The following is a 60,948-nucleotide window of genomic DNA, read 5'->3' as shown; positions in this document are numbered from 1 at the left end:
CTCAGCCCAGGCCTTTGGAGATGCAGAAAGAAGTCACCCCGGGGAAAGTTGTTGGAACCCAGGGGCCTGGAGGAAAGACCAGCAGAGACCATCCTGTGCCTTCCACGTAAGAAAGAACCTCAGTGGAAAGTTAGCTGCCTTTCCTCTGAAGAACCAACAAAATAAATCCCCTTTTATTAAAAGCTAATCCATCTCTGGTGTGTTGCATTCTGGCAGCTAGCAAACCAGAACAGTTACTAAAATGGTTTCAGATTCTCTGACATTATTATGGAATGAATGTATTTTGTATATAGAGAAAACATGTCTTTTTTAGAGTCCAGAGGGTGGAATGTGCTGGTTTGAAAGGATGTATGTCCCCTAGAAAAGCCATGCTTTAATCTAAATCCCATTTCATGAAGGCAGAATAATCCTTATTCAATACTATATGTTTGAAACTGTAACCAGATCATCTCCCTGGAGATGTGATTTAACCAAGAGTGGGTTAGGTGATGACATGTCTCCACCCATTTGGGCAGATCTTAATAAGTTTCTGGAGTCCTATAAAAGAGGAAATATTTTGGAGAATGAAGGAGATTCGGAGAGACCAGAGAATGCTGCAGCACCACGAAGCAGAGAGTCCACGAACCAGCGACCTTTGGAGATAAAAAAGGAAAATGCCTCCCAGGGAGCTTCATGAAACTGGAAGCCAAGAGAGAAAGCTAGCAGATGGTGCTATGTTTGCCATGTGCCCTTCCAGATGAGAAAGAAGCCCTAACTGTGTTTGCCATGTGCCCTCTCACTTGAGAGAGGAACCCTAAACTTCATCAGCTTTCTTGAATCAAGGTATCTTTCCCTGGATGCCTGTGATTGGATGTTTCTATAGACTTGTTTAATTGAGACATTTTCTCAGCCTTAGAACTGTAAACTAGCAACCTATTAAATTTCCTTTTTTAAAAGCCATTCCGTTTCTGGTATATTGCATTCTGGCAGCTAGTAAACTAGAACAGAGGTCAACTCACATTTGCAGTGTAGTCTCATGAGTTTTGACATAAGTATATGCTTGTGAAACTATCACTACAATGAAGATAGTGTATATTTCTATCATCCCCCACATTTTCCTCATGTCTCTTTATTACCTAATCTCCTTCAACTCCAGACAAATACCAATCTGTTCTGTGTTATCCCTATAGATTAGTTTGCATTTTCTAGAATTTCATATTAATGGAATCATACCATATGCAATATCTTGTCTTTCTTCTTTGACTTGCCATAATGATGTTGAGATTCATCCAGGTTATGAAGGTACTGCTATATTATTGATGAGTAATATATTATTGTACATTTATACCCTGATTTGCTATCCATGCTCCTGTTGATGGACTTTCCAAGTTGCTTCTAGGGTGTAGCTATTACAAATAAAACTGCTGTGAATACTTGGTATAAGTCTCTGTGAAGCCATATGTTTTTATTTTTGCTTGGGTAATACCTAAGGAGAGAAATGACTGTGCATGTTTAACATAGTAAGAAACCATCTGTTCTAGTTTGCTAGCTGCCGGAATGCAACACACCAGAGACGGATTGGCTTTTAATAAAAGGGGATTTATTTTGTTGGTTCTTCAGAGGAAAGGTAGCTAACTTTCCACTGAGGTTCTTTCTTACATGAAAGGCACAGGATGGTCTCTGCTGGTCTTTTCTCCAGGCCCCTGGGTTCCAACAACTTTCCCCGGGGTGACTTCTTTCTGCATCTACCAAAGGCCTGGGCTGAGCTGCTAGTGCTGAGATGAGGAATGCCGAGCTGCTTAGGCTGTGCTACATTGCCTTCTCTCATTTAAGCACCAGCCAATTAAGTCAAACGTCAGTCATCGCAGCAGACACGCCTCCTAGCGACTGCAGATGTAATTGGCAACAGAGGTTCATGTACCTTTGGCTTATGTCTGCAGCAACAAGACTAGGTATGCTCACCTGGCCCAGTTGACAACTGAATCTAACACACCATCTAATTCATTTCCAAAAAGGGTATACAATTTAAATTCCCAACAGCAGCACATGAGAATTCCATATCCTCTTTGTACTAGGTTGTTAATGCTGCTGGAATGCAATATACTAGAAACAAGTTGGCTTTTTATAAAGGGAATTCATTAAGTTACAAGTTTACAGTTCTAAGGCCATGAAACTAAGACATCCAGAGAAAGATACCTTGACCCAAGGAAGACCAGTGTCTGTCACATGGGAAAGCATGTGGTTTGCATCTGCTGGTCCTTGTTCCTGATTCCATTGCCTCCAGTTTCTGATGCCAGTGGTTTCCTCTTTAAACATCTATGAGCCTTCAGTTAGCTCCCCTGGGACACAACCCTGTGTTTGGGCCTGTTTAGGATTCTCATGGAAGGCACAGGACAATGCCTGCAGGGCTGTGCATCTCCAAATGTCCGTGTCTAGGAATCTGCTCTCTCTGCTGGCACTCCAAGAATCTTCAAATGTCTGCATCTCCATCAGCTCTGTTGCTTTTGTTCCCCAAGTGTCTGCATCTGAGGCTTCTCCAAAATGTTTCCCCTTTTAAAAGACTCTGGTAAACTAATGAAGACACACTGTGAATAAGCTGATCATATTTCCATCTAATCGGAAAGGTTAGATGCTCAATTGATGCATCACATTTCCATGGAAACAATTCAATCAAAGTTTCCATCCCATAATATTCAATCAGGATTCAATTGCTATGATCAGCCTTTTTCATGTGCTGGCATCTCATGCTTTCAAATTGCATTTTCCTGATGGCTAACAGTATTGAACATCTTTTTATGTGTGCGTGGACCATTTGTGTATCTTCTTTGGTGAAATATTTTTGTTGAATCTTTTGACCCCATTTGCAAATTGTTTGATCTGTTTTTGAAATAGAGTTAATTTTTGGTTCTGGATATTCGTCCTTTGTCTGATATGTGTGTTGCAATTTTTCCTCTCAATCTGTGGCTGTTCTTTCACATACTTAACAGTGTCTTTTAAAAAAAATGAAATGTTTTTATTTTTGATGAATTACAATTGATTATTTTTTTCTTTTATGATTCCTGTTTTTTTCAGCATAGCTAAACAATTTTTGCTTGTCCCAAATCACAAAGTTTTTTTAAAACATTTTTTGTTGTTAAATATAACATATATGCAAAGAAAAGAAAAAAAAAGCAATGATTTTCAAAGTACATTTCAATAAGTAGATATAGAACAGATTACGAAGTTTTTATTTGTTGTTTTATTCTAGAAGTTCTATAGTTTCGGTGATCCACTTGCGTTAATTTCTGCATATGGTGTGAGGTATGGGATGAAGTTTGTTTTTTCCACACGGATATCCAGTTGATCAGCATTAGTTGTTAAAAAGATTTCCCCTGGCATATTGAGATTTGCCTTGGTATATCAAGAAACAAGTGAGTAAATAAGTGTGTTTTTATTTTTAGAAACTCTATTTGGTTGAATTGATCTGTTTATCTGTTTTCTCACTGCCTGGGTGACTATATATTATGGTATGTCCTGAAATCATGAAGGTCCTCCAACTTTCTTACTTTTCATCAAAATTATTTTGGTGATTCTAGGTCCTTTGACTGTCCGTCTCAGTTTTAGCATTAGATAGCTGCTTTCTACAAAAAAAAATCTTGCTGTGATTTTGATTGGGAATGAGTTGAAGCTATACATCAGATCAGTTTGGAGGAGAACCAATTCCTTAATACTGAGTCTTTCAATCCACAAGCAGTCATATCTCACCATTTGTTTAAGTCTTTGTTGATTTCTTTTATCAGTGTTGTGTGGTTTCACTATACAGATGGTCAGTGAGAAGGAGGGACACTTAAAGAAATGTCAACCCACTCCAATACAGGTGTCGGGGTTGCCAGCAAAAGTCCAGCTCACACATGCTCTGATGGGAAGACGATTTACTTGTGTAGAGAAGAGACAGAGCTGTTGGCTTTATTAGTGGATGTTGACTCTTTGAGATTTTCTAAGGGGATATTTGTGTCATCTTTTAATGGAGAAAATAGTATTTCTTTTCAATCAATAGATTTTTTTTTAATCTCCCTTCCTTCCTTCCTTCCTTCTTCACTTGCTTGCTTTTTAAATTTACTGCACTGGCTAAGACCTCTCATGCTTTGTTTGTTTCTGACCTTAAGGAAAGACATTCAGACTTTCACCATTTAGTTTGATGTTAGCTGCAGGTATTTTTGTAGATAGCTCCTTATTGGGTTAAGAAAATTCTCTTCTATTCCTTGCATCTTGAGAGAGACTTTATCATGAATGGATATTGAATGTTATCAGATGCATCTGTTGAGGTAATCAGATGTTTTCCTCCTCATTAGTTTCTTAATATTGTGAATCACATTGATTCGAGTTTTGAATTTTGAATGAACCTTGCCTTTGTGGGTTCAACCCCAGTTGGTCATGATGTATGAGTCTTTTGCTTGCTGCTGGGTTCAATTTACAAATATTTTATTGAGAGTTTTTGCCTCTATATTCATGAGGGATATTGGTCTGTCGTTTGCTTGTGATGTCTTCAGTGGGTTTTGGTATTGAGTTAAAGCGAACCTCCATTAAATGAGCAGGGAAGTACTTTTTCCCCTTGCTGCACCTTCCTGTTTCTGTTTTCTGGAAGAGTTGCATATAATTCATGTCGCTTCAATTAATTCACAAGCTGAGACCTACTCTTCCAGGCAAGGAGTGGGGGTGATGCTCAGTGCATTCGTTAATCCCACTTTTCAGTGGAGCATGTTTCCAGTTGTGCATTACAAATTATCGCTCAGTAAAGCTGTAACTGAGGCTCCAGAATACAAAAAATTCCAGCTGCTCCTTATTCACATTGGGAGGTGCTCAGAGCCCAGAAGTGGAAGCAGAAGGGAACTGCTGGAACAGAAGGTACAACACTCATGGGTGCCTCCAGGGGGAACTGTGCTCCAGGCCATGACCTTGGGGCACCCCCGGACCTTTGAATTGGGATCAGTCCTAAGGCAGATCAGGAGCTAGAAGAGTGACCCAAGTCTTATGAGCTTGGGGACCTGGGGTAAGGGCCTCTCTGATGCACGTGGTTGTCTCCAGTTACGCAGACCTTCAGGTTCACAGTAAGGCATGACCAGAGAGTACCCTCAAGATTGAGCATGGGAATGCGGACTTTAAGAAGGTTCTGGAATGCACAATTTACACAAATAAATGAAAATGCAATTTTGAATATGGAGAGAATTCAGGGCCAAATAATGTGGTCACCAGGAAGGTAAAGAAGACATATGAGGCTTTGGGGTCTGGCTCTGTGCCATCCCCTCTCCCCAGCCCCCTCTCCCACCCACCACAGCCCCGATGGGTGGCAGGGAGGTGGACATGTGATAGAAGGAGTTCTATCTATGACTCCACTGACATTTTATCAGCCAAGTTGTTTTGGGGTTTTGCTCATTTGCAACTATCAGGTTGGGTCTATCCCTTACTGCTTTGGGGTCCGCATTGGCCCTGGCAGACTGGTGAGTTCTCTTGTACTCTGGTTAGATATGGGCTGCAGGGGGACGTCATCCACGCACCCAGGGAGTGGAGCCTAGTGTGTGCACACAGCTGCCGAGCCAGTGCCTGGACCTCCCGCCTTTCGGACATCTACGCTCAGTAGAGCTGCCTCCCATTTTCCCGTGCTTGGCACTCTCTCCAGCTGCTGAAGAACAGGCTACCATACGATCTTCTCAGATGTTTACTTCTAGCTGCTCCAGAACATTGGAGGCTAGAAGGAATACATACTCTTTTTATCATCACAATCGATTTTTTTCTTTTCTGTGAAACATTATATATATACAAAAAAGCAATACATTTCAAAGCACAGCACAATTAGTTATAGAATAGATTTCAGAGTTTGGTATGGGTTACAGTTCCACAATTTTAGGTTTTTACTTCTAGCTGCTCTAAGATACTAGAGACTAAAAGGAATATCAATTTAATGATTCAGCAATCATATTTATTTGTTAAATCCTGCCTTCTCTGTATAATTCCACCATCACCTTTGATCCCACTCTTTAGGGGTATTTGGGCTATGGTCATTCTAGCTTTTTCATATTGGAAGTGGCTGTCAATAATATGGGGTAGGGAGATGGAACTATCTGATGTTCTGGAGAGGCTGGGCCATCTAGGTTTCAGGACTTATCGGGACCAGGACCCATTAGAGGTTGTAGTTTTCTGGAAAGTTACCCTAGTGCTTGGAACCTTTGTAGAATCTTATATGTTGCTCTAGGTGTTCTTTAGGATTGGCTGGAATGGTTGTGGTTGTGGTTTGTCAAGTTGTCATAGGTAGCAATGTCTAACAGAAGCTTGCATAAGAGTGACCTCCAGCTTGGCTTCTTGACTATATTTGAGCTCTCTCAGCCACTGAACTTTATTAATTACACTTCTTTTCCCCCTTTTGATCAGGATGGAATTGTTGATCCCACAGTGCAAGTGGGTACTTGTGATTAGGTTGTTTCCATGGAGATGTGGCCCTGCTCACTCAAAGGTAGGTTTTAATTAGTCTACTGAAGTCCTTAAAAGAGCTCGTGGAGAAGAGAAAGCTCAGAGCCAACACGTAAAGCAGAGAGATGAAACCAAGACACAGATGTTTGGAGATGCTAGGCTAAGAGATAAAACCCAGAGTCTGCCCCAAAGAAGCTAAGTGAGGAACCACAGATGCCTAAAGAGGAAACCACTGGAAAGAGGAGCTGAGAGAGCTGTTTGAAACCAGAAGCTGGGAGAGAGGGCCAGCAGACATCACCACGTGCCTTCCCCTGTGACAGAGGAACCTGGATGCATTTGACCTTTTTTGGGTGAAGGTATCCTCTTGTTGATGCTTTAATTTGGACATTTTCATAGCTTTTGACTGTGAATTTGTATCTTAGTAAATCACTTTTGTAAAAACCAATCCCTTTCTGGTATATTGCATTCCAGCAGGTTTAGCAAACCCAAACAAGCACTGAGGCTCTCACCCCACTCTGCCTTTGAGCTGATTCCAGAAGGAGAAACCACTGGGGTGTGCAGGGAAATTCAGAACACTGGTAGATTAGAAGATCAGGCTGCCTTTGAAAAACCTTTCTCCCCCACTTTTGTGTATGAGCAAACAGGCAAGAGCTTGGTGAGAGAGGGTCAGTTCAGTGTCAGACATGGAGAAGGGAAGGTGGGTGGGCATTTACATGACCAAATATGGGTCCAGGCCCTGGGTTTGGGGATGAGGACCCAAAGACAGCCAAGCTTCCAAGAGGGAGGATAAACACATCAAGAGATACTGGCGAGTGCAATTAGAGAAGCTACGATTGAGTGCTGTGAACATCCCAGCATGGGCTGACAGGTGCTCCCTCTCACAGGAGAGGGGAGGAGAGATGGGTGATGGTGACAGAGCCAGGTGCCTTCCTCAAGAACCAAGCCTTGGATGAGGTGTGGGTAGCAGCTGCTTCCACCTGGAGTTCCTGGTGCCCATTCCTGCCTCCTTTCTCTCTGGGTCCCTGTATGTCAGAGGCTGGGAAAGTGAAGCCTCCCATTTGAACTTCTGTTGCAGGGACAGTCAGCCAGTGGCGCAGGTCTGCTCATTAAGATAGAAGCAGAAGACTGAGAGGAGCCGTGGGAGGAGCACCTGCAGTGGAGTCTCACCCTTCCTCTTCTTTCCACTTAGAAAATAGAAGTGACACCTGGTGCCAGGGCAGCCACTTTGTGACCCAGAAGAGAGAAGCAGGTGGCAAAAACTAGAGAGTTGCTTCACACGGACTGGCTCTAGACTCATACCAGCAGCTGTTCACTTTTTGGACTAAGCTGTATGAGAAAAACAAATATGCTACTTGCTTAGCATCCAAGTCATGTTGGTTAAAGCTTGCAGCTGGAAGCATTCCTAACACATGTATATTAGGAAAATGAAGGCTTTTTTCCAGGCATGGTCTTTAGAACTTGGGGATTTAGAGACCTTCCAAAGAAGAGAAATGGAGTCCCAACCAGATTGGGCCACACTTGAGGATATTCACTGCTTGGTTGACAACTGAATCCTCTGTCTATTCAGAGGCCTGTGAGATAAGGGTTCTCCCTAAAAGAGGAGGTGATAGCTGTGGGAATGTTTTTCCTTCTATTTTTAAAAATTTGAAAAATAGTAAAAAATAAAAAACCCCCATCCCCTCATATTTCAACCTCTCCTTACTCCCCACTCTCAGCACCAGTTTAATTCACTTCAATTTTTGTTCCTGTTTATGCATTTTTCTATTGATGCACAAAAGTAGGAAAGAAAAGACCATTCCAGATAAAACAAAATGGCTTTTCAACAGTCTTCACCATCCCACCCTCCAGATGTACCTCTTTCCGTGGGATGGCTGGGCATCCTTCCAGTCCCTTTATAGCTGGCTTCTGGATGTGTAAGCATATGCCTGGAAGACATACTGATTCTTTGTATGTTTTAATGTAAATGATATCATGCTGTAAATTCCACTTTGTAGCTTGCCTTTTTCACTCAACATTATCTCTCTGAAATCATGCCGTGTGGATGCTCATAGACCAGTGTGCTCTTTATATCCCCTTTGCACTATCCCATCATGTGCACACTTCACCCCGTTCTTAGCCATTCCCTTTCCAGATAGTTCTTTAGTCCTGTCACTGGTCAGATTCCCAAGGGGACAGACTGAGATGGAGATGAGTGTGCCTGAGGAACTCCTATCGGCAAGAGAGGGAAGGAGTTGGACCAGACAGAGGGAGAAGTTGAATGTGATATGTCTGCAACAGGGCTTGGCCATTTCCAACGGGAGTTCTGAAGTTGGGTCAACCCTTCAGAGTTATCTCAAATTGAAGCATGGGGGCCAGGCCTCTGTACTCCGAGTCAACCAGACGCTGAGTGTAGGTCTCTTCCTGCAGAAGGCACACCTTGACACTTGCTTCCCATAGGCAACTGAGGGCAACTCCTGGGGAGGGACTGGCTCTCAGCCATCAGCAGGCAGTGCTCCCAATGGGGAGGGCACCCCCACATCCACCCCAAGGTCAGTTCCATTATTTTCATGGTTGTTAGCAATGCTGCAGCGCTCGTCTTTGAACGAGCTTCTGCCTGCTCAAGTGCAAGCGGGTCTCCAGGGTGGGAGCTGGGAAAAGTTTCTGGGTCTTTCAGCTTTAATTGATGTGTCCGACTCATCCTCCAGGGTAATTAAATTCATTTACAGTCCCACCACTCTCCACCCTTGACAACCATTTCTGTTGTCATGTTTCCTTTTTGCAAATCTAACGAGAATGGGACAGGATCTCATTATCATTTCCTATCGTGTTTACATGATTGCACAATGAGGCTGAGCACAAATCACTTTCTTGGTAGTTAATTATCACTTTACAACCTGTTTTGGCCCTGAATATGAACCAAGCCCTGCCTTGCATCTCCTTTCCTCTCTTCCTTCCTCTCTGAGCGCACCTCAGAAGGGAGTGTCTACTTTGAGTCTGTTTGTAGTTTTAGAAGTTGCTTATGATCTCCAGGCAAGTCGCAGAAAGTCTAGTTGATTTTGTTTTTCTTCAGACCAAAGGTATGGATGTGTGTTTGAGAGTGTGTGTGAATGTGTGCATGGTGTGTGTGTGTGCATGTGCAAGTACATCTTTATGCATGATGTGCATGTGTTCATGTACGTGTGAAGCATGTGTGTGTAGTTATGTGAAATGAATATGTGTGAGTGCATATGCGTGTGTTTGTGCATATGTGTATGATGCTTGGTGTGTGCTGTTGGTGCTGTGTGTGCAGGTGTGTGTGTATGTGAAGGGCACAGATGCGTACTTGTGTGTGCATATATGCATTGTGTGGTGCAATCATGTAGGTGAGTGTGTACCTGTGTGTGCAGGTATAGAGTGTTCAGTGTGTATGTGTGTCTGCATGCACAGATGATTGGGTGTGTGGATTTGTGCATGTGCATCGTGTGATGTGTGCATGTGGGTGATGTGTGGGGGAAAGCATATCTGTATGCATTTGTGTGCTTGTGCGTGCATGTGTCTGTGTGTGTTGTGTATGTGCCTCCCTGTGGATGTGGGTGAGAGGGCTGTCAGCCCTGGTCTGGCCCTGCTTGAACCCAAGCTCATGTCATTCTACCCTTAACCAGAGGCTGGCCCTGGGGACGGACAGACATGTAAAAACATCCTGCTGGTATTCTGTCCCAAGCTCAGAGACAGGTGTCTCTTGCTGCTTCTCCATATGAGCTCAAATGGCTTCTGGACAAAAATCAGCCCCTCTCTGCTCCCACCACCTATCAACCCCATCAGACCCAGGAGGAAACAGGAAAAGGACCAACCACACTTCAGGAAATTCTCCTGTTGTCAGTTATTTGAGAGAGTTGGCAGTTTTTCATATTGAAAACAATGCCCAATGAACAACAAGATTGTCCAGTATCCAATGTTTTTAAGATAGAGACTCAGCATCAGAATTCTTATACCTTTGTGGAGTGCTTTAATGAAATCTTCTTGTTCCAATCGGCATGGCTTTGTTTAATGACAATAGCAGCTAACCTTTACTAAAGATTTCCCAACCTGAAAGGGACAGGTGCCGGGCTGGCAATTCATGCTCTGGGAGTGTCTGGACCTCCTGGCTCTGTGCCAGGACCTTCTGATGACCGTGGGAGAAGCAAGGGGACCCCAGGAGAGCCTGGGGACACAGGGCACCTCCTGGTCCTTAAACTTCTGTGGGCTTCCATCTCCCCAAGCACCTGGCAGCAGCTGCTCACATCCCTTCTGCTCTCTCCCCACGCCTTCTTCTGTGCCTCTTCTCCAAACTTGCTCCCCTGCCCTTGCAATCCTACACCCTCCTCTCCTCTCTTCCTGGTTTATTCTTTCTTGATGGCACAACTTTGCGTCCTTTCCAATGGAAATCAACGAGCCTTTATTAGCCCTTTCCAGTTTTATTGCCAGGAGGGGCCGAGATTTGGGTTTCATAAACCCATCATAGCCCCCCAATAATTTTTGAGTAATTCGGAATTGTCAGAATTTTACTTTGTCCAATATGGCCATTATTCAAAACACCTACTACCTATGATCACCATCCTTTCATAAAAAGGGCGAGAGATTTGAGAGATTTGAAACCACCCCCCGACAAAGAGAATTTGTTTTCTATGGACACACTTGGCTGGCCTTCTTGTTTCTGCATTCAGCCCAGACTGGAGCTGACCCCTGGTCCCCATGGCAGTGCGCTGGTGGCTGCCCACTGCAACGACAAGCCTCTATCAAGTAGACTGTGAGCCAGCAGAGGGTGCATCAGGAACCTTTTTGTAGTAAGCGAGTTGCCTGGTAACAGAGCAGGCTGAGTGGTGGCTTTTGCCACCAGGAGGGAAGCTCCGGCAAATGGCCTGCGATTCTTGCCTGGGGTGAGGGGAGCTTTTGCAAAGCTCAAATTTTAGGAGATTTTTGAAAAGGAAGAAAAGTCCTAAAAACTGTTGTGGGGTCTGCATCAAGTTAAGTTTCCAGAGTGTGTGTTTGTGTGTCTAGGAAAGAGCCGGGAAAGGGATCCCAGCAGTGGGGCCCCTTCAGAGTGGGCTGCTCTGACTTACTCGGGAGCGCCCCCAGGAGCTGCGTAAGGATGGAATCAGCCCACCCAGCAGTGGTGGACAGCCCCAAGGCATTGGGCTGGTAGACCAGATGACCCTCCGCATTTCCCCAGCCAGAGATTGGTGATGATGTGAGCGAGACTGTTCTCTCCTCTTGGACCCCAGGGCTCTCTGCAGTTTTCAGTAAACCATAGCCAACTCAGACTCCCAGGCTCACCATAATCAAAGTTAATCTTGAGGCTTGAAATGGTTTCCAGTTGTCTCTGGGACTGAGGAAGCCAAGCTGCCACCCACATACAGGCATTCAGGACCAGCGCAAAGTGAAAATGGGGGCCCCTTGTTAAAAAATTATGAAGAATTTTTCAAGACAGGAACAGCAGAGCACTTCATCAGGGAGGGCAAGAAAGGTGGGATCCAGAAGAGGGTGGGACCCGGGGGCAGGAACCAGGGATAGTTTGGGACTCAGGGAGGGCAGTGGCCACCGCAGAGCAGCGTCCAGAGCCTTGGGGTACTGGGAGGCCTGGAGCAAGAGAGAGGGAGCACACGGCAGGGGCACAGGCAGTTCACTGGCCTGTGATCCCATAAGATGCCCATATGTCCATAGTTGAAGAGCCATAGTCTGAAGAGCGCTGCAGCCAGTGACGCCTGACTGTATGTGGCCAGCCCCTCACCCAGGCCTTGGCCCATGAGAGCTGGATGTCCTGAATTGGGGGAGTGGTATAAAGGGAATGTTGCAATGTATCCACTGCTCCCCAGAAAAAGAGACTGGTGGGCTGGTGTGGCTACAGCCTGGGTGACCAATTTGAAGATCTCTTCTGGTCAGTAGCCCTGGCCCCTAAATGCCCAGGATAGGCAGCCTGAGTGGGGTAATCTAGAGTTCCTGCCTCCCGTCTCTCTGGGTGGCTATGTATCCTTGGTGGGTGGGTAGGCGGCATCTCCTGTGTGCCTGTGGGGGAGGGGACCTCAAAGGGGAGAAACACAGACTTTGGTTCGTGCTCCAGCTCTGAAGCTTCCAGCCAATATGATCTTGACTCTGACCTTGAGCAGGGCATCAGGACAGCAGCCAAGTGCGGTAGGGAGAAGGTGGGGCTTGGGTGCCCCACACTGGAGTTGGAGGCCTGGCACCCTCATTTCCCCACTAGTGGCTCTGAGCAAAACACGAGGCCTCCAAAAGTCTCTGTCTCTTCTTTGTAACAGTCAGGATAAAAACATCTGCCATTCTGTTGATTATTTAGAACCACTGAATGCAGTGCTGAGGCCAAGGGTCCTTCCAGCTCTTCCCCTCTAGCCCTCTCCCTTTTGTCTGTCCATCTCCCCATCACATTCTCGCCCCGTCTTTTGTCTCTCTGTCTCATGTTTTCTCTGAGTCCCTGCACCTGCCTTTTCTTTTTGCTCTGCATCTCTGAGACTCTCTGACAGGGTGGGTGTCCCCCTTTGCTCCTGGCACACCCAGTGAGGGAGAAGACAGCCCTTTCTTCAATCCTGCTGTCTCCTCCCTTTGCAGGACTTCAGCTTCTTCCTAAATGGGATAACAATAATCCCACCACCCCACTCTGAGGAAAATGAAAATACTTTAGGAAAAGTTCTGAATGCAGCATCAAAAGAAGAGGTCACTGGGCAGGGAGCTAACTGACCACATAGCAATGATCCTACAGCATGACAAAGCTTACATTCTTGCCCTCTGGCTGTGGGCAAGCTTTAGCAAATCTGATTAGAAAGAATAACCCAGTGAAATGTGAGCCAGATATGACTTCTTGGGTCTATCCTTGCATGCCTGTCCCAGCCCATGTGTCCAAATCCATTTGTCCTGAGCCACAGTCTATCTCAGCCCTTGCAAGTGAACAGAGCTAACAAGACAGAGTCCAGCTAGCTCTTAACATTAGGCAGGGATTGGGTGGCAGAAATGCTGTAGAATTTTTCCTCAAAAGCAGGGAGACAGAAACCTGGAGCCATCAGGAGAGGGGCCAGAAGGACTCATTAGAGCTGGGACTTCCCAAAAGGTCCGATTTGGATTTTGGAGCTGGGAGTGGGGCCAGCTAGAGTGGTTATCCCAGGACTGAGAGCAGAGGGTAGCCTTGAGGCCGAGTTTTGGGTAGTGCTTAGCATTTGAACAGAGACAGAATAGAAGCATATATGGGGGTATATTTCTGTGGCTACTGGAAGGTTCTATGGGACCCTGTTCTGAGGCCCTTAGAGGCCCAGCAGAGATGACTTAAGGCTAATTTGTGATTGTTAGAGAGAGCCTGGGCCTTGGCTTCAGTCCCAGTTGGCTGTTGAATGGGGAGAAGGAAACCTCTGACCTGTGGGTTGGTAAAGGCAGGCATGGGCGGGTCACCATGGCCACTCACTTGCAAACATCTGCACGCTCAGATGCTTAAACCCACACATGCTCACACATGCCTGGATGTAACCACGCCCACATTCCCTGTTGCACAGGGATGCCATCGCTACCCAGCCACCCTGACCCCTAGCAGCTGTGTCTCTGTGTCCTCCCCACCTCCGTCCCAGGAAGAACAAGGTCATATCTCTAGGGGCCTTGTGCAGAGGGTGGGCAAAGGTGAGGAGCTGGAGGGCCATCTGACCTGGGTCTCACCTTCAGGCAAGGGTGCCCAGTAGACTTTTGACTTCATTACCAAATTGAACCTTCCATGTAGCCACAGAACTACACCAACAGGACTGGAAGAAGACATTCGTCACCCAACTTTCACTTTGAACAACGACATTGTACCACACGTGGTAGCAAAGCTGCTACCATGAATGAATATTTTCTATGACTCCAGTAATTAAATAATAATGTTTTATTGTATTTTTGTGTTAACGCTGCTCATTGGTTCAGTGTAAACATTGAACACAAACATTTTTTTTCAATATACTTGGGAGCTTAAACCAGGGCAATGTCTTAGCTCTCTCTAAGCCTCCTATTGCTCTGTCCTGGCCAGCAGAATCTTCTCCACTTCCAGAGTCCTTCTCACCCTACCCCATTCTATGCATCAGAGGAGGCGACAAACACCAGAGGAAAAGAAAACTCTGTCCTCCATCATGTCAATGGGAGTTGAGTCTGGTCCTATGGCCCAATCTAAGACAGGGACTGGGAAGAAGTTTTGACCTGAATTATTGGAGAAGTCCCACAAGGGTAGGCGGTGCTGCTGCCGCTAAGGACAGGAGATCTTCAGAGGCTGGAAGGCCTTGCAGGGAAGGCTGGACATCTTATCACTTGAGTGCGTGCCACCAAGCAGTAAAAATAGGGATGTTTTGAATACCAAAGGGAGAGTAGATGCCTCCCACAAATTGATTCCAACAGATTCAAATCCAGCCCTGTCTCTCCATGGAGTCCTGGCCATGAGCTGTACTGGTTGAGCTGTTATGTTAAAAGTAACTGCAGAGATGCTGACTCTGCCCAATTCCTCGGAATAAATGGGATTAACAGTGCCCCAACCCTCCCCACCCTTACCCGTACACAGGGTTTGAGTCCATGGACAGGGAGAGTGTCCCCTGGGATGCAGGGAAGCCCATGTGTAGAGCTGATCACATAAGGTTGGTCAAGTAGCTCAGACGCTGGTGCTTGCTGCAGCTTAGGACTTGCTGGCCTGCCCTCTCTCCATGATGAAGCTAGTTTGGGGGAGGGGTGTTTATTTCATTGATATTAAAGTGAACAAACAAGAACATTTAGCCATTAAATCCACACAAGCACGGAACAGCCAGGATATACCCTGGACATAGCCTGCAGTCTGGCTGGGCCAGCATGTTCCAACTGAGTCTCAGCCCTGCCTTGCCTCGCCACTCTTGGCGTCCATGTGCTTACTGGTCCTTTAGCTGCAGAGCGGCTTGCTGACTTCCATGGTGCTTTGGGAAGGCCTGGGCTTTGGAGTCTGGCCAACCTGGGTAGGATGCATGCCCTAGACTTAATGTGCTTGAGAGATGCGGTTTCTGCATCTACAAATTGGGAGTCACAAGGCCTGTCCCACTGGACTTGGGGAAATAAGTGAGATGATGCTTCTGGAGCACACAGCCCATTCCCCTCTCCTTTGCTCCCTGAGGTTATTAGAACAAGCCCCTTTCTCCCCAAAGCCTTTCATCTCCATAAATCTCTACATATCCCCTCTCTTGTCTCTACTCTGCTGGCTCATTTCTGTTCAATTTTCTGCTGACTCTGGATTCTTTTTTTTCTCCTGCCCCCTTGCTATCATCTCCCCTTCCACCCCAACAACCCTTCCAGACCTCCCTCTTCTCACCATGCCCCCGTATCCACTTACCCTCCTACTGCTGAACCCAGCAGTATGGGCTTTGGGTGGGGACCATGAGAGGGAGGCCAAGCCTTTGCTTTGGAGATGGAGGCAGCTCCCTCTCCTTTCCTTGACTCCCAGTGCCCAGGGTGATGATACAGCCCCCCATTCAGGCCTCCCCTGCCCCCTGCCTCCACCCCACCTCAGCTTGCAGAAGGCTGCATGGCCCGGGGGGGCGCCTACCTGCACCCACACTCCGCCACACTCATCCCCTCATAGTGGTACTTCAGGGTGGGGACCCCCATGTCATCCTTGTAGAGGATGGAAATGGGGCTCAGTTTGGTGGGCACACAGCAGGCCTTGCCGACCTTCATGGGGAACTTGAGATGCACCAGGCTCTGCACAATGGCATGCTTCGTGGGCGTCACGTCGTCAGCGAGGGGGAAGAAGCAGCCCCCTTTGCATTCATAGGCATCATATTCCTTGGGCGCGATGATCCAGCTGTCCCAGCCAATGTCCTCGAAGTTGACCCGCAGTGAGGTCTTCTGGCAGTGGTTGCTTGCCCCAGCGCTTCTCTTGCGCCTGGTTAAGGATGCCAAGGTGCCCACGTGGCCTTCGGGCTCCTCCTGGTCAGCCAGGCTGCTCTTGGACAGACTCTTGAGTACATCCTCCTGCTCGTGGCTGATCATCTCCCTGAGCTCCAGCCTGGTCTCCTTGGACCCGTTGCTGCGGTCGTTGGAGAAGACGACAAAGAAGGGCAGGTTTCTGAAACCTGGGGGCACGCTGATGTCCAGCCTGTCACAGCCCTTCTGGTGACTCTCCACCCTCACTTCCAGTTTGTTTTTGCTCTTGGAGGCATCTGCCCTGACCCACCGCTTCACTGCACTGGAGACCTCGAAGGTCACCCAGCCTTCATCCCGAATGTCCTGGGAGACCAGGAAGGTCTTGGTTCCCGCAGAACTGTCCCTGCAATCTGCCCCGTCGAGGATGTCGTAAATCAGCATGTTCCCTTTCAGCTCGTGGGAGGCGTCCACGCTGTCTCGGCAGGACACGTAGAGCCGGAGCTCGGCCCGGGCAATCTGCTCGTGCCTGGGAATGGAGATGTTGAAGAGCAGGAGATGCTTCTGGAAGGGGAAGTCTTCCGAGGTGGTTATGGAAATGGCATCTGCAATGCAAATACATGTGGGAGGCCCCGGTTTCATGGCATCAAAGCCTCCAGTCTCCTGGTTTCCATGAATGGGGGTTGGGGGGCGAGTTACTGTGCATTTTTGGCCCTTTTCAATCTTGATTCAGTTTCCCCTAAGCCTTTAGGGTAAAAGGGTATTTTGAAAGGAGAATTGGGGGTCTTCCAAAGAAAAGTCAAGGCAGGAGATGCCTCGAATGGGGTTGACAGTTCTTAACTGTTTATGACTGCCCATTATGGGCCAGTCACTGAATGAGGAGCTTTACGGAATATGTTTCCATTTCATTCTCACTCCTACCCTAGGAGGGTCTAATTCCAGTTCTCCAGATGTGGACACGGGGGCTCAGAGCACTTAACTGCCAAAGTCTGCCCGTTTCACATGTACGTTGTTAAATCTTAAGGATTTAGACATCTGAAGGATTTAAACGCCCTTACCTGTTTCATGTAAACTTATGTCATAACTTAAGAAAAAAACTACCAAATAAACAAGACAGACAAAATCCCTGTCAACCTTAGAGTGAAGACCCCGAGTACGTGATTCTAAAGGGACGTTGAAATTACAACATTAGGACCGTGCTAGTTTCAGCAGCTGAAACAGTTTTAGAAATCATTTGGAATGGTGTCTTCCAAGCCTAGTGCATGTGCGTGATTTTCTTGGTGTTTTGAGGGGAAGAAAATTGGTCTCAGCTCTATTGGCATTTTAGGTAAAAATAGGGGCTTTCTGTTTAACAGTCAAATTGTCTCAATTTCTCCCTTCTTCTGTGGTGACATGTGGCCATTAGCAAGTTCTATTATGCCCTGGCCAGTTCACAAAGAGAAAAGGGACATGTCAATCTATGAGTGCCCAGGACGGGTCCATGTGAATGGGAAATCCTGTGCTGCTGTGAAAACTCACTAGGCTTTGGGGTCGGGCAGACTGAAGAACTGTCTCTGCCTCTCACCAGGGCTGTGACCTTGGAGTCCTGGATCTTGCCATGCCTCAGTTTCCTCATCTATAGAATGGGGGTCGTCTTGCCTTCCTCCCAGGGATAAAGTGAGACTTAACGAAATGCTGCGTGAAACTGACCCAATGTCTGGCCAATGCTCAATAAACGTTTCTGTCTCCCCCCTGCACCCCCTTCTTGCCCACGCCTGCCGCATGCTCTCACAAAGCATGTGCTCTCCTGGTTCCCTTACTCAGCCTACAAGCACCTCTTGGGCTCCTGGAAGATGTGACAAGCTGCCGCATGTTTGCATGGCAGGAGCTGTGGCAGCCCTCGAATGTGGCTTTGGGATGGCAATCAGACATCTTGGAAGCGAGTTCCCTCCCTCCTTCCCCGGGCTCTGACCCTGCCCAAAGGGAAGCCCGATTCCCACCCGCAGGTAAGCTGGGATCTGACCACAGGCGGCCCAGTGGCCGGCTCCCTGCTGAGATGGGGCCAGTGAGACAGCCCCAGGCTGCTGGACTCACAACTATGGGATTTAGGGGAAAAAAGCCAAAGAAGACCAGCTGGCCCTAAAGCGGGGTTCACCATTGTACCCCTGGGCCTGGCGGGATGCTGGCAGTATCAGGGTGACCCGTGACTGGCATTTTTTAAAAAAAAAACAGGTAAGTTAATCTAAACCCAGATTCTTCTTCTTTTGAGCAATCAGATGATCTGGCCCCACTGGGCAGGCATATGACCAAGCTGGCCAGCTGCTGGCACCTGGTTTACAGACCCGGGGTTGAAGCCTGGGGAACGGGGCGGGGAGGGCTCTGCGCTCTGGGCTGTTCAGGAGGGACTGGAGGGCTGGGTTGAAGTCATGCCCCTGAACCTCACCTCGGGCAAATTCCCTTTGCATCTCCAGCCTCATCATCCCTTCCGAAAATCATTTCACCCTACTTCCTGTGGGGTTGAAGCCAGTGAACTGCATTGCCCTGAGGCAAACATTTGCTAGCTTCTAGTCTTCCTAGACACTTATTTCAAACAAACATTAGTTCTTTTCCAAGCTTTTCTTTCAATGGTTTTTACCTGAATTTTAAAAAATCATGAGGGAGAAATAGAGCGTTCTTCAAACATGCCAGTTAGTAGGGGATTAAATAAGTTGAGTGTTTGTAAGTCAGAATGGGACAGAAGAGGGAGAGGGACAGGGAAGGGAGAAAGAGGAAAGGAGGGAAGGGAAGAAAAGAGGAGAGAAAGGAAGGGGAGAGGAGAGGAGAAAGGGAAAGGAAATGGAAGGGAAGGGGAAGAGAAGGGGATGGTAAGGGGAGAAAAGGAAGGGATAGGGGAGGGAAGAGGACCAGCAGGAAGGGAAGGGAAGGGGTATAAGAGATCCAAGAAGGAGAGGGAGCACTGTGAAGCAATGGGGCTCGCAGAACATTCTGCATTGACAGAAATGTTCTATGATCTGCATTGTCCCACCCAGTAACCATTAGCTACCCATGGTTATTAAGCCCCTGAAATGCACTTAGTGAAACTAAAGAACTAAAGTTAAATTTAGTTTTAGTTTAAAGGTTGGCTTTGTTGGCCTCCTGGGGCTGGTGGCCAACCCATGGGACGGTGCAGCCCGGGACCGCCGACCCCCACACCCTCCCCGCCCCGTGCAACCCCCGCCGTACCTTCCACGCTGAAGCTGCGCACGATGTTGGAGGCGGGCGTGGCCGACCTGTCAGAGGTGTACCTGTTGTACAGGTCAATCATGTACTGCGGCGGCTCTGCTCTGCTCCTGTCCTGGGCGGGGACCCCGCTCAGGTTGAGGCCGTGCAGGAAATCCACCCGCATATTCTCCAGAAGCATCTTCAGGTCGAAGCCCCCCACCCCCGGGGGGCCTCCACGCGGGCCCGGGGCCTTGGCCCCCCCAGACGCCCGCCCGTCGCCTCCCAGCGGCTTCCCCCGCACGCAGCAGGACAGGAGGGCCAGCGCGGGCAGGGCCGCCCGGAGACCCCCGCCACACATCTTGGGGAGGCGCTCTGGGCCCCCCGGAGCGGGGATGGCGGCAGCGCCCGGGTGCCTTAGCGGGCTCCGGCGCTGGCCCCGAGGTCCCGCATCGGCCTGCCGCTCCCGGCACAAGCTCTCCGCGCCGTCAGAGCGCGTCCCCCTCTCGCGCTTATCTGGCCCTCGCTGCCACGCTCGACCCCTTATCTAGCGACTCTCTGTGTTAATGAAGGCTCTATAAACATCTGCCCAGGGCGCAGGGCCTGGGGAAGGCCAGTGCACACTGTGAGGAATCCACATTCTCCGGGGGGTTATCGCCCCCTAATTAGGATTCCTTCCCATTTCCTTGCCAGCTCTTGTTCTGAGCAATCCTGGGGCCCGGGGGCGGGGGGCGGGGGTGGGGTGGGTGATGCATCCTCCATCTCTCAGGCCTCAGAAACTTAAAGCACCCAGGAAACAAGGGATACCAGAGAGGTTTCCGAATATAGAAGCAACAACACCAAACGCCTAGGGCCACAGACGCCTGCTGGGCGTGGAAGCAGATCCTGCCTCTGTGTGCCTCAGTTTCCTCCTTTGTAAAACCAGCCCTGGAGCATTAGGCCACATGCATGGATAGGGCATGTCTAATTAGATCTGGTGACAAAGACCCTCTGGTGACAAAGATGCCCTCTCTTATTCGTCCTTGAGCAATGACCTCATGGAATCTCTTTGAGCTTCTAGGTTGGCACCTGGAAACTGGGGCTCAGGGTATTTATTCCAGAAGATGGTGTTCAGGATTCAAAAGGATGGGGGTCTGAAGACTTCAGGGTGGTTCTCACAGGGACAACACAGGGCAAGCCTCGGCTGGCTGGTGGTTGGTGGAGCTCTAGCTCCCACCCGGGTCTGGCTGAGCTTGGACATGGTGGGGAAGCCCCGAGCCCCCCAGTCTGCTCAGCAGGAACACCCCAAACCAGCTGCTGTGGCTGGAGCCCCTGCATCCCAGGCTGGGAGGCCCTGCTCATGTGAATCGGGCAGCCGCCGGGGCCACATCTGTCAGCAGGAAAGCAGGGCGCTCTGGGCAGTTGAGGAGGGGAGGGGAAGGGGCAGTGCCTTGACTTCTGGTGCGGAGGCCGATGGGTGCCTGGTTGGACCTCTGACCCAAGGAGACTATGGCCTGAGTAGAGAGGGGCCTGCCAGCCCCCCAGGGACTGTGCTATTTTGAGAGCAGGACACCCTTAGATGGCGGCACTGAGGCTCTGTCCATTCGTGTCACGTGTGGCTTTGACCAAAGCAAGGAATGCTGGGGAGGATCTGAATGTGATATTGTCTGCCCCGGTGGGGCTCCCGGGGAGAGGCTGCAATGAGCTGAGCTGGTTCCGGAAGTTTCAGGAGGGGGCACAGCTGGCCTGTGGTCAGCAAGTCCACGTGCATGCCCAGTTTTCTTTCCAACCCCTAGTCGGGGAAGGTGAGACCAGGAGTTACAGAACGGTGGGTCCTGGACAGAACTTACTTGCTGTCCCATCCTTTGGGGATACTCCTGGGGAGGGGGCGCAGCTTCAGAAGGGCTGCTTGGAGAGGGAGCAAGAAACATGTTGGGTGTGGAGCCAGCTCAGTGCAAAAATTCCATCCAGCAGAGGAGATGAATGGTGCAAAGCTGGGGACTGCCAGGAAGTGGAGCTGCGACTCGCAGAACAGGGAGGAGGGAGGTACTGGGGGCTAGGCAGGGTCCCTCACCCCACTCGGGTCCCTGGAGTCACCTGAGATGCCTCTCATATCGAAAAGGCTGAGCAGGGGGACAAGCGGCAGCCACCTGAAGCTCTCAGGAAGGGTTAAGATGCTGCTACTTGATATTTAAAAAATGTAACAGAATGTTTCATTTTTCTGATGATGATGGTACTACAGGGTGGGAAAACTATGGAAACTGCAGGACATGATAAAGAAGGAAATAACCCACAAATCTTGTTGCCCCGCAAAGCCGCAGTTGAGATTTTGAGATGCAACTAGCTCCACAGTTCTCTGACTGGAGACCCCCTGGCCAGGAGCATTTGGAATTCAGGAAGTTTTATATTTGGGACATTTAATATGGCACGAACTTTGTAACATCTCCAGTGCAGCTGGGGGTAACACCCTGTAATCGAGAACAGATCAATATTTTCTGCAGTGAAACAAATAAATAGATATAAATGTCCTTTCAGGTGAAGTTTTGCCATGAAAGGATTTAAAAGACACTTTGGATTTTGGAATGTCAGGGAAAGGACTACGGAATTGTTTTAAAACATATGCCCCTGGAGGCTGGACATGCTTGGAGCTGCATGGACCCTCCTGTGGGTGTGTAATGCAGCATCCTTGGATAATACATATTTCTGGTGTTACCTACCCCCAAAACTAGGGGGTCCACAGCTCCTTCAGTGCTTTTTTTTTTTCTGGCATGGGCAGGGACTGGGAATTGAACCCAGGCCTCCAGCATGGCAGGCGAGAATTCTGCCACTGAGCCACCATTCCCCACCCCTCCTTCAGTGCTTTTTAAATAAAGTGCTGGAGGCCTCCAGATCCATTTTGCCAGGACTTCTAATCTTTCCTTCTTGGGACATCCCTTTCTGGATTGTCCAAGGGCCCCAGGAGTTTATTTAACCCAGAGGAGATGAGGGTTGGAAGGTGACAGCTTCTGAATGTGGGAAGGTGGGGTCCCAGCAGGTCCCATCTACCGCTGGGGATGGGCCCTACACATCTAACCACTGCTTGCACACAGCTGCCAGGGTGCTCCAGCTTCTCCGGGTTTCTCCCCAGGTGATGGTGACATCTCCTGGGGGCACCAAGGGCACAGTTTTCTAGGCACACTTAGTGCTAACCCATCCTCCTGAAGGCACAGCTCTGTGGTGGGCAGCTGGGTGGAGAGAAGAGGCAGCCGTGGCAATGCTCCAGATTCCAACCTGCCCTCCTTGACAAGCCATATGTTTCTATGGTGAGCCTGGGTCACCTACCCCAACCCCCACTTTTTTCAAGGTGATTTGATTTCAGGAGCCTTGTTATCTTTTGGTACACATAGGTCTGAGTCTATCAGAACAGATTTCCCTAACTCTGGGCCATAGGGGAAAAGGTTTGAGCCTTGTTCTGCCTTATCCAGAAGATCCAGGATCCTCTCGCAAAAGGCCCCCCTCTCGCTCAGTGACCGGCTGCTGTTTAGTGCCGGGGCCTCAGGGAGGGGCAGACTCGATCGAGCCCGAAAGATGATATTGACCTCAAGGAAACAAAAGCAGGCGCTTAGATATTTATGTACCAATGTTCGCAGTATCATCATTCACAATTGCCAAAAATTGGAAGCAACTCTAAGTGCCCATCCAAACGTCAACTGATGCAAGGATAACTATGTGGCATATGCATACAACAGGATGCTTTTCAGCCATGAAGAAGGAATGTGGTTCTGAGACATGGAACAACATGGATGGATCTTGAAGACATCATGTTGAGTGAAATAAGCCAGACGCAAAAGGACAAATAGCTTATGATCTCCCTGAGATGAAATAACTAGAAAAAGCAAACTCACAGAGTTAGAATCTAGGTTATCAGGGGCTGGGTGGGCGGTAGGAAACGGGGAGTGAACACTTAATTTGCACAGAATTTCTATTTAGGTTGATTGAAAAGTTTTGGAAATGGATGGTGGTGATGGTGGCACATTATTGTGAGAACAATGAGCAACAGTTATATATGTGAATGTGGTTAAAAAGGGAGACTTTAGGTCATATATCTTTACTAGAATAAATATTAAAAGATAAAACATAGGGCTGTGCAACACGGTGAACCCTATTATAAATGATGGCCTATAGTTAATTACAAAATTACAAAAATGTTCTTTCATGAATTATAGCAAATGAAACACTATTACAAGGTATTAATAATAGGGCGGTATATGGGAAAAAATACACCCTAATGTAAACAATGGACTATAGTTAGTAGTACAATTTTAATATTCTTTCATCATTTCTTTGGGTCTTGTTCTGTCTTTTCCAGAAGATCCAGGGTTTTCCTGCAAAATGTAACAAAGGTACCACACTAATGCCAAATGTCAACAACAGGGGGTATATGAAAATGCTATCTATTTATGTATCTGTGTATACATCTTTTTTTTTTTTTTGCATGGGAAGGCTCCAGGAATCCAACCCAGGTCTCTGGCATGGTAAGCCAGAATTCTGCTACTATATTTTACAGGTCATTACACCACCCTGTATTTTTCACATGATGTTTCTGTAAATCTATAACCACTAATAAAAAGAAAAAATTAAAACTATATTGTATTCAGCTCTTCTTTCCCCCCCTCCTCTTCCCCCAAATGGAGTACTATTTTTACCACGCCACTTGGATTTTCTAGGGAAGTCCTTCCATGCCATTATTCAAAGACTGAAGACCTGATTTATAATAATTTTATGTCTGTGATCTTACACACAGGAACCACTGGCAAAAAATGTAAGAGACACTGGGAAAAAGTGTCTGTAATTTTTGCCTTAGATTCATACTTGAAGTCACTTGGGGTATCCAGGTGTGATGTGCACAAGCTTGGACTATACAGGTATGCTCCTTACTTTGTTTGTAAAGTTGTGTATCATTTAAATTCCTGTTGTTGCATGTCGCAGGAAAGGAGAATTCAAACAGGCTTAAGCAAAAAAGGATTGTGAGTGTCAAATGGGGGCTGGAAAATTCAACCGCGATTCGGCTTTAGTACAGCTTGAGCTCCAGGACAGGCAAAATCATAGCGATTTTTCCTCCTCTCTCAGCCCTGCTTCCACCGCCATGGATCCCGATGATCCACCTCTGTGTCTACAAGGATGGCTGGGAAGGTCCGCATCCATCATCACACCTCCAGTGGGGTTGGCAGGGGAAGGGGGGAGCGGGCAAGGTGTCTTGTCTGGGAAGTCACCGTGAAAGTTTCCTGGTATTTCATTGGTCCTGACTGTATCACCTGACCCTTCCTGAGCCAATTGCTGTGGGGCGGGGAATACAATGCCTTCACTGGCCTGGGGCCCTGGAGCGGAAGGGGCAGGCGTGGCACCCCTGGCAGGTTGGGGTGACTCTCCAATAGGCATGTCTAGGTCCCAAGGAGCCTGAGGTTGTGTACAGATCTAACCCCCCCGCCCCAGTCGGGAAAATCTTTTTGGACACTTCATTTTTTATGCCTGGATAATATCCAATCACATGGACCTACCCTAATTTAATTAAACAGTCTCCATTTGTAGGACAGTTAGAATATTTATCAGATAACATTGAAGGGCACATTATTGTACATTAGCATCTACACATCTTATTGTTTTCTTCGGACACGCTGTGGAATATCCTGGTCAACCTGTGGGCAAACGTTTTCAAAGCTCCCTGAGTTGCTTCCCAGAAATGCTCTTTTATTATCCCTCCCTGAAGCCCAAGAGTACTTGTCTAGCCAGCCCTTCACCTGTAGTTCCTTCTAGTAATCGGTAATTTGATGAGCAACTGAAATACAACAATGAATTTGCAGATCCCTGATGACTAGTGAGACTGAGCTGTGTTTTCCCCACATTTGATAATCAACTGGCAGTGTAAGCTTCAGCCTTTAAGGAGGGGAGCAGTGGTGACCCCCCTCCAGTCCAGGAAGCAGCCACTGGGCTCAAGTATCACGTTTGTCAGTTTGTCATCGTGCATGCATCCAGGGAGAGGGGTGGAAAGAATCCACTGATGCCTGGTGCTCCCCAGGAACACGTGGCATGTTTCCCATGGGTCTTGGCACACAGTTAAGTGCCAGCAACAATTGCTATTGCTATTACCTGTGAAGCCACTAACCTTCCCTACCCTGGACACCTCTCCCCTTACCTTCTGCAGAGCTCTGCAGAGCCAAGTGGTACTTGTGCTATCGGTCAGGAATACACTCACGTTCCTGCCTACCTGTCCTCCACCTGGGCCATTCCTAACCACCCTTCATGCCTGCTCAGGTTATCTGCCACCATCAGCCTGGGTTCTGAGCTGCAGTGCTCTGTTGGATTCATTTGACAGCTGCCACAGTAGACCCAGGACTGCTTGTCAGCTGTTGGCTTGGGTGGTCACATCCTTCTGCCAATCCAAGGTGCCCAGAGAGGCCACTTAATTCATGGAGGACCGGGGCCCCTCCAGGACTCATCTCTGCATCAGACCTTGAACACTTACAAGTGCTCCTGGAAGGAAGGGCGTGCCAGATAGGCTGAGTTTTGCCCAGGCAGCTGCTAGCGTCATCTGCCTCTTGCCTACTCTGAATGCCCATATGGCTTGACATGGGTGTTGTGGTGCATTTTAACCAAAGCTTCCATGGCGTTATCCCTCCCAGGATGTGTGACTTTTGAGGATTGTTGAAAGCATCCTCCCTCTTGCAGCTGCAGCAATGGTGTCATTTTTGTTATGGGGATGGGGAAGGACCAGTCCAAGTTTCTGTGACACAGCTGCCTCTAAGGAATCAGTGTCTTCTGTCCCAGGAGGCATCCTATAAGGACCCCTGTCCCTGGGAACCTCCCATGCTTCTTACTCACCTCCGATGGCTCAGACAAATGAATACTAGCCTCACCTTGGGGTTCTATGTTGACAGCACGAGCTAGGCAGACTTGGGGGTGAAGCCCTTCCCAGCTTGTGGCCCAGGCTTCCTGAGACCCTGCTTGCTGTGTCGCTGGAAGCCTTTATAAGCAGACAAATTTGAACACATGGAGTCAGAGAAAGCCACAGAAGGAGACCAAAGACATCACCAGGTGACCGAGGCAGAGATTCAAGTCATGGAACCACCAGGAATGCAGCAAGCCAGCCTCAGAAGGCTACAGACTTTGGGGACAAAGCATTGATTTGGGACTTCGATCTGAAACTGTGAGCCAATAAATGCTTCTTGCTTGCACCAACTATTGTGTAGTATTTGTCAAGCAGCCAGGCAAAATAAGACCCTGTTTCCATTTGGCACATGGTAAGTACTGAGCCCACGTGAGCTCCCTCGTGGCTGCACCCAGATGTCACGTTCCTTAGAGCCAGGGGTTCTCAAAGGTGGTCCGTGGATTGGCAGCAGTAGCAGTACTTGAGAACTGGTTAGAAATGCAAATCAGACACTCTAAGGCTGGAGTCCAATAATCTGTACTTTAACAAGCCCTCTGGATGATGCTGCATACTCAAGTTTGCACACTGGTTTTGACAAAAGAGAAAACTAGGGTGAGGCTTCTGCAGAATAAAGCATGTATTTTAGCATAGCATGGTATTTGACACTGTGGGTTTCTAGTAAATACTAAATCACTGAATGAATGAACTTTTCCACCCCCTTATTTTCCCCCCTCCTCATACAAAAAAGATTGCGGGGAGGGTTTGGAGGAGAATGGCTTGGGGGAGGCATGAGTGAGAAGGACTGAAGCCAGGTAAGTAGACCAAAGCTTCAGTGAACATCATTAACTCAGAGCGGGAAAGGAAAGTGAGTGGGAATCTCAGGAAAAAACAGCATATCAGTGATGGTTTTATATTTCCCACCTCTGGTGGAAGGAAATAGCCCGAAACTCTCTAAATTCAATGCTGGATGCAAAGTTCACAGCTGGAGGTCCAACTGCTTCTGCTCTCTTGGTCTTTCCACCAAAACCATCTCCGGCTCGCCTTGGCACGTGATGACATCAAACGCTCTTTACCAACGGCGCTGTTGCATGAGCTGACGCCTGTACCGTCCTCATGTCACTAGCTACATCCCACCCCTCCTTTTGGGTGCAGCCCCCAGGCAGTCCCTCCGTGGAGCCATTGAGCTCTCCTCTCACCCTCCCCCAGCCTTCTGTAGGTTCCTCCAACATGCACTTCTTCAACCTGGACCGAGAAGCAACATCAGCCGTAGGCTACAGCTCTGAAGACATTTCATGAGTGAGTTAGTCATAGGCATCTACAGGGATGCCTCAGGCAAGACAGCCCAGGCCACCAGGCATCAGTTTCCACCTTTCTCACGTTAAAAGGTAGCATAAGAAGCTTTTGAAAGGCGTTGCCCCCCACTCCACACACACACGTAAAGCTTCTGGATATCCATCTGTAACGCTTCTATTTATCGTGTGGACGAATCTGTTAGGTGGTCCTGCCTTTAGAAGGAGGTAGAGCTTCGGGAATTGGAATCAGTGGCATGCCACTACACAGCACGCCCCCCCCACCCCCAGAGGCTGACCCTGTTCCACTTGAGGGGCCTCAGGAGTCCATGCATATCTAGGCTGTGGGGTGCAACCTTTTGCTCCCCTGACAAAGTGATGTTGGTATTTTGGTTTCAAGGAAAAGTAAATTATTTCCTATGTTGTCAGCAAACATTTCTTTTCCTTTCTAAAGCTTGCATTACTGTGAGGTTACTCAGTGCCCTGGGGACAAAGCTAATGGGCTGATGGGGGGCCACTGTCCAGGAAGTTGGGGAGAAGGGAGGAGATGGCCACGTGGCCCTTGAATCAGCAGCCCTGGGTGTTGCTGTGGACCTGGTAAGAAATCAGACACATTACTCACCCTTCCTGAGCCCAGTTTTCTCCAGGGACCAACTAGGGCAATAAGTTGCAATGTTACTGTGAGACTGCCAATCTGCTGCATCTAAATCATGAGGCGCTCTATAAATGTAGAGTGTGGGCCATCTGCCTGGTTCATCACACGTCCCGAAGTCATCAGGGCACACCCGGGCAAGAAGGAACCATTCGGCTCCGTTCATCCCACCTCAATCCTGACCACGGCTGCTCTCCCTGCTGCCCAGGCCTTCCAAGAATGAGGGCTCAGAGGAGGGGTGGGGCATTTGGTGTCACCCGGAAGGTCCTCCGGAAACTGCAAATGCAGAAAGAATAAGAGAACGATTCTACAAGATCCCATCTTTATCAAAAATGGAATGGGAGGGAGAAAGGAACGATGGAGCATCTAATATTGGGAAGGAAGGGATTTGGAATCTTTTCAAGGCACAATACTGTTATCTATTTAACCATAACATATATCCAGTCGTGTTCCATAAAGGGTTAGCTGTGGGAAACCAGACACTAAGCTTGCAGATCAACCGGAGACATCCTAGAAACCCACGGCAACTTGAAATGAACCATCCAGTCCCGTGTACAACTCCCACGGGGATAAGGCAGTGTGTGTGTTTGTGTGTGCACACACACGTGTGTGTGTATTAAAGACCCACTCCACTGTCTCACCCAACCCATGGCCATCTATCCACAGAAGGAGAAGGGCTGTGTGACAGCAGGCCCAACAGCAGCTGTTGACACACCACGTCCAGGACTGCTTAGGAGCATTGCAGAGGAAACCCCTAGCAGATGCTGCTAGGCTCCACCTAGAGGTCTTCAGATCCCCCCCTTACTGCTTCTGGGTGCTTGCCCCCACTTTCCATGGACTTGGCCTCCAGGGGCTGGCTCTGCAGCCTGCTGCAGGAACCGCTGTGGTTGCAGGGCATTCCCCTCATGAGGGGGCGGCCTGAAGCCCAAGGGCCCTGAGCTGGGAGTAGAACCGTGGCCTCCACCGCTCTCCTCAGGCTTCAGGTCCTCTCGGCCTTGCTTTCTCTCTTCCCTCCAGTTCCTCCTGGGATGACTTCCCTAGCACATGAACCCTGATCCCACAAGTCTGTCCTGAGACAGATGCCTTGTGCTTCTCACCTGCTGCACCCCCTTTTAGAGAACTGGCTCATGGCTTCTGGGTCTTCTCTGATTAGGACTTGGGATCATGTCATACCCTCAGGTCACAGCTGATGGGACTGTGCTGTACACCTGCCCACAACAGGACAGAGGCTATAAGGAAATGTGATCTCAGGGGATAAGGGAGCCATTGGGTGGTGGAACCAGGCACTTAGAGACTGGAGCTGCAGATGAGGTGGGGTGTACTGTGCTATGAAGAAGGAAAGAGAGAAGCAGCCATGGGAGACTGTATGGCTCTCCAGCTGTCAGACGCCCTCCAGACCTAAGGAAAGAGCCCAGAGTGCTCTTGTTGCATCTTCTGCCACTTGAACTTGCCCAGGTCAAATATCTCTGACTAGGAAGCCATGGATGTCCCTTTAAATGCCTCAGACACCTCCCAAATGAGGTCCTCTCCCAGGCTGGGGATGTGGGAAACTTCTCCTTGAGGCCAACCTGGGTTGGGGATTGGAGGGGCTGAGTGAGGAGGGCAGCGAAGCAGGGGGTGAGCTGTGTTTCTGGAGCTTGGGACAGCAACGAAACGAGAGCGGAGATGGTGTGGGGTGGGGAGAGGTGGTTGGCTGGTCGAGGCAGTCAGCTAGATGTCAAACTCACAGAATGGACTCGATCAATATTTGGACTGGATAACATTCAGTGTCTCAAGATACCACACCGTACCTTTAATTTATTAGCTTTCCATAAAAGCACATAACATACATCATCTACAGTATAGAAAGTATAATTTACAAAAATATAAAATCTTGGTTACTTTTTAGTATTCCCACGTATGACTTTGTGTTATTTCAATATGCACGCCTAAGCAACTGAGACTTAACCAGCAGGATTATTTCTGTGGGAAATGCTGTCAATTCTCTCTTTTTGTGTGGTAAAATAAAATACATATTAGGAAACTGAAACCAAAACTGGTAATATGGTCATACTGTATGGGTAAAAGCTTATGTAGTGGAATTTAAAACAAAATACAGACGGATACCACTACTCAGACCTGGTTTTTCAGCATCAATATGTGGCCTAAGTGTTCTGAATTGAGCATGTGAGCAGAGGGTCCTACCCGTGAAGGGAGCAGGGCCCTAAGATTGCATAGTTGTCTCCTCAGGTTCTGCGCTGATGATCACAAAAAACCACCATGTGAACACACCCAGGATTTCAGGCCTTCAGAGCAGTGGGGAAGGATCATGGCCAGCAGCCTCCAGGTCAGGGCTCCTGCCCAGATTCCTTCCGAGGGACTCAGACTGGCACTGAGGTCTTAAGTCACCAGTAACGAAACACCCCAGAATGGCTCCCCAGTGGATCCATCCTTCCAGAAACCAGCAGGGTGGCCTCTGAGCACCCCCTGTCCTGCATTTGCAGCTGCCCCTCATCAAGCCGTCTCTCCAGAAGGTTCCAGGAGGGCAGTCCGCTTCCACCCTGGAGCAGCTGTTCTTACCGACAGGCACAGGTCTCCACGGACATGTTGGGGTACACCTTCAGAACCACGTTCCGGTTCTCATCCAGGAAAAGGACCCCGAGGGAGTTCATCTTGTCAGGCACACAGCAGGGCTCCGGAATGCCTGGGACGATGCCCACGGCTCTCACGATGCTCTGGATCGTAGCGTGGTTGGATGGACGGACAACCTACAGGGCAGGGAAGGGGTAAGGTTACTCCCGGCACCACACACACTGGTTCCCCAGTGTCTGTCTGGTCTGCACAAGCTGCAGAGCACTTGCTGAGGCCACTAATGGACATCAACCTAGAAAAAGTGGTGAAACCCCAGGGCTGGATGTGCATCTCCTCTGACTTCAGCCACAAAAGGAGCCCCCCACCCCCACCCCAGTTTTCCCAGTGTTAGAGCTTCACTGCCGCAAGTCGCATCCCCTGCAAGGCAACGGCCGCGCGGGGGCACTGGTGTGTCACACATTCCGACCCCCAGGCACTGAGAGGAGCTGTCCAGGGGGAAGGCACAGGGGGACGGGCTGCCCAGAGGATTAGCGGTCTGAGGAGCAAGGGCATCGGAAGACTTGGGTGTGAGTTGGTCAGGAGGGATGGGCAGGGAAACTGACTTCCAGGGTATGTCTGAGATGCTGCTTTACCCGTATCATTCCATTTAGCCATCTCATCAACCTCATGGGATGCATATTGCGTTAATTTTACTGGTGAAAGACACCGAGGTTCAAAACGATTCAGAGACTCGACCCTCAGCTAATTGTGCCTGGGACTGGGAACGCAGCTCGCTGATGGCACATGGGTTCCCTCTCCCCCTGCCCTCAGCCTCTCAAATCCAAGCAGTTGCAGTCTCAGGAGCAAAAGCAGAGAATGCCTTTCCTTAGCCCACTCTAAGAATGAGTCATTCACTCTTGTTCACTGCCTGCCAAAGAGAGATTTTATATGTAGTGCATCTGATGAGAAACGCCTTTTGCTGGGGAGGTGGGGAGAAGAGCAGGGCAGGGGGACCCTGGATTTGCAGAGTGCAAGCGGCAAGCCAGGTTGATAAGGTAAGAGCTCTGCCTGGCATCTGCCCCAGGCCTACGCTTGTCCCTTTGCCCAGCACCTCCTTTCTTCCATCTCACACGTGCATGGCTGTCAGGAAGAGCCACTTAATTCCCAGAGAGGCAAATGCCTCCCATGTCTGGTCCAGGATTTCCCAGCTGGCTGATTTATTTATGTTCAAAATGGATTTATGCGTGGACTTCCTTTCTTGGAGGGGAAGGCATGCCCTGGAACGTGGCAGAGGAACTAAGATGAGAGAAAGCATGTTCTGTGTGCCAGTATCGGCTGGCAGTCAGCCACCTGCAGCGCTGGCCGAGGGGGGATGGACGGACAGAATCCACACCAGCCCAGAGAAAGGTGAGACTCTGCAATCATGGAGCCAGCACCGAGGGAGACAGCAGCCCAGTGCTGTGTGTCTCGCAGACCTTTGCGAGACATGGCAAGGTCTAACTGGTCTGCGGGGCCCTGCCCTGAGTGGCTGGGAGGAGGAAGGCCACCCTGGGGGTCTGATGGAGCCTGGCACTGTGCTAGCCTTGGACCCTAAAACCCTGGGGTCTAAGCCAGGACCCCTGGCAAGGTGGAAGCCTTGCCCTGCCTAAAGGGGCCACTGTCTATCAACCTCTGTAGATGATGCCATGTGGCAATTTACGCTTAAGGAGAAGGATGGTCCCGCTTCCCCAAAGACATGTTTTGATCTAAACATTTGAATTCAACGAGGTCAACATTTTAAAAGACACTCTGGGGGCCAAACCAACCACACCGGTGGGCTGAATGCAGCCAACAAGCGAAATGGTCTTATCCCTGTTTTACAGATGAGAAAACAGAGGCTCCCGGGGACCGAAGGGCTTGCCAGCAGGGGCAGAGCTGAGAGGGACAATCAGCCAAGGCGCAGGGGAACGGCCCGGGAGAGCCCAGGGCGGCGGCCCGCGGCACACCCTACCTTGGGCATCGGGAACTCGCAGGCGCCTGCGCAGTAATAGGCGTCGAAGGATTTGGGGGAGACGATCCACTCGTTCCAGCCGATGTCTGCGAAATCCACCTTCAGGTAGCGCCGGGCGCAGAGCCGCGGCTCGTCCCACTGCCGCTGCCGCGCCTTCTGCATGGTCTTCTCGTCGAACTTCAGCACCTGCGAGGCAGCAGGTTGCAAGTCGTGGCCCTTCCTCCTGCGGTCCCTGCGCCCCGGCCGCGGCTTCAGCGCCCGGAAAGGGCCGGCCCAGAGCCCGGGCGCGGCGTAGGGCCGGGCGCGGTGGGCGTGCGCAGGCCGTTCGTCCAGCCCAGGCAGCTCGTTGTCCTGCAGGGGGCCGGCGGCGTGGGCGGCCCGGCGCACCCGGGGGTCTGCCGAGCTGTTGGGGGCCGCGCCGGGCTCGGGGTCCCCTGCCGGGAAGGGGTCGTATCTCTGCAGAGTCACCGCCACGCTGTTGGGCTCCGAGATGGCCAGGTCGTCGGCGTAGACAAGGATGTAGGGTGCGTGGGGTGCAGAGCCAGACACCCCCGGCTCCTTCTCCCCGGAATCCAGCTGGGCGGAGAGGAGCAGCTCGCCATCCCGGCGGGCCGCCTTAACCACGGCGGAGATGTCCCTGGCCTGCCACACGGCCCGCGGCGGGGGGACCAGGGCCAGGGTCCCCCGGAGCAGCCCCTGGGTGGCGGTGTTCGGGGACAGGCTGCGGAAGAGGAGGTGCTGGCGCGCGGGCGGGCCCGGGAGCAGGAGGCGGCAGGGCGAGTTTTTTGACTGCTTGCACAGCACCTCGCGGGCCTGGGGCCAGCGCGGCTCCGAGTAGAAGTGGAAGGTGGCCGTGAGGATCATTTCCGAATCCTGCATGGAAGTCAAGTTGAAGAAATACACGGCCTTCTGGTCGACCACTTCTGCAAAGAAAGCAGACCACCCATCTTTAGGTTGTCTCCTGCTGTTGACCCTGTTTTCAGGAGGGTCTCCTGCCAAGGGGCCAGGGTGGAGGTGGATCCCATTTACCCCATCCTGACCGGCCGTCCGCTTCCCTGATCTTCTGTAACCCCCACATCAAACTGATGAGACTTGTCAGCATCCGAGGGGCTTGAAAAGGAAGCTGACAGGGGCTGGCTCAGACCTCTGGGCCCCTACACCTCTTCTTTCCTTCCCCTTCACTCCACTGACTGTCTGTAAACAAACATCATCTTGGCAGGACACGCTGACACCTTCCTTGAGGAGATAAGGTGGAATCAGGTGTTCTGCATCAATTCCTGCTGACATCCAGCCCCTCCTGTATTTGCACACCCCCTATACTTTATGCACATTAAATGCAATTATTTTCCCAAATGAGGTGAACTTAGTAGAGATTCCCGTGCTTTCTAAGTGTATGAGTGCCTTCCAGGGGAAGACGGGATAAAGAGAGCAGCTCTTTGGGCATCTGCATTGTGTTTTGCCCAGGGACTTTTAAGGTTATTTTATGAAGAGGGAGCCGTGTCACTGTTACACCAGGTCACCCAACAAAGTCTCCTAAGTCCAGCCTGCTCTCCAGAGGCATGAATCAGGAGGGGATCCCTTAATCATCACATCCGCAGCTCGGGAATGCCCCAGCCCCCTCCTGCCCTGAGGGAACTGACCACCCCTTCCTTCTTGCTTGGTTCTACAAGGTGTATCCCGGGGACGCAGAACAAACCTAGAGCTTCCTCGTCATCCCGAGTGCCTGACCAGGCCCTTGGACACATGAACTGTCTGAAACGGCTAGGCCTCCCTGGGGTTAGGATGGGAGGGAGGGGGTCTTTCCCAGGATGTGCAAAAACAAGGAGCGGCTGGTTACTGCTTGCTTCCTCTGCTGCTTTCTTTCCTCCCCAGAAGCTAACCTACTTCTGAGTATCTCATCAACTGCATAAACCTGTAGTGGAAGAGAGCTCATGCACACACTCTGGGGTGTGCATATGTGCACATGTGTGTATGATACTGAGCTTCTCAAAGGGCATGGGTCAGTGCCACCATCTCTGTGACACACGCACCCACAGGATCAGCTGGGATGTTTGTTTTAAATCCAAAGACTCAGTATGAGATTCTTTTTCTATTAGGGAGGAGTCATCATTCCATGGGGAGTTTTCCCATGCTCTGAACGGGCTATGAGAGGGAGAAAGGAAGGTGGGGGGGAGCACATATATGGTGGGCCTGACAAATGCTGGTGCCAATGTTATCAACAAAACCTGTGAGGGAGGTAGGTGCTGTGGCCCCTTCATGGACTGCATATATAAGGATAAGTGGTGGCCTTGAAGTGCATTTAAACTTGGCCTTTTACAACATCGTGGCTCTGAGTGACCCAGTCTCCAGTCCAGTGTCTCCCAAACCTCCCTGGATCACTTAACAGGGCAACTGCCCAAGGCCCTTCTTCCCTTGGAGATGCTAACTGAGAAGGACAAGGCCCAAGGATGTGCCTCTTAACCAGCACGCCAGGGGATTCCAGCACTCAGGGGTTTCAGGGAGGCATGAGCAGTTGAGAGCTCACTCAAGTGGCATGTGACTTTGGCTGTGAATTGGCAGCATCAGGGACTGACATGTGGGTGCACTGAACATTTGCCAACACAGCCACAGCGCCTTCTCTACCTCAAGCTAGAAAGTGTCCTAGGGAACAGACTTCCCAGACTCCAATGAGCTGCACACACCAAGCCTTGACCTAATAGTGAAAATGGAATCCCAGGCTCATAGGATTGTTTTGAGGATTCAATAAAGAGCATATGTAATCTGCCTGGCACAGAGAAGGTGCCCCAAAATGATCCCTTGCCAATTTCTTCTGAAGGACCAAGGCTGGCTGAATAGCTTCTCATGAACCTAACTGAACAACTTCCACTCACAGACCTATCTATATACCCGAGTGGTCTCCCAGGGAGCATGGCATGGCTAGTATTTTCTTTTAACCAGGTAAATCTCCACTCATAAATGGTTCTGCTAGCAAAGTCTTTGCTAGAGAGCACTTAAGTGGCTCCAGGATAGGCATTTCTCTTTCCAAAGAGCTGGCCCCTCATGGTAGGGGTAAGCAGCAACTCTGGAAACCCAAACCCCTGGGGAGAAGACAGCCAACTGGGGGAACTGAGACCAGGCTCCCTAGAGAAAAGCAACTCAATCCCCCTTCCAGTGAGGAGGTAAAGGTCAAGAGTGAGCAGAAAGGCCACCCGTGACCAAGAGGGCTGGGACAGTAATTTTGGCTGGGGTAGATGTAGCCCAAGGAAAGTGCCGGAAGTCCTGCCCCCTGCATGTGGCAAAAAGTGCTACAGATAGACAGATGGACACAGAGGAGACTATGCAGGGCTCCTTCCCTGGCAGCTTTTTCTGCCTGGGGTGTGGAAGGGCAGGGGGCCGTAAATGCCCATACCCGAGGCAGAGAACCACAGGCAGGGCTTGTGGATTTAGAGTTGGGAGGAATCTTCCAGGCCATGCAGCCCCATTTTCTGCTCAAGGCAGGAGTCATCCCTCTGCTTGGCTGGACGAACTCTGGCCAGAGGGAGCAGGCCCCTGCCAAGGCAGCTGGCCCCCGCTGCTGGCTGCTGGCCATCCAGGGCTCTCCCGGGTGTGGCTAAAAGAAGGGGCACCTCCTATGGTCTCCCAGCCCAGATGAGGCCAGGCCACAGAAGTGAGTCCCAATGAGCCCTTGTTTCCTAAGAATTGTGCTGGCTGCCCTGTGTTTCATTGTCAATGAGAAATGAGACTTCCTGCCCCTCTTCCTCTCTCTTTCCCTCCTTCCCCACTTCTTTTTTTCCCCTCTCTCTTTTTTCACCTCCCATCTTCTTTTTCTCCCACCCTTCCTCTTTGCCTTCCTTCTGTCTTTCCTCTTTTGCTTCTCTCCTTCCCTCTCCCTCCTTCCCTTTCTTCCTTCCCCCTTCCTTTCTTCATCCCCCCCACCCCCATCAACTTCCAAAACTCCCGTGTGAGACTCCTGGTCTAAGCTAAGTACTGAGCTGATTAGAGTCGCAGACCAGGGTGGTCCCAGGTGCCGCCAAAGAGCTCAGCTTCACGGGATAGGTAATGCCCTTCAGAGCCTCCCAGAGCAGGAGGCTGTCCCGGCGGGCTGGGTGTGGACCTCCCAGACCACCCCTGCTCCACGGCCCTACCTGACCTGGCCCGCCTGCCTCTCCACCTCCATCTTCTCCCCATGGCCCTCCGTCTCCCTGCCTCACTGTTCTGGCCTTCCTGTCTCAGGCTTTGCCTCAGCTGCTCCCCACTTAGGGCCACCCTCTCCCCTCCAGGCATCCCTCCCTCTTCCTCACCTCTGCTTGTTGCAGGGTGTCCCTGATGCCCCGTGCCTGTTCCCTGCTGCATTGGTCTCCGTATCTCTTCCTAATAGTCTGGTATATACTGATTTGTTTGCTGTTTGTCTTTTCCCGGAGAACATGAACTCCAAGTGGGCAAGGATTTTGCTAGATTGTAGCGCGAGGCCTTTATGATAGTTGGTGCTCAGATGTAACTGCTGAACGGTACAATCCTGCCCAAGTGGGGCCCACATCACAGGTGGGCAGGGAAGGATGGGGAAGGTGTGGGGTCCTTGCGAGCTCTGCTGACTTAACTCCCAAAGGTCCTGCTCAATAACCACATCCTTAGAGAGGGCCAGAGAGCCTCTTCTTTGGAAAGATGTAATTGATGATGCAAATTCAACTGGAAACACGGCAATGGGGGTCTTTGTCCAGGTCCTTACCCTGGAGCCTCAGTTTCCCCAGCTTTGAAGGAGGAATGACATTGTTTCCAAGTTATGGGGTTTTAGTTGTCTGCATGACCCACAGCTGAGTGTTCTGCATACCTGCTTCCTAATTTTCACAATGAGGATCTCAGTGATGGGTCATTCATTCTATAGATAAAGAGCTGGAGGCTCAGGGAGGGTGTGTCACTTGCCCAAGGTCACAGAGCTGGTAAGAGGCAGAGCCAGGACATGAACCCAGGCTTGTCTGACCCCCAGCCCATGCCTCCTGCTACTCTGTTTGCTCTGGATAGACTCGTGATCTGCCCCACAGCAAAGGTAAAGAGATCCTTGAACTGCAAAGTGTTTTACAAGCACAAGCCATTACTTGAATGGTTTTGAGGTCTGATTCTCTAAGAAAGAAACAACTAGCCTTATTTGGTCAAGCTGATCTCTTTATAGACTTTGGAAATCTCAAAACCCTGACCAGGTGCACCCTGCAGCCATTCAGCCTCCTCCTGAAGGCAGGGGGATGGGACTGGAAGGGAAAGATGTAGGAAAGGAGCTTCCCAGCCCAAAGATCCCTCCAAGCTGCCTGTTGCCCAAACCCCAGGCCAAGGGCCACCCTCAGAGAGCTCTGCCCCCATCTCCAGCCACCTGGAGATGTGCCTTTTCACCCACTGTCCTTGAAACAGCCATCAGCTTCTGCCTTCAGTGTACAAAGTGTGGGATCCAGGGCTGAAGATGGAAACACCAGCATAAGCTGGAGGAGGGACGTGGTAGGCCAGGCTGAAGAGAAGAGAGGGGAACTAAGAGGCATTGATGGTTTGTTTCCACACAAGCCCCAGGGTCACGATGCGTGCGGTTAAGTCCTGGTTGCATTCTGTAAGAGCTGTGGGACCTGGAGCAAGTTGTGGAAGCTCCCTGCACCTCAGTTTCCCCAGCTGTAAGCCGGGCACATTTCTTGTATGTACCTCCCAAAGTGCTTTCAGGATTGAGCATGAGCATCTCTGCAGAGCTCACAGCAGGACCTGTGCCCAACACCCTCTGGGTGTCACCCTGGCCACGGGGTCCTACGAGCTGCTGCAATGCACAGGATGCAATCACATGCTACCTGCTCTGTCCCCCACCTGCTGGAGGCAGCACCATCCACCCAATCCTCCAGCGGGAGCCTGCAAACCCACGTGGACTCTTCCATCTCCTGCCCCCGGCCCTGCATCTAACCAACGCCACCCTCCCACCCCCTGCAACCCAGTTCCTCTTGCTTTTGCATCCTATTTCTACCCAACTGTCCTGAACTCTGCATCCCTCCCACAGCTGCCCCCGTCAGGGGCTGGTCTTGCCTGCAGCAGGGATCTTAGAACCTGCTCCTGACACTCCCAAGAAAAAAGGCACTGGGTGCAGGCTAATGCAGAAGAGACGCTGGGATCTTCACTCTATAAAACACCTCTACAAATCGGTAAGAGAAAGACAAGAGTCCCAAAGTGGGGGAGCTATTTGCATAGGAAAAGCATGCAAATGGCCAACAGGCTTGAAAAGCAGTTCAGGCTAATCAGTAACAGAAAACTGTAATTTCTACAAAAGGAAATGTGTTACCTTCACATTGAAAATTAGATTCCATTATGGTAAAAATAATGGAGATGAGATATAAATGTAGAGATGGAGATGAGATGGAGACATGGACAGGGACAGTGATGAAGACAGCAAGAGATAAGAAAAGTTATAAAGATGAATAGATAGATATAACAATATGGATACATTGGTGTATCTATAGCTATCTGTATATATAATATATTTCATGCAAATTTATTTCAATGCAAAAGACTGGAAGGTTTCCACCAAAATATTAACTGCGGTTATGTCTGGGTGTGGAATTAGGGAGGATAATTTCTTTGCTGTGATTTTCTATGGTCTCTAAATCCCCCCCCCCAATAAACACGCATTAAAAAAGTAATCTCAGCCTCTCTCTCACACGCGTGTGCACACCACTTACTGTTCCACTGCCTAGATGCAAACTCCTTAGTGTTTACCTAAGGCCTTTTTATAAAAACTCAAGGCTTTTTATAACCTGGCTGGGTCCAACTTGTTCAGCTCCTGCCCCTCTCTTCTGACATTTTTTTTTTCCTCTTACAACCAAATCCCTTGCAGTTCCTGGCACACAGTGGGCTGCTTCACTTCTACACCCAGCTAAGCCCCACGTGCTGTCAGCCTCAGCAAGCTTCATTGCCCATGCCTGGGGGGTGGGGGGTGCTGCCCGACGTGCTCACCCCCACCTTTCTGGCTCACTGCACCACCCATCATGCTGTTCCCACTGCTGCCATTCTCTTCCAGCTTTCCCACCAATCCACGAGCTTTGCTGGGGCAGGGCCAACATTCTATCCATTTTAAATCCTCTGAACCTACAGTCCCTGCAACTTACAAAGTACTTAACAAATACTTGGTGGGCAAAAATGAACTTGACATCTTTGAGAGATGGGTATGTATTCTCACTCGCCTTCTAGAGCTGAAGAAAATGAAGCCCAGTGAGATTAGTGACTCTGGCATATCACTTTGGTGGTGGAGCTTGAATGTGCACACAGGTAGTTCTTGGGTGGGGGGGAGGATAAAAGGAGGCTTCCCCTTAAAACCTTCAGATAAAGCTCAAAAGCACACTCCTCTGCTGCAGATTTAATAGGGAACAAAGTGCACGTGGAGAGCAGTGGGGGGCTGGTATAATAATATTAATAGCTAATAAATTTTGACGAAGCACACATGCCAGGCAGTGTTTTAAGCATTTGGCATAGATCAGGTCATTTAAATGACCCTCTAAAGGAGGAAGCATTACTCACTCCACTTTGGAAGTGAAAAAAAGTTATCACGGACAAGGTTAACCCCTTGCCCACATCCCATAGTAGGTGGCAGAATGGGGATCAGAGCCCAGGCAGTGAGCATCGGAACCAGAGCCATGCTGCTTGGTGGGCAGCCCAGGAAGCAGCAGCACTGCTCCAAGGGCTGCAGGGACTAAAGCACTTGTCATTTGGGAAGAGAAGTCCCCCAGCCACCAAAGAAACAGAGTCTCACCACTGTGAGGCAAGCTGGTATCTTACATTCCAGCACCTGAACCAAAGCCTCCCATATTCCCAGCCTCATCCATAAGGTGGGGGATGGGGAGGCATCCCTACCCAGGCGTGCACATCCCCACAGCTGGGCGGACGCAAGATGGCCCCATGGCCACTGGATCACACAGTCCATTCAACAGGGGGCTGGCAAGGGGCTGGCTTGGAAACCACTTGAATGAGACCCCAACCTGCTTGGGTTCCTACTCTAAGCCAGGCCCCCACCTTGCCTTATCCCACTGAATCCTCCCGACCTCACTGTCCAGACAGAGACAGTGAAGCTCAGAGTGGTAAAGTGACCTGGTCACAGCAAAAAAAAAAGAACTAGTGGAGCTACCGTTGATATCCATGTCTGCCCAGTGGTTCCAAAGAAGAGTGAGCTGTTAGTCCGAGATTGTGCCCGGATAATTATGATCTCTCAGTTCTGTCTGTTCCACTTTCCCCCTAACAGATCCCGGGCTTGGTTCTGCTAGAGGTTGGGGCAGGGGGCAGTGGAAACAGCACTGGCCTGACAGATGGGAGGTGGCAACCACTGGAACTGTGGACAGGTTGCCTCTGTGCCCACCCGCCACCTCCTGAAGCTGTTTCTTTTTCTGTAAAATGGGAAGGCTGGATTTGATGTACTGTCTCCAGGTCCTCTGAGGTGTTAACAAGCTGTGATTCACTGATCTTTGCACCACCCCTACTTTGTGAAAACAAAGACAGAGCTGTGCACCTCCATGCTCGGGGCTGTGGCAAGTGAGTTGGTCCTATGGGCTTGCTGCCCCTTTGCTCGGTCAGTGACCTTCCAGCCTGGGAGGACTGAGCTAACAGACAGTGTTACCTCTGAAGCAAGGTCAAGTTCAAACCCCTGTGAACACAAGGGGCTCAGCACAGCGCTTTGTACTCCCTGGGGAACAGCATGCACTGAGGCTAATCTGGCCAGCGGCAGACCTGAAGCAGACACATATGATTCCTTTCATCTTTCTTGCAACCCCGCCCATTTCAGAAAGGAGGATGGTCACAACCATAGAGCTTTTGGGATTTACCCAGGGAAAATACCAGATGACTCTTAAAAGGCTTACTTTAATAACAATGATCCAGAGATGAACCCAAGTCCCAAAGAAAAAGGTAGCTGGAGGATGGAAGAAGATCCCGCAGGCCTGGAGGTCCTGGGGACAATGACTGGAACAGACTCCTGAGTGGAGGCTGGGGGTGGGGCCTCCCTATGACAGGCGCTCCCAGGGAACAGTTCTACGAGGCCAACCTTGCCACATTTGGCTCTGATGGATGTTACCTGAGCCATCCTGCCAGTGAGCAGCAGGTTAGAGATGGGACCCCAGGCTGCCTGGCTCCAAAGCTCCCCAGGACTGAGAGTCTTTCTTCTGATGGATGGTCTCCTCCCTGGCAGGGGCTGCAGGTGCCCCTCAGCCACCTTAACGGGAATGGCATTCTTACTGTGAAGAGTCACCATGACAACCAGGGTCTTCCCATCTCCCCTTCCCCCCAAGCCTGCAGCCTGCAGAGCCAGCCCAACCCTGGGGAGGCAAGCCACTGAGGGCTCTGACAGGGGCAGGGAGACCACAGGGCCTTGGCGAGGGGCCTCTCTCCAGGGCCATCCAAGGTGCAGGAAAGGGGCAACATCTGCCAAGCCTAGGTGAGGCAGGGGCAGGAGAGGGTTGGACTGTCCCCACAGCTCAGAGCTTCTGGACCCTCTGTCAAATCCCTGGTCTGGACATTTCATGCCAGCACCTTGCTGGCTTCAGTCCCACCAACCTGGCATTGAAGGACACTCCTCTCCCACTTTGCTTCCCCAACAGCAAAACCACTCTTTTGCTGACCCCAACTGCAGGCCCACTGCTGGGCCTGAGCTCAACGCTGGTACTTCTCTCTGGACAGCTTCGGCCCTCTGGACTGCATCCTCCTCTCAACAGCCAATTCAATAGACCCCTAGGATGCTATGCTTCCCTGCCCCCCCCTCCATGGGCTCCCTTCCCAGTGTCAAGCCTGTAGCGTCTCCGTCCTGTGCCTAAAGTTGTGTGTGTGTGTGTGGGGGGGGGGGGGTCATCTGTGCCCAAAAATTGTGTCATCCTCAGTGGCAGGGGGCACCTCCGGGGCAGGAACTCTCTCCAGGTCCTTTTGCATCGCCACTGAGGCTCAGTGAATAATTAATGAAAGAATGAATAAACGAGTCAATGAACGAAAGGAAGAGGAAAAGCAGAAGCAGGAGATGTGCGTGTGTGTGTGTGGGGGGGGTGGCGGACAAGTGAGGGAAGAGGCAAATGAGGCCAAAGGGGGCTCCCACGGGGCACCCTCTACTCACCCAGCCGGGCCCTGAAGCTGCGGACCGTGTTGCCCGCCCCCGGCCGGGCGCCCCGCCGGCTGTACTTCTCATAGAGCCTGAGCATGTGGACAGCGACCATGTCCTGGGCGCCGGCGCCCAGCGCGGCGGCCGCGTCCCCTGGTGCCCCCTGTGCGTCCTGGTGCCCCGGCCGGCCGTCGGGGGCCGTGGGGCTGCCGCTCGCGTCCCGGAGCAGCAGCAGAAGCAGCGGCAGCAGCGGCAGCAGCTGGGGCCCCGCGCGGGTCCGAGGGGGGCCACGGGCCATGGCGGGGCGGCGGTGGCGGCCAGGGGCCGGAGCCCGCCGGAGGAGGGAGCGCGGGGCGCGAGGCGGGGCGCGTGGGGAGGCGGCCGTGCGACCGGGTCGTGCCGCCCGAACCCCCGCCGGGTCCGGGTCCGGGCCGTCCGGAGCGCGCGGAGCCCAGCAGAGCCCGACCCGGCGCGCAGTCTCCGCCGACTCGCGCCGCGAAACTTTGCTGGCCCGGGCGCGCCTCGCTGGCGGCCGCGGAGGCGGGGCGGGGCGGGGCGGGGCGGCGCCCTCGGGGAACCCGCCGCGCGCGGGGACCGCTCCCGGGCGGCGGAGATGCGGGCGGCGGGGCCGGGTGCGGTGTGCGTGCGCGCGCCGGGGTGTGCGCCCGGGAGTGGGGGTGTGGGCGTGGGCGAGCGCGCTCCCCCGCGCCCCCTGCGGAGATCCGGAGCCGAGGTCCCCGGGCCCGGCTCCTGTGTGTCGCGGCCGCAGCCTCGTCAGGGCTGCGCGGAGGCCGGCGGCCGGGGAGGGGGGTGGGCCGCCTGCCGGGTTGCCCCTGCAATGGCATGCGACGGGTATGTGGTTGCAACGTGACGGCTCCCCCGTGAAGAGCCGAGAGGGGCTCCGTGTGTGTGTGTGTGTGTGTGTGTGTGTGTGTGTGTGTGTGTGTGTGTGTGTGTGTGTGTGTGTGTGTGTGTGTGTATGTGCGCGCGCGCGCGTGTCCAGTCGCTTCTGAGCCTCTGTGTGTCCAAAATGCAAGTGTGCTGGGAAGGCAGGCCCTCCCTGGGCAGGCTCTGAAAAGAAAAACACGCATCCCAGAGCTCAACCCAACTCCAGGCAGCTGGAAGGAGGGCCTGATTCAAAGTCAGAATTAACTAATTAACAGACCCTTTTATTTGGTGACAGTGATTCCAGTTGTTGAAGAAACACATCTAAGATCTTTATTAATTTTTGGACATGAGGCCATCAGGATTGCATGGAAAGGGACATGCTTTCAAAAGTTTTCAAGCATCAGAGCAGCAGCAGAGAAAGCAGTGGCTTTCCCAGGAATCTTCGCCAATGGAGAGGAAAAGTATTGAATCCCTGGCTGACCTCCCTTCAGCTTACTCCTGGGGGCAGAAGGTCCTGAACTTCATCTTGCCTCTAGCAGGGTTTCTTGTCCATGGATAGTATTCAGGAGGTCCCTGAATTTAGATGGGGAAAAATGACCTTTTTATTTTTACTACCTTCTAGTTGAAATGCAGTGTTTCCTGATGTTAGTAATGCAGGCAATCAACCGCATAGTTATTAGCTATACATAAGGTCCTCTCTGCACATGAGGGTTGTGATATCTCAAAAAACACTTTTGTTCATCATTACTTCGAAATTATGGTAGTTAGGTCTACTGCTAGTTATTTAATGAGCCAATAAAGGGGGATATATATATATATATATATATTACTACGTTTGCAAAGTTGTTTTTTGAAATATTAAAAACTGTAATGTGATTGGCTTCCTTTGTATCCCTCTGTATTTTATTTTATGTCAGGGATAGGGATGGGGGAGAGGAAGAATGAAGAATCAGTGCTTAATGGGTGCAGAGTTTGGGGTGCCGGCAAAGTTTTGGAGGTGAGAATAGTACAACGTCTTGAATGTGATTTGTGCCACAGAATCATATGCTTGAAAGTGGTTACAAAGGGCAGTTTTATGTTGTATATATGTTACCACAATAATAAAAACAAAGCACGACGAACAAGCAAAACACATTCTTTAGAAAAGGGTCCACAACCTGCGTGAGACTGAGTGGGACCCAAGGCACATGTAATGGTTAAGAAAGCTCCAGAGGGAAGGCAAAGACCTCTTCCAACCTACATTCTCCCAGAAGACTTCAAGATAGTCTCTGCTACATTTCAAAGTGCTCTTTGCAAACTCGTGGACACGCTGTTCTTTTTACTTGGTAACTTTGGGCTCCCTGAGCCAAAATAGTTACTTTTCTTGGAGGGCGCACAATGCAATAATTGAAAAATTGCTGGAAGAAGCTTCTGTTGGTGTGTAAAACACAACCCATTTGTAATTTTTCTTTTTAATCCTGCGGTGTCAAAGTAGAGGTCATGGTATTGCGAACCTCTGAACCTCAGGTTGGTTGTTTTTGGAAAACCATAGAGAAGCATTTTGTTTCTTTTGAAAAATTAGCTCACATCGCGTTTGACTTCCCGTTAATATTCGTGCTGCTCATTCTGTGAAATGACTTTCAAAACCTCTGAGGGTGAGATGATGGAGTCGCTACCTTGGATTTGATTAATCTCTCCTTATAAATGATCCAGACCATCTTTTAGTGCTCCCTTTCCTTAGCCCCCACCCCCACCTCCACATTCACTCCTTTTCTGTGGCCCCTCACTTTCCCCCAGCCCCCTCTTCTTCTCTCCCCCAGAATGCCTCTGACCTGCACTGGCTGGAGGTAACCTCTGCTCATGGGTAGTTTTGTCTCTGCTGGGGCCATACACAATTGAGGCCTGTGAAAAGAAGGGTGAGTCTGCAGGAGGTTGGGACAAGCTGCGCTATTTGGGATCGGTGTCCATTAAAGCCTTCTTGCGCTCCTTAACTCATTTCTGCTCCATTCAAGTCGGCGCCGAGGGTCAGGCTTTAGCAGGCACTAAAACCTGTAGGGTACAGCTTCTCTGACATTGTCGGGAAAGAATTAAGGCATCAGCCGGGGATGGCTAATATTTCTTGCCTCATTTTATTGCTGAACAGCGGGACTGTAAAGTCTTGAATACTGGCGCATTATGGACCCCTTTTATGTAGCCGAGATGATGGGATAAAAATGTGTTTGGTGAAGCAATTCAGATTACCACCGGGTCACATCCTTGCTGGCTCCCAGCGCGGCCCGCGAACAACGGCATCACTAAGGCTGATGAGAAACAATCGCTGTGCAATTTCAGCTCATGCAGAACAGCGTTTCTAGCGCAGAAATGAGGCTAATTGTGGTGCTTGCCAACTCAAATGTTTTGTTTTTAATAGCTCAAGCCACAGCTCAGAGTCAAGGTTGAGATGGCATACCACGGATGGAAGTCCACAGAGCTATGATTTCTGACAACTTCCTACTAAAATTATCCTGGGTCTGGAAAGACCCCATATGCTGTTCTTACCTGGGGTGCAGGCTCTTGAATTTGCTGATTAGGGTGCGGAATGCACTCTCCACGGAGGTGAGAGCTTGTCTTTAGGGCCCTTGGCCTTCCAGGCCTCTCTGCTACACGTTATGAAGTAGCAGGGTTTCCTTAGGCTCAGAACACTCTGGGGGAAGGAATTATGCAGCTCAGTCATCCTAAACAGCTCTGTGCCCAAGGAAAGGAGAAAAACAAACTCGGAACAGTTCTGAGAAGCAAGCTTATTTGGTTTCCTCCAGAACCTCTTCCCAAATAAACACCAAATCAAATGTTCCCAAGCAACAGTTGATGCTATTGTCCAGCTAATTTGTGGCAGAGCTAGGTTGTGGCTCTAACTAGCTCTGTAACCCTGGGCCAGCCCCGCCGGCCTCTCTTGAACCCCAGTCAACTCCAGTTTAAATGAGAAGGAGGGCCCCTTGGGAGCTTGGTTTCAGCTCTCCCACTCCATGTCTGGGTGTGTGGCCACATGGAAATCTCTTTAGAAGTGAGTGGGCCCACATGACTCTTTGGAGTCAGTCGGGACTAGGTTTGTGTCCCCTATTTCCACCAAGGCCTGGCTGTGTGGCCTTAAGCAAGTTACTTGACTTCTCTGGGCCTCTGTTTCTTCAACTCTAAATCGGGGCTAAGTGGATTATTGATTGGCAAAATTTTGACTTGAGATGATACTAAGCTGCGTTGACCACTGTTAACTGCTATTTTTAAGTATCACGTGAACATTCGAAAGTGTTTAAATGTAGTACGTTTAAAGTGAACCCCGAATCTGGGATATTTGGTGGGAGGTTCACAGCTGGCTGTTCCTTGCTCCGCAGAGGAAATACATTTCTTAGCACACATTGCCAAGAGCTGCAAAGGAAAGGGAAAGGAAAGAGAATGTTTTCTTGGTTAAGGAGTCATAGATCTCTACCAACGAGCATTTTTTTATCAGTTTCTCTGGGTCCCTGTCCAAAGACTTTCAAGAACACTTCATCAGGATTTTCAAAGCTCTTTCTTTACCCTGAAGGAGGAAAAGAAATGTGAATCCCTGTTCCCAGTTAGGTGAGAGCTTTAAAGAAGTGGCCGAAGGACTTGCTGGAGTGGTAGAGACAGGAATCCCAGGGCCTCCCCAGACCGCTGGGCCAGAGCGTAATAAATCCATGAAATAACAAGCACAAGGGACTTTATAATCAATGACAGATTTTATTTTTTGCTCTGGCAAAATCCATCCATGGAGTTAACATTTTATAGGGAAATAACTACCCATTTTGTGACTCCTCAGCCCATATTCTCTTTCTTAAACTTGGGAAAAACTGAAAGGATAGAAGTCAGCTCCTGCGAGAACTGTGGTAAGAGAGAACAGGACTTCCCCTGGGCCGGAACCCAACTCTCCCGTTACTTCCTCGGGTGGTGTGAGCCATTCATTTCTGTTTTGCTAAAATACCCGTGACATGTGAATAAACCAGGATTACAGAACATTGTCTCGGTCAGTAATCTGAGCCGGCATGGGCTCTGGTTTGATGAAATATGGTGCTCTCTGAGCAAACAGGGGAATTGGTATTAGTTCTCATTAAAGCCAAACAGTGGGACTATTTAGAACTGACGCATGAATGCCGCACTGTGGGGAGTGACAATTTGAAGGGAGCCGATTTGGGGGAGGGGGGCAGTGCTGTGTGTGAGTTGGCCAGAGCCAGCCAGTTAGGGGGGAGTCTGCGGGAGAGGCAGCCAAAGGGAACACTTTGGAAATTAGGATCCCTTTGGGACTGCCCGGTCTCCTTCCAGCCCCCAGAGAAGCTTCTTTAAAACTTTTGATGGTTCTCCTTTGCAGAAGGGACAAAGCCTTCTGTCCTTGAACTGGAATGCAAGCCCTTATTATTTGGGCTCATCTGTCTCAGTTGAGTCTCTCTGAAGCCTCTCTTCTTGCCAGTCTTCAGGTGCCCCAGAATTTAAGAATATCCCACATTCAGCATACGCCCTGACATCCTCCTTGGGTTTTCCGGTGAGTGTACTGGATTTGTGATGTATCACCCAGACCCCATTCCTAGCTGCCAGGGGCTGCTCTCTGCTGACTGGCAGAGAGCAGCTAATTCGCCGAAGTTGTCTCCTCTTCCTGGGGACAGCCCCAATCCAGTGACATGACTAGTTGATGCACGGTACAAAGGCCTGGCCCCCTTGCCAAAAGGCAGGATGGCTCCAGGGCTGCCCCTAGGCTCTGCTGAGGCCTCCCTTGTAGCTGCATCCCATTTCACCTTCTCCCTCTGGCCAATCTTGCTCCCTTCACTCCCTTGCAGGTATGGCACCTGCAAGCACTCGCCAGTGACCCTCACATGCAAATCACCATCTCTGGAATGTCTGTTTCCTGGGATAGAAAACCTAAGAAAATCTGTGCCAGGAGGCTCTAAGGGGGGATTTGGGGGCTGGGCACCTGCTGCCCACCTGGCAATGAGGACCTTATGGCAGGTATGAGGGGACCATGGGCAGCCACTGGCCTGCCAGATGGATTATTGTCTGATGTTAGAGCTGTCCGGGAGAAATGATCATTGTAAGGACGATAGAAGGGGTTGGCTCTTGCTGAGTGCCAACAGGGATTTCAGAAAGATAACGAAAGTCTGAGGGTGATTAATTTAAGGTAAAGCTTGAAACTTGGAGGGACCCCTTGGCAGCATATAGAGAAATTCTCATCTCTTGCAGCTGGTCCAGCTGAGGACAAGCCCAGGACCTAGCACTGATAGCAGAGTTCCAGAAGTACTTGAATTGTCAATCCCAGCAAGTTTGCTGTGCCAAAGTCAGGGCCTGCTTAGAAAGGAGTGGGGCCCTGAGATTTGCTATAGAGGACCTTGGTTGATGCACTTGAGAGCCTTTGAACTCTATATCTGCTTGAGTACTCTGGGCCTGGGGAATTGGCTGGTGCCCAGCCCCTAAATCCCCTCTTGGAGACTCCTTGCTCAGATCACCTTCTCATTTGAAGATGTTACAGAGACAACATGTGAACTTCTCATCCTATAACTCCCCTCCTGGATATCAGTTGGAAACTGGGGTCAAGTTACCATAACACCCAGCAGGGAGAGTTCTGGGCCTACCACAGAAGGCAAAGGTCCTGTAGATTGAAGTTCTTTTATGCAAAGTCAACATATACCAGCAGGAATTGAGAGAATATGATTGGGACGGGATCCCAAGGTGGGTGGGATATAAAGTTGAGTAAGGGAACACTTATCCATACAGGCTCACTCTCCCATGAAGAAGGTTTATCACCATGGCAAGGACACCAGGAGATGGTGCTCAAGAGCTTATGCACCCCAAGAGAGCCTCTTTTGTTGCTCAGATGTGGCCTCTCTCTCCAGCCAACACCGCAAGCAATCTTACCACCCTCCCCCTGTCTACGTGGGGCATGACTCCCAGGGGTGTGGATCTTCCTGGCAATATGGGACAGAAATCCTAGAATGAGCTGAGACTCGGCATCAAGGGATTGAGGAAAAACCCTAGAATGAGCTGAGATTTAGCATCAAGGGATTGAGAAAACCTTCTCGACCAAAAGGAGGAAGAGTGAAATGAGACAAAGTGTCAATGGCTGAGAGATTCCAAACAGAGTCGAGAAGTTGTCCTGGAGGTTATTCTTATGCATTAAGTAGACATCATCTTGTTATTCAAGATGTAATGGAGAGGCTGGAGGGAACTGCCTGAAAATGTAGAGCTATGTTCCAGTAGCCATGTTTCTTGAGGATGATTGAATAATGATATAGCTTTCACAGTGTGACTGTGTGATTGTGAAAGTCTTGTGTCTGATGCTCCTTTTATCTACCTTGTCAACAGACGAGTAGAACATATGGAATAAAAATAAATAATAGGGGGAACAAATGTTAAAATAAATTTAATTTGAAATGCTAGTGATAAATGAAAGTGAGGGGAAAGGGGTATGGTACGTATAATCTTTTTTTCTGTTATTGTTTTATTTCTTTTTCTGTGTCTTTGTTTCTTTTTCTGAATTGATGCAAATGTTCTAAGAAATGATGAATATGCAAGTACGTGATGATTTTGAGAATTACTGAATATATATGTAGAACGGAATTATATGTTAATGTTTTTGTTTGTTTGTTCTTAATTTTATTTAATTAATAAATAAATTTTTAAAAAAAGCTTATGCAGTCGCTCTTGGAGACTTGGAAAAAGTGAAGTAGGAATGGCAAAACTGCCATGATAAATGGTAGAGGAACAAATTAGAGCCTCAGCGAAGTGGGCGTGACTGAATGGACATAGTACAGAACACCAAAAACTGCTGGTTGGTATGTTCCATGAAAGGGCCTGAGGACACTTCAATTACCAGAGAGATAAGAAATTCACAGATGAAAGTGGCACCACAACATGGAAAGCTCAGTGGTGGCTGTTCTCTGCTTGCCAGGGCTGCCTGTAGGAGATGCTATTACTGAACTGGGCTCCCTAGCAGACATGGGGATGAAAGGATCCCAAAATAAGGGAATGCTTAAATGTCCAAGTAAAGATGGATCCAAAGATCAAAATGAGAGATGAGGTCAGAGTGCAGCCAAGGTATCTAATGCACAAAGAAGTAGGAGGTGGTTATTAGGCATGTAATCCCTAGGGGACAGATTGATGGACAACCCATGTGGGCATTTTCTAAATTGATAAAATTAAAAACAAATCAAGGATGAATGAATGGAGGCTGAGGGCAGCCACCCCCATAAAAGTCACTTTGTCCTGCCCAATTTGTGGACCTGAGCAAATTCGTAGGCCTGAAACACTGACTCGAGGAGAGGTGGGGTCTCTAGGACCCTACAACATCACCACAAGGATAAATGGTAATGATTCCATCTTCACACCGTTATGGGATTTACTCAGTAACTGCACCTGAAGTAAAGGGGAACATCCAGGCACTTCAAGGATAGATGGACACAGGGTCCAAGTTGATGTTGCCTCCAGGAACTAAAGCATCATTGCCATCCCCTTAAAAGGTGATCCTTGGGTTCCTTGGCTTTCCAGTCACCTATGATGTCCTCTTCTTTTCCTTCCAGTTTCCGCTGACTTCCAGCTTCTGCTCCTGCACATGGCTTTCTCTTCGTAAAGCCCCTAGTAATAGAATTAAGTCCTACCCTCACCCAGTTGGGCCACGCCTTAACTTAAAAGAGCATTTCAAAAAAATCCTATATACAATGGGCTCCCACCCATAGAACCAGAGGTTCAGAGTTGAACCTACCTTTTGTGGGGACATGATTTGATTCCCAACAAACCTCATGAAGATGTAGGAACCTGCCCCATCTGTGAGGCTATTAGGTGACTAGAGGCTTTGGGCCAACCTTCCAAAACAGAGGACACACTATTGCATCTTACACTTCTCAGCTCCAAGAAGCAACACAACTCCTAGTAGTCTTCTTTGGGTCCTGAAGATTTCACAGTCCTCACCTCAGAATGCTGTTCCCAGAGGGACACGAAAATCTGCCAGCTTTGAGTGGCAGGGAAGGGCTCGGTAGCCTATCCAGGTGGTGGAGCAAGCAACCCTGCTGCTTGGACGATATGTCAGACCCTATGGTGTTAGAGGTATCTGAGGAGGAAGGGAATCTTGGAAATTTATAGCAAGGCCCAATAGGAGCAAATTCTGGAGCAAAACCCAGTCTTCACAGTAGAGAGTTACACTTCATTTGAAGAGTAGTTCCTTACTTGCTACTGGTCACTATTAGAGACAGAGAACCCAACCATGGGACTTGGTGATCATGCAATCAGAACTTCTCCTCATGAGCTATGTTCTCTTAGATCCAGCCAGTCATACGTTTGGGTGGGTCCTACAATAGTGCATCAAAGGTGGAAGAGGTACAACTGGGATTGGGCGTGAGCAGTGTCAGCGAGTGCAGTGAAGTTGCATGAGTCCGTATCAACCACCACTGTGGCATCTGCTCCTCTTTCAGTTCACACATATGGCCACATAGAGGCCCCTTATGGTCAACTGATACATGAGTGTGATTCATAGATGGATAAACTCAGTGTTTGGGTTTAAATGAAGATGGGCTTCTGCTGCACTGCAACCTGTCTTAGAATTGGCTTTGACTTTGAAAGACAACAAAGAGGATAAATCCTCTTTCTGATCAGAGCTTTGGGTGGTACACTTGATCATCCCCTTTCTATGGAAAGATAAGTGATATAAGTTAAGAATTTTGATAGATTCGTGAGCAGTGGAAAGTGGTTTGATTGGTTGATTGGGGGCCTGGAAGCAAAAAGACTGAAATAGATGGGGGATTAAGAGGTCTGGGGAAGAGGCATGGAGAAGAACGTATAGGAATAAGCAGAAAGTGGGAATATCTTTGAATATCAATATTAATCAGAGATCCTTTACTTTGGAAGAGACACCAAACAACCATGTAGGGAGAATGTGTTTGTCAGTTGGCATCAGCCACCCCAGTGCTGGTATATTGGGTATGAATGGAGTAGCTATGGCAGGATGGAAGCTTAGCGTGGCATGACAACCTGAGCTCCCACTAACCAAGGCTGAGCCAGCTACTGCCACATTGCAATGTCCAGCCCATTAGCAAAGGGAACCATGTTGAAGCCCTGATATGGCAGCAACCCTTGCTGAGCCTAGCTGGTACTTTGGTGTATGGATGATTTCATCGGATCCTTTCCACCCTGAAAGCCGCAGTGATTTGCCTTGTCTGGAATCTATATATTCTGGGTATTGTTTTACCTTCTTGCTTTCAAGAGCCTTAGCCAGCACTGTAGGTCTTACAGAGTGGTTGATACATTTGCATGGGATCCTAATAACACACCACTGGACCAAGGAGCTTACTTTACAGCAACAGAGGAATCGCAGTGGATCCACGTCAATGGGAGTCACTAGTTCCATCACATGTCCTGCCACCAATAAGCTTCCAGCCTGATGGAGCATTGGAAAGCGCAGCTGAAGCACCATCCTGGAGATTATGTTCTTAGAGGAGGGGGTCCCATATACCCTAAATCAATGACTAATATATGATACTATGTCCCTAGTTGCTAGAAAGCATTGGCCCAGGAACCAGGATATAGAAGTAGGAGAGACGTGTTCATCATCACTGTTTGTGACCTCTAGGGAAGTTGGTGCTCCCTGAACCTGTCATTCTTGGTACTCTGGGTCTCAAGGTTGCAATGCCCAGAGGAGTAGTGCTTCTACCATAGCCCATTCTAATGTAAGCTGGGCATGACTTAATCATGCCCAGCAACCGTGGAGATCTTGTGTGGTTTGACCTTCTGGCGGTGGTAGGGCTGCTGTCACACACCAAAGCAGGGAAGATACAACAGCACACAGGTAATCCACTGGGACATCTCCTGGTGCCTCCCAGTATCCATCCCTCCAAATCCCACCCCCCCTTTTTTTTTTGGGAAGAGAAGTTCATTTAGCAAATGCTAGCCTTGATAAGACAGGATGACAGTCCTCAAATCTATCTCTCCAAACTGGGGAGACTTTGGTGTTTTTAACTTTTTCATTGTATAGCATAGCAAATATACAAAGCAAGGAAATAAAAAAGTAAAAGTTTTCAAAGCACTCTTCACTAAGTAGTTAGAGGACAGATCCCAGAGTTTGTCATGGGCTACCATATCATTGTCTCAGATTTTTCCTTCTAGCTGCTGCAGAATATAGGAGGCTAGAAGGTATAAATATTTTTTTATCATCACAATCAACTTTTTTCCTTTTTTTGTGAAAAATAACATACATACAAAAAAGCAACAAATTTCAAAGCACAGGAAGACTTTGTATCTGTAAAACAGATTTCAGAGTTTGACATGGGTTACAATTCCACAATTTTAAGTTTTTACTTCTAGCTGCTCTAAGATACTGGAGACTAAAAGAGATATCAATTTAATGATTCAGCATTCATATTCATCTGTTAAGTCCTATCTTCTCTGTATAACTCTGCCATCACCTTTGGCCTTTCTAACCCTCTCTTTAGGGGTGTCTGGACTATGGTCATTGTAACTTTTTCATGTTGGCAGGGTCTGCCACTAATATGGGGTAGGGAGATGGAACTATCTGATGTTGTGGAGAGGCTGGGCATTCTAGGTTTCAAGACTTATCTGGATCAGGGACCCATCTCCCTCCAACCTCCCTTTTGTAATGTTTTCTAGACAAAGAGACCAAGCAGGATTCTGGAGTTCTTCTCAGATAGGGTGAAGTCATTGTAGGAAGCAAATGGACCCAAGCTTAGAAGATGGACTGTATTGTGTAGGCTGGGTGGCCATGCCCAGATACCTCCTTCTGGTCCAGGGCTGAAGTGGGGACAGGAGCGTTGACTGCTCATGGTTCATAGCTGAGACCCTCCTTGGGAACTGCCCTCAGCTGCCCTGTCCAAAGGAGCTGCCTCTTTCCCAGGGCCACTTGTGTCTGCGTGGTGGCACAAAGACCAGGGCTCCCTAGTTCCAATTTGGGACAACTCCGAGGGGCCACCCCAGGTCCAGAGCTCCCTGTGGCCTCAGCAGCAGCTGTAATTGCATCACAACTCGCCGTCGCCCTCTGCTGGTCCTGCCTCCCTCCCCCCCTCACAGGTATGGTTCATGCCCATAAACCTGCACTCCAATCTCCATCTCAGAGCCTGTTTCCTGGGCAGCAGGCTAAACAGAGTGATCTGCAGGGGTCCCCAGTGAGCACCTTGTATCCCAGCAAGACAGTCGCTCACTCTTCAATTCTCCTTCAGCCTTTCTGAGGAAATATCATTCTTTCCTTCTGGCATTTCTTTTACACCCCTCTTGCTCTTATTAAGTCCCACCTTCCCACCCCCTTTTCTCAAAGGGGACTGGGCCACAGGTTCCAATCTGGAATTTCGTAAGCCCATTTCTCTTTTATTTATTTTTGTGGTTATCTTCCATTTATAAGAAGGAATGCTGGTTTTCCACTTGCACTTGGGATATAAAGTTTCTGTTAAAATAAATTCATTTAAGTAAGAGAGAGTGAGTTGGTTTAAGGTAAAAATACTAAGTAAACAGTGGCTCTGGCAGGAGCCGAGAAGGTGGTCGGTGAAGACTGATAATTTGGGGACCAGCACCAGGAACATTCTCACATGCCTTGTAAGAACCAGCCCCGAGACTCCTATCTTTATGAAGTCCCTTGGCCTGCGCCAAGCAGAGCAGGCGATTCTTCCCCAGGAAGCACGGAGCAACCTGTCTCCATACCTGAATCTGCAGCTGGCCAGTACGGGCCTCCAGTACAGTTTTACCCACTGTATCCCCACTGGCATCCAGCATGGGGCAAATAAGGGCGGGCATGCTGGACAGAATCCTAAGGGAGCCCCAGGGTTCCCACTCCCTGTGCAATCTGTCTTTTTTAGCACGGACAGGACCTCTGACCATGACCAGGCCCTCACTGGTCCGATCAGCTCACACTGTATGGCAGAGGGGAAGGGATTCTGAAGCTATAACTGCTGGTTCCTCCCAACCATGCCTGACCCATTGCCAGGCCTGTGACACTTGCCTCCTAAATGTCCCCCCTCCATCCCACCTGTCCCTGAACACGGGGCTCACTCAGGCCTTTGTCACCTCTTAACCCCAGGCTCCCTCCCAGCCTCAGCGCCTCCGGTGCCCTCTCCGCACTGACCTCCGCCACTCTCGTGTGTAGAAAGCATCCCTCGCTCCCCTCACCCTTGGCACAGCACCCGTGAAAGGCCCTCACACATTAGCCTTGCACCCACCCACCTTCCTCTGACACCCTCTCTTCGGGGTACCCCGGGTTTGGTTCTCATTTCCTGCCTGTGCCCTTTGTTCTCCCACTCACGGGCCCAAGGTGCTCTCTCAGACGTGCCGGTCCGATTTCCTCTCACCTTCACGTCTCAAGGTCATGTCCCATCTCTCCGCAGAAACCCTCTCAGAATGCCCCCCCACCTCTGAAGCCCTTTCTTTACATTGTAGGAATGGCACGTCTTGTGTAGCGCTGACTCCACCTTGGGTCCCCTCTGCACGGAGCGGTGAGCTCCTGGGGTGGTAGCTGATGAGAGGCCACCCTTTGAGAGGTTGCTCCTCGGAAGGGGCTCAGAAGGTGGCAAGGATGGATTCCAGGACCGAGTGTCCGGAGGAGAGGGCTGTGGCACATGAGGGTGACTGCCCCATTCCTTCTTCTGACCCCCCGCTGAGCCCATCATCCTGAGACCCCAGGGCAGGAAAAGGCCAGAAATGTCAGCTCCAAACACATGGTTCCGGAAGGATGCGCCAATCTTCTCTGATTTCACAGACATCATTGGTTGATACAAATCCAAGTTATGCTCACCAATTGAGAAACAGGGATCAGCCAGCTCTTAACCAAACTGCCTAGAGAGCAGGGTTAACCAGCCTCTGGGAAACTTTAACTAAGGGCCTGACAATTCAGAATCCCTCCCTCCTTCCATCCCCCATTCCATCCCACCCCCCTTCTCTCCTCTCCTTCCTTCCTCCCTCCCTCTTCAAAATGAAACAGCTGTAATACTGATTACATAATCACTACTTGGCTACTGCAAAATATTTGAATGATGCATAAAAACCCAGTTAACATTCTAGTACCATTTGGACTGGGGGTTGATAAGCTTTCATTGAGGGACCACATAGTAAATATTTTAGGCTTTGTGGGCTATAGAGTCTCAACTCTGCCCACGAAAACACCCATGGACAATATGTAAATGAGCGGGCACTGCTGTCTTCCAATAAAGGTTTATTCATGAAAACAGGTGGTAAGCCAGATATGGCCGATGGGCTGTAGTTTGCATCTCTGGGTACTGATGCTTTCTTTCTGCTTTGGGAATCAGCTTCATTCTCTCCTATGGCAGAATACTGAAGGGGTGGGACTGGAGGGGCCACAGATCCATCATTTTGACCAGCGAGGAAAGGCACAACTCCCAGCAGCCCAGCTTGCAAACTCTGGTGGGGCACCCTGACAGGCCTGACTTGAGTCTGATTCCCACGTCTGGATGGATTGCCGAGTCCCGTGGCGGGATATCTGATTGGCACTTGGTGGCAGTGGGATGTGCTGCTTCTCAGATGAAGTGTGTACTATTGATGTACAAAACGATTGATGTCTGGTACCATCTTAGTTTGCCTGAGCTGCTGTCACAAATACCACCAGCTGGTTTTGGTTTCACAACAGGAAGTTATTGGCTCATGGTTTAGAAGCTAGGAGAAGTCCCAAATCAAGTTATGGGCAGGGCATGCTTTCTCTGGGAATCTGCAGCCTTCTGGTGTGGGCTGCTGGCCGGCAGCTCTTGGGGATTTTTGGCTTGCGTCTCTGCTTCCTGTCACATGGCGATGTCTTCTCCTTTCATCTGCTCTTCCAATTTCCGTTGACTTCTGGCTTCTGTCTGTGATTCTCTGACCTCTGGCTTCTGGTTTCTTTCTTTTATAAGGCCTCCAGTAATATGAATTACGACCAACCTTCATTTAGGGTGGCCCCATCTCAACTCAAAATAACATCTTCAGGAGGTCCTATGGGCAATTGGTTCATACCCACAGAGGTGTGGGTTAAACTGGAGAGCATGTCAGTGTTGGGGTACAGAATTGAATTTACCACAAGAATAGTCCGTACCCCTTGGCCTGTAAGCCAGCTTTTGTGAAATGTTTGATTACTACTGTGGAAGAATTTTTTTTTAAAAAGCGGAATTTGTCACCTAAGGTTCCCCATCCTCTATTGTTTCCTACCTAGGAGATTAATTGATCCCAGAATCTTTCAGACTGTAGTGTCTCTCAATTTGTGTTACTTAATCCAGAGGGACTCAAGGTGTTGGCCTCCTGGGCCTGATTTGGTTTCTTGTTGATATGTCCCTTCCCCTGCAGCTCTCCCCACAAATCTCACTTCTTTCCTCTAATGGAAAAAGACTATGCCCATGTCAGGACTTGGGGTGGTGTTTGCAGGCTCAGGTCTGCTCAGATCCTGCTATGGCCAAAGCTGCACCATGATCCTCCCGGTTCCAACATGATGGGGTACCACTTGATCCCCACCTGTGGACCTAGCTAAGCTCGGCCCAGACTGGGTAGTCTCTCCTGGCTCCAATAAGGGGTTGTCCTAGTTTGCTGGAGCTTCCTTGGGTTGGCTTAACAAAAGGAATTTATTGGCTCATAGATTGGAAGGTTAGAAGTCCAGAACCCAGGCATTGTTTTCTTCTCAAAACCTGTAGCATTTTGCTGCTGGATTCCACCACCCTTGAGGTTTCTCGGCTTGTATCTCTGCCTCCATCACATGGTGTTCTTCCTTTCCTGTTGTTGGTTTTTCTGGTTTTCACTAACTCCTGGCTGCTCCCCGTGTGGCTTTCTCCAACTTCTGGCTTCTGGTTTCTTCTCTTTATAAGGTCTCCAGTAGTGAGGGTGGACACCATCCTGCATTCGGTAGGGCCACACCTTAACTAAAACTAACACCTTCAAGAAGTCCTGTTGCACTCCCACCGGAAGGCAGATTATAGTTAATAACAGGTCTGAACTGGGGTAAGTGGTTCAATCTACAACCACAGCGCTGTGGATTCAGGTTGGTGGTTGAGCCTTCTCACACCTAGAGACCCCAGAGCTCCTCCCCCTTGTCTCTGTTCTGCCTCCTTCCCTGGCTGCCAGGTTCCTCATGCCTGCTCCCCTCTGCTATCAGCCTCTGTGCTTGGAGTATCCTTTCTGCTCTGCCTGTCTGGGTCATGGAGTCTCAAGAGACAGTTGGCCTTTTTCTAGCACCCGTTCATGTCCTGCTTCCATTCGGACCTCAGCATGCATTCGTTAACTCTCTCTGTCCCTGGCAAACCCCATGGCCCAGTGGGAAGAGCTCAGCTTTGGAGTTTCCCAGAGCAGAGTTTGGCTCTGGCTTCATCCTGGAGCAGCTGAGGCTTTGGCAAGGTCTGTCTCCTGTTCTGTAAAATGCAGATTGTGATGAACTGATCTCACTGGGTGGTGGGAAGGACTAAAACAATCAAGATGACATGTACTGTTCCTGTCCAATTATAGGACTTGATTTGCCTGGAATCTTCTAGATTTTAGTCTGGTACTCCAGGAAACCCTCCAGTCCTGGGTCACCTGGAACACTGGAGTAAACACAGGTGCCATGAACCTTGCTTCCTCCTCTCTCATCATGGCCCTTTCACAGGGATAACATTCTCCACACGCCTGCCCTTGCAGCTTTGAGATTTCCATGGCTAGCCATGGTGAATAGCATCTTGGCTTGCTGTTTTCAAATCCACACCCTGTGAAACTTGCATGTGCCGGGCCTAGCCTTGACTTTTCCCTTTACCCAGCCTACTCTAGTCCACATTCTTGTACCACTGCTCACGACACCAAGTCCTGAGTTCCTCATGTCCTGGCAAGGCTTGTTGGGCCTGTGGGACCCATTAGAGCAAATGGGCCAATGGAAGCACCCAGCCCTTAGCCTGCCCTCTGTCCTCATCCCAGCTCCACCTTGCTTACTGCAGGCTCAGCGTGTGGGTGGTCCAGCCTGATGATCCAAGCTCCATCTACACCCCTCCTTCCTCTTCTGGATAGCCAGAGGTGGCCCTTCAGAGATACTTCTTTGTTCATGAGAACACCATGTATTAGATGCCCAGTGCTGCCATCAAAATTGAGCACAAACAGAGGCTTAACACAGCAGAAATGTGTTCTCTCACAGTTCCGGAAGCTGGCAGTCCTAGATCAAGGTGTTGGCAGGGCCGCGGTCCCTTTGAAGGCTCTAGGGGAGAATGCTTCTTGTCTCTTCATATTTCTGATAGCCTCAGCATTCCTTGGCTTGTGGATGAGTCAGTCCAGCCTCTCTCTCCATCTGCATGTGGTGGTCTCCTCTGTGTGTCTCCATGCCTGTGTCTCTTCTCCCCTTCCTACAAACCCAGCCTGCTCCTGTAAGACCCCCTCTTAACCAATTCATCTGCAATGACCCTATTTCCAAATAGGGTCACAGTCTAAGGTACTGGGGATTAGGACTTCCATGTATCTCTTTGGGGGACACAGTTCAACCCATCACACCACTATTCGGGCTCTTCCCTCACACTCAGCTACCTTTAGGGAAATTAAGTGGACCAGTTGGCAGGGAATTGGGGAGCACTGAATACAAGAGGGCAGGAGGAGCTGGATTGAAAAGGAAATTAGCCTACCAGGCTGGGGGGTTGCTGTCTTCTATGTACAAGAGAGCCAGGGGCAGCCTCCCCAGGAGGGAAGGAAGGATCAGGAGGGACTTGAAAGAGACAAGTTGGTGGATTGACTGGGGAAGGACTGGACCTGGGGCACCCTGGGGGGGATGTTACAAAGGCCCAGATGGGAGGAAGTAAGGGCCCACCACCCACCTTCCTCTTCCTGGGTCTCCGTCTGTAGAACGTCTGTCCTTCTGCGTCTATATACCTGCTTCGGGCACCATCACAGCCCATTAGGGGGAACATATATGAGCCTCGGACGTCTCCCAGTTTCTCTATTACCAGGACGAGTTGACTGACAGAGCTAAAGCCAGTTCCCAATCAGCTTTACTGTCTATTCTTCTAGCTTCAGGTTGTCCAGGGACCCCTGGCATCCAAAGTCAAATGAATCCAACTTGCATTTCACATGGGATGGTAGAGTTTTAGCTCCATATGAAGCAGGTTGTATTGTGTTAGGGGTTTTCCCCTCATTTGGCTCTTTCTGAGCATTTGTTTTATTCCATCCAGAATGCCAAGTCCTGAGTTCCCCAAGTCCATGGCAAGGCTTGATGGGGCCTGCAGGACCTATTTCAAGTAAGGTTCATGTGCTGGGAGGGTTATTTTTTGCCCA

At 49.7% G+C, this 60,948-nt stretch overlaps 2 protein-coding genes across 2 annotated transcripts; both read right to left on the bottom strand.

Moving 5' to 3' along the window:
• Positions 1 to 15,870: 15,870 nt before the first annotated feature.
• On the bottom strand, positions 15,871 to 19,798 carry GDF2 (growth differentiation factor 2). Its single transcript, XM_077124369.1, has 2 exons — positions 19,462 to 19,798; positions 15,871 to 16,865 (listed from the first exon to the last, which is right to left on the bottom strand). The coding sequence occupies exons 1-2, from the start codon at positions 19,796 to 19,798 to the stop codon at positions 15,940 to 15,942; spliced, it is 1,263 nt and encodes a 420-aa protein (XP_076980484.1). The 3' UTR covers positions 15,871 to 15,939.
• Positions 19,799 to 30,032: 10,234 nt separating this feature from the next.
• Positions 30,033 to 43,165, bottom strand: GDF10 (growth differentiation factor 10). The gene is made up of 3 exons (XM_077124368.1): positions 42,883 to 43,165; positions 32,802 to 33,724; positions 30,033 to 31,008 (listed from the first exon to the last, which is right to left on the bottom strand). Exons 1-3 carry the CDS (start codon positions 43,163 to 43,165, stop codon positions 30,817 to 30,819), a joined length of 1,398 nt encoding a protein of 465 aa, XP_076980483.1. The 3' UTR covers positions 30,033 to 30,816.
• Positions 43,166 to 60,948: the final 17,783 nt, after the last annotated feature.

This window comes from Tamandua tetradactyla, chromosome 13 (genome assembly GCF_023851605.1).
Source record: "Tamandua tetradactyla isolate mTamTet1 chromosome 13, mTamTet1.pri, whole genome shotgun sequence".
Classification (NCBI taxonomy): domain Eukaryota; kingdom Metazoa; phylum Chordata; class Mammalia; order Pilosa; family Myrmecophagidae; genus Tamandua; species Tamandua tetradactyla.
Note: the sequence above shows the minus strand (reverse complement) of the source record. Positions and strands in the feature narration are given on the sequence as shown.

Bases quoted from the DNA above. Each gene is read 5' to 3' on its own strand.
- GDF2 (XM_077124369.1), bottom strand. From the start codon at position 19,798: ATGTGTGGCGGGGGTCTCCGGGCGGCCCTGCCCGCGCTGGCCCTCCTG. The intron at 16,866-19,461 runs GTACGGCGGGGG...TTTGCATTGCAG, and splicing joins GCGCAGCTTCAGCGTGGAAG to ATGCCATTTCCATAACCACC.
- GDF10 (XM_077124368.1), bottom strand. From the start codon at position 43,165: ATGGCCCGTGGCCCCCCTCGGACCCGCGCGGGGCCCCAGCTGCTGCCG. The intron at 33,725-42,882 runs GTGAGTAGAGGG...CTTTCTTTGCAG, and splicing joins CAGCTTCAGGGCCCGGCTGG to AAGTGGTCGACCAGAAGGCC. The intron at 31,009-32,801 runs GTAGGGTGTGCC...CCTGCCCTGTAG, and splicing joins GCGAGTTCCCGATGCCCAAG to GTTGTCCGTCCATCCAACCA.